At 32.3% G+C, this 72,089-nt stretch overlaps 1 protein-coding gene and 1 long non-coding RNA gene across 2 annotated transcripts; both read left to right on the top strand.

Moving 5' to 3' along the window:
• The first annotated feature begins 6,582 nt into the window (after positions 1-6,582).
• LOC146882434 (uncharacterized) lies at positions 6,583-14,732 on the top strand. The gene is made up of 2 exons (XR_014985055.1): positions 6,583-6,788; positions 14,406-14,732. It is a non-coding gene; the product is annotated as an uncharacterized LOC146882434 (long non-coding RNA).
• A 17,092-nt stretch (positions 14,733-31,824) lies between these two features.
• Positions 31,825-34,967, top strand: LOC114166400 (ran-binding protein 1 homolog b-like). Its single transcript, XM_028051126.2, has 4 exons — positions 31,825-32,073; positions 32,150-32,301; positions 33,528-33,653; positions 34,292-34,967. The coding sequence occupies exons 1-4, from the start codon at positions 31,919-31,921 to the stop codon at positions 34,543-34,545; spliced, it is 687 nt and encodes a 228-aa protein (XP_027906927.2). The 5' UTR covers positions 31,825-31,918; the 3' UTR covers positions 34,546-34,967.
• Positions 34,968-72,089: the final 37,122 nt, after the last annotated feature.

Genomic DNA, 72,089 nt, shown 5'->3' on the forward strand with positions numbered 1-72,089 from the left:
GGCGGCTACGAAACAGCCCGCCAGGCGGTTTCTGGAAAATTTCCAAAAATTCAGAAAACCAATAACAGCAGGGAAATAATGCGTCCAATTTACATCACAAGTTATATAAACAGGTTCATACAAGAAAACTAACGTGAAAACTCCCCTAACCTGGTTCCTTAGCTTTCAACCTTGACAATTTGAGAAAATCTCCCTTGATCACCAACGGCCACCCTTGTTTTCCCTCAATTCTGCCTTCAACTCCCTCACTCCAGCCCCTCTCACTCAAACCTCACCAATCCCTCTGATTTTCGTGCTCTAATTTAGGTTACTATTCCAGCTTGCCAAAACTTTGCCTAAACACTAACTTTTTCCTTTTAAACTTAGTACTTTAGGTTACTTAAAATAATAAAACGAATTTAAGTCCATTTATCTTCCAATAACTTCCATTTCTCATCATGAATGAAATGCAGCCCCTCCCCCCTTGGCCTTACTGATTCCCATTGCCTCTGTTAACCTTTCCCATTTCCCTTTAAAATCACCATTAGCAAAATAAAAACAACATAATTTCCATTTAGCCTTTCCAAGGTTTGAACCCGTGACCCCTTTGTTACCACTCAAGTGCATAACCATCTCGACCAATCATGTTTCATGCTAACCATCACAATTCAAACATCCTAACATACAAGGACATGTTTTCATAAATTTAAATAACAAAACCATAACATCAAAAGTTAGCATACATAGGACTCGAACCCAAGTCCTTTCGCACAATTAAAGTGCTCTCAACCACATGAGCTAGCACTTTTCCACGTCATACCAATCATAATTTAATGTCATAATTATTACCCCTCCCGTATTTATTAATTAATTATTTATTTAATTAATTAAATTCTACGGGTCTTACATGTGTCGCCTGGCGGTTCATTCGACGCCGCCAGGCAATTTCTAGGTATTTCCAGAATTACGAAGAAAACTCAGGAGAAAATAATAGGCATTGTATCATGATCATCAAGTATACCACGCAGTCATCTAATTCATAATAAAAACACAAAGTGGAACTCCCCTAACCTGAATTTCCCTTACTTAAGAGTGACACTTGAGAATTTCCTTGGATCACCAATGGACTCCCTTTGACTCTCCTCCAAACCAGTACCTTTTCCACATCCAACCTCACGTTTCTCCTCTGTAAAAACCCTCCTCACTATTTTTCAAAATGACAGACTCAAAAGTGCTCTCCTTCTCCCTCAATTCTCCCCTTTAATGGTGGTTTATTAGCAAAAACGAAATGGCCTTAAACTTAGTTTTAATTGTCATTTAATTGCCTATTCTATTTGATTTTCCAACACCCTTGGCTGCTTCTTTAGTTAGGGTTTCCCTTGCCCCTTCACATTCATGCCAAAACTAAAATTAGCAAAAAAAGAATGAGTTTAGGTTCACCAAGGTTTGAACCCATAACCATTCAATCACAAAGCAATTTCACAACCAATTCAACCAAGTCATGCTTCATGATAATTCATTGAATCTTGAGATTATATCATCACTCTTCATGACCATATCATCTTATTAAATTAATAATAGATTAAATATCACAAAAAGGCATACAAAGGACTTGAACCCAAGTCCTCTCACATAAGTAAGCACTCCCAACCATTTAAGCTAATACTTTTCCACATTAAATGCCTTAATGGCTTCTACTACCCGCATTTATTAAATAATTATTTAATTAATTATTAAAATCTCTCGGGTCTTACAGGTGCTGCTTTGTTGTTGTTTTATTATGTTGGTTTTCTCTTGGTTACACTTCAATCAACCTTCCTTGCCTTTCCTTTACTTGATTTTCCTATACCATTTGAAGTTGTATAGGAAAGCGATTAAAAACCAAAGAAAAACCCTAAACTAAACTAATGTAGCTACTAAACTACATTGAATAAAAACCTAGACAAAATTACACCTAGTATATTCTATTTAGTCTAAACTACACTTATTTAGTAACTACACATAAAGCTAAGTAGAACTTCAATGTATTATACTAATGTTATGCCACTATAGAAATATAACAAGACTAAAACTCAGACACCTAATACTATTAGATTACCTATTCTTAGTAACCAAAACTAGAGAGGAAGTAATGTTGCCACTAAACAAAACTATTCTATTAACTCTAATTGTAAACTATAAGACAAATTAGCAAGATATCTGTATGTAATCAATTATGAGCTACTTAACTAAAGTAAATCCTAAGGAAAATACTATTAACTAATACAAACAAACATCCCAACAAGCAACGACAAATCTACCAAATCCACATAATTGAGCTGGCTGAATCCTAGCTCAAATCTACCATATCACCATCAACCCTCCAAATTCAAGTTTCATGAAAGCCATGAAGTCCAAAATGTATTAAATAATACATGAAATTTTAAATGCAGTTCTATACAAACAACTTTGGAAATGCTAAGGAAGTAGGTTGAGACATTATAAGTTGTATATTAAGTGTCAAAAAAGTCTATCAAACCATAGAAATGCACCCTATACTAAGGTAAAACTAAAACTGTAAACTAATCATAGTTTGACTTAGGTTCTTCTGATTACGACAATGATGAGTTTGGTAACTCTTTGGATATCTTACCCAATAAGTGAGATATATTCCCACAATATGATACTTTTAAGAGCATCTCTCTGTTTTACATTGCCTTCCATGTTGGACTTAAGTAATAATAGGTTTTATATTTCGCAATGAATATAAGGGAAAATAAGAAGTATACATCCAAGCCAGTCATTGGTGCTGAGTTATGGAAGTGGAAAAGACAGGACAACATATTTTGACTTTTTGGCTAAGCACAACTAATGGGAAATGGGCCATATGAGGAAACCTTCTTTGCAAGGAATTTTGGAGCACAAATCCATGAGGTTGAGTAGCGAAGAAAACCCTCCCAAGAGGGAAAGGTCAAGTGCCAAGCACCAGGACAAAGGCCTGAGTTGAGAAGGAAACCAACTTGTGAAGAAACTCTTGTGGTTGAGAAGCAAAAGTTGGGTCAAGCACCGACCATAAATTCCTATAAATAAAGACCTTATGTCTTCATTCTGGGCATTGAGTGGAGTGTTAGAAATGTAGCAGTAAGAGAGAATAGGGTCTATGAGGCTCGATGGAGATGCTTTTAGTGTAAAACTTATGTATACATGCTACTAGAATTGCATTGTAATATTCTATGAGTAGTTGAACTCCCTCGTGTCTAGGTTTGATGTACTCAATTATGATTCTATACACTTTACTTCTTCGGTATTTATCTTTACTTTCATTCAATTGTTTATGGTTTGATTACAACTTAATGATCACTCATCTATTTAACTGGTTTGGATTGTGTTGGGAAACTAGTCTCAAATTGTGGTCCAATGTAATCATCATATATTTACTAGTGCTTTCGTGGTACCTAGAGGGGAATGTTGAATGAAAGAATCTTGAATATGAAAGCAATGATTCATTTAATGAGTCTTGCATATTAAAGCAAGGATTTAGTCAACAAAGGAGTTGAGGAATTGCACTAGGTTTGAAATCCTTAGGTTCTAGTGATTCGGGAATGAACCTAAATCTACATAGAAAAAGTATTCCTAGAACAATCAATGATTTGTATAGTAAGTAAACAAGATGGTAGTGGTGTAATAGAAGAAATTTTTCTCCTTTTTCTAGGAATTACTTGGTAACTAAAACAAAAAAAAAATATAAATTAAAATAATTGTCCTAAATTATCCATGTAGCCTTAGATGTTCCAAATGATTCACATTTTTATAATAGTTATTGCATACAATTGCTCCTCTTGATTTAGCTTCATCCTCTGTTTCGATTGCTCTTCTCTCGATGTTTCTCTGTCTTGTTTGCCCTTCTCTCCATGTCTCTTTATCTCGATCATCCCCTTTGATGTCCTTTATCTCCATCGAGTTTCTTTTCAATGTATTAATCGAGTCTTTTTCTCAATTCTTTCTCTTGAAATTTATTTACTTTGACACATCTTTTCTCTGCCTTTAACATACTGATATGCTTATTTTTCCCTCGATTTGATTCACTCCTCAATGCCTCAACATATATATAATCAAATGTATATAATCAAATGTATAATCAAAAGACAATAGTTATATCTTTTTTATAAACATATCTAACCACTGAAATTTTGCTTTCATAGAGAAATATTAAATTTTGTCATGCACGAATTGTTGTTAAATAATGTCTAAATTTCTTTTACTAATAATAAAATAATTTAAATTAGTGTGACTATTTAATAAAGGTTGCATTAAAATAAAATTATAATTAGTTTCTTGAAAGAGGTAAATACAGTTAATTTGAAAAATTATAATAGGAAAAACTTAAACTGCACATAAAATGAAATAAAGATGGATAAATATTAGTCATCATCATCATCTTGTGTCGACTAAATTTGATTTGTGTATATTGTTTTTCATGTTCTGTTATTAACTGAAGCATCTTCAAGATTGGTATTTGACAATGAAGTGTAGTGAAGTTGCGTAATTACATTGGAAAAAGAGAAGATGGTGGCATGCTAATCCTAAAAGTTGCGTAACCATAACATTTATCTTTTTCATGTTTTGATTTTATGCAGTAAATTGAGACGATTGCTTTATCTAGCTAAATCCAATTACTGCATGTGGAAACTGGATATGGAAGGAAACAATAAATGACAATAAGTGAACAGCGATCATGTTTTGGTTGAACTTTAACTGGTGTTGAAGAAAACGTCACACACCCTCTTTGAGTTGGCAACTTTTTATTTGGGTGACGGAAAATGAAACGATAAATATGAATTATAATGATGGATAGTAAATATGATTTTGTTTGATTTCACATTTTGCAATAAATTTCTTTTATTATAAATATAATCTATCAGCTAATCCTCTTCTTTTCATAGTTTTTTTTTTTTTCATTATCTTTGAATGTCAAAATCTTGGCATGTAAGTTTTTATTGAAAATATTGATACAATCACAGTGATGATTAAAAACATGTAAAGAAACATATCAAATTATATTATTGCTAAATTGATTAAGAAAACACAAAAGTTATACTTTAAATACAAGAACATCATATCATGAACCTAATAGGAGGAAAGAAAAACCAAGTAAAAACAAATTACATGTAAATTTATTAGAAATCTAATATTCCGGTTAAAGTGACAGAAAAATATTGCCGATGGCTATCTTGGAAATAATGTTGAGAAAAATATTTTTAGGTAAAGCTTTATCAAAACATCCACAAGTTGATGATAATCGGAGCAGTTTGAGAATACTTTTATTAAATTTATCTATGATGCAATGAAAGTTAATTTCAAGATATTTCTTTTCTTTATGAAAAAGAAGGGTGGGAAGCAATGTAAATGTTAGTTTTATTATCACATTATACAGAGGTAAAAACAAACCAATTCAAAGATAAAGCAAGTAAAACATTTGCTTTAAACCTTCAAATAAAAAAGACTTCAAATTTTTTTTACTACTAATATTTTTCTATTAAGTTAATTATAAAATTATGTTTTAAAAAATAGTTAAATATGTTTTGGTCCCTTAACTTTCAATTGGACAATCTTTTCGAAGTCCGATAGAATGTAACACCATAACTCAATGAATCATGTTAAAATAAACTTTTCTTATTTCACTTAAATACCATGTTACCATGTACATCTATTTATATACATAAATTATTATATACATATATATATAATAATAATAATAATAATAATAATAATAATAATAATAATAATAATAATTTAGTCATAGATTATTTTAAGATGCCCTATAGATTTTTTATTCCACACGAATTTTCATTTCATAGTGTTTTCTGAATAAGTAATTCAAAAGCCTTTTATTACATTTCGGATAGTATTTGTTATATAAATTTTGAAATAAATTTTATCTACAATTTGGACGTACGGAAAGAATTTATGGAGTTATAACAAATAAAAATCCATTTTAATGGGATATTATCTATAATAATATATAAAGTGATATCTTTCTATCCATATTTCATTACTTAAGTTTTACATTTTATTTTATTTTAAAAATTAATTATTTTATAAATAATTTATCTTTAATTATTATTTTAAAAATTTCTTTTATTTTTAATTTTAAAAATTTCTCATATTTTACTTTTTAAAATTTTATATTAAATAATTATTTTAAAAATTAATTCTATTTTTCTTATTAATCTTAACTTAAATTTATATAAAAATTAAAAAACATGAACATGCAAACACGAGCATATATATTTTCACCGGTTAATTTAAAGTAAATTCTGAATTTAAGCCCTAAGCTCATACATCATTTCAAACCTGGGCATTACTAATTGCAGTTCCACAATTTACTCTCTGCACCCATATTTTTTAAAATATAAATTATATTCTCGTTGTGGATGTGGTGGCGGTTTTGACAATAGAGGATGAGGTAGCTTCCTCCATTTATATTTTTTAATTTCAAAAGGTATATTATAAATTATAACTGAAATATATTATATTTTGAAATGTATATTTTTCAAAATATATTTTATTTAAACAATTTGAATCAAATAATTTAAATTTTATTAATTTTATAATTAAGAGGAATGTGGTCATTTCATTATATTTACGGGGTTGAAAGAAGAAAAGATGGATATATAGGAACACTTAATTTGAAATATTATTTTTTTATAATCTTGGGAATTGATTGCATTGTTCTGACCCGTGATTCGTTCATTGCAGAAATGGAGGGCTGCATCGAAGAAAGTCGTAACGAAAGAAGGATGGAAGAAAAAGAAAGGATGAATAAATCGGTAATGAATTTCTGAAGTGTTAGAAATAGTTTAAGTGTGAGTTAAAAGTTTCGTATTGAATAGAATAGATAAAGTTAAATATTATATAAGATCAAAGGTTCATAACACAATTATCTTAAAGTTTTGAATATAAAAGTGGTGTCAAATGTCACATATGGATAAAACTAATGTTATATATATATATATATATATATATATATATATATATATATATATATATATATATATATATATATATATATATATATACACTACAAGAAAATCTCAATTTATCTACCGATTATTACATACGGATTTACATCCATAGGTAAATTTAATATTACATACGGATATTACCTACTGATTGTAATCCTTAAGTAAATTAAATATTACCTATGGATATTACATACGGATTTTAAAAAATATTATTTTTAATTTATAATAAAATAATCCGTATCTATGAATCGGTAGATAACCTCACACATAATGTTGCCTCGGACCTTACCACTTTCCCTTTCCCTTACCACTCCTATTTTTCCTCCCGACTCTTCTTCTTCTTCCTCAAAATTGAGGTCTGCCCAAAACTAATGCAAGCCGTCATTTGCTTGCTCACATGTCACTGCGTCCGACCGCAGTCTTCGCCTCACTATTAAAGGCCTTTAGGTCAATATTTGCAAGCCTCCTCGTCACTGTTCATCAATCATGGCTTCACTGCTTCTAGGCCTTTGTTTTAAACAATGAGCACCCACACAGGTAATCCATTCCCTTTTTCAATTAGGGTTTTCATTTTCGCTCTAATATTTCTTTTTATTTTCGTTTTCTCTGAACGTGCTTAGTTGAGCAAGCATAAAGACACTATCCTATTTTGGCACTTAATGCTCCACTTACATATAATGCCCTTGTTTTGAGTAATGGAAAAAAAAAGTGCTTTCCACAAACCGTTAACAACTGGGCTCAGCAAGAGGATGGCAAAACGTGTCAATCCAGCTCGTTTTGGCCCAACTCGTTTTGGCCCAACTCGTCTGTGGTCCGTAAAAAACGGGCTGGCCCATCAAACAGAAACGGACCGATAATCACAACTCGTCCCGTATTGGATGGGCTGCACTGGGCTGACCGTCCACTTTTTTTTTCTTTTTTTTTCTTTTTTTTTCAATTTTTTTCAATTTTTTTTAATTTTTTTAAATTTTTTTAAACTTTTTTTAACACCCCATTTAATTAATAATCCTAATTAAAGGAAATGTCACACAGAATAATATAGTAAACAAGGTCCTGGAGTATAAACATTACTCCTTACAATTATCCCAAAAGAACTAGGAAAGGATTAAGACACACCACGATGGTAGTCACAAAAGAGAACAAGAGATCTAAAGTATTAAAAATAAAGTTCTAAGACAAGGTGGTACATGGGCCACAACCCTAAAGTAAGGCATAAACAAGCAGACTCCAACCCAGATAGTCTATGCAGCGGAATCACCATTTTCCTATTGACCATAAGGAGTTCTCGCACTTGCTCACATCAATACATTGATGATAATTACAAAGAGAGGAAACCACACACTAACAATCAAACAAGCAAAGGGTAAGCTAGAGCAGAAAATGATTTATCATACAGTTACATACAATTTCATAGTCCAAGATGCATATGTCAACTAATCATGTTATGACTTGCAAACAATACACTAAGACTCAAGACTCGACTCATCCGGATACATATAATTAGTCGGATTCAGCGGATGCTTGCACTTGTGGTGGCCTTTACTGCTCTACCGAGCTAATTGTTATAGTGTTTCATCCCCCACACACAAGGTTAGCTCTTAAAGTGTTCCAAGCCTCCTACTACTCTCACCACTTGAGTATGTACGCTCTATATGAGAATAACTAACTCTTTAGAGTGTTAGGATGCAATACTTACCTTGAATCCTTACTAAATCATATAAATGAGGCACCACCATGAACTCCCACTAACAGGGGTCATGAAATTACGTCCTGACCAACTGAGGCACCACCATGAGATCTCACCTAGAGATTCATGGAATTACGCCCTAATCAATGAGGCACTACCACAAAACTATCGTGGAATTACGTCCTAACCATACCAACAACATGTTCCATTAAACAATATAACATTCATTGCTCATACCAATTCCATGTCACTTTTATAACCAACCAAACCATACATGTCATATGCCCAGATCATGTCAAACTCATCAATCACAATCCCATAATTCATCTTACTCATGCATATTCACTAATTTCATGCTTTATCATAACGATTCAACCAAACAGGTGGCAAACACCCAAAACAAAGAAGGAAACAGAACCTAAACGCTCTCTCGCACAACTTCTCACTCAGTCTGACAGGTCTCGCTCAGGCGAGAGGGTTCTCTCACTCAGGCGAGCCCCTATCGCCTAGGCGAGAGCTCGAAAAGAGGAATAGTGGTGTTATCGTGTTCACTCGCTTAGGCGATATCTCCTCGCCTGAGCGAGATGGCCCCTTGCTCAAGACTATAGCTCGTCGCTTGAGCGATAGCTCGTGCAACACCTAGGAGGGTTTTCTGATATTCTCACTTAAGCGAGCTCCACTAGCTTGGGCGAGATTATCAGATCTCCTCCTTTGTTCACGTAGGCCAGGACATAGATTAACCCATAACAATGTGGCATATACATCCATATCATGTTAAGCATCATACACACACCATAAGCATGAAACAGAACTGAAAAACAAGCAAAACACAACCAAACTCGAAACCTTAGCTTCCCTTACCTGGAAAGAGCTAGCAAAACGACTCTGACACTTAAGCGAATGAGCACGACAACTCCCGCAACAGATTTAAAAGCTGAAAACCTTAATACAGATGGGGCATAAGATTATTACAAGGAACCCTAACAGTAATCACGAAGAACCAAACTAGAGAAAAAGAGTAAGGACAAACACCACTTACGTGACTTAGAAAACGTGACTGAGCTAGCTTGATGACGAATGGGATTCAAACCCTAGCAGAGCCTCTGTGGGGAGAAAAAGGAGAGGAGTAATGACTGCAGAATGAGGGACCTTGGCTGCTTTAGGGGCCTTGGCACTCTATGGGTCAGCCCTTAGGCTTTGGCACGGCCAGCCATTGGCACTAGTCCGTTTACACAATACGGGTTAGAAAATGGAACTCTTCCGTCCTGTGACAGGTTGATGGACTAACGGGCTAGTCCATTTGGCTCGTCCTTTTTCTTAAAGAAAAAAATTGTTTTTTTAAACTTGATTACCTCTAAAATTATTGATTCGAAGTGAAAAGATAAAGAGGAGAACACTAAAGTGATATATGGAGATAAAAATCACATATTCATTCATGAAAATAAACTCCTAAGAACTTGGATTTCATTATTCACGTTAACTATTAATAAAAGTGAGGAATAAAAAAAATATTGATATGGGCCACGGGCTAGGCGACAACCAACCTGTCATGTAGCCTAATGGGCTGACGGGCCAAACGGGCTAACGGGCCAAAATTCTTGACCCAACCCACCTTTTTCTCTACGGGCTGACAGGTTGGCCTGTTGGACCTAGCCTATTTTGTCACTCCTAATCAACTATCTAATCTTTTTTTCGTTTTTTAATCAATGTCTACAATACCTTACCAAAAAAAAATATGCATAAATGAACACATACTACTTTTTTGGACGAATAAATAAACATACAAATAACACAATGCAAATTTTATATGCATATTAAAAACACTAAATCCATGCAACAACATAATTAAATTAAATTAAATTAAAATTTAATAAAAAATTTAAATTAATAAAACTAATTTTTTTAATGCTTAAATACTAATTTAGTCTTTATTTTTGTTGAGTTGTTCAACTTAATCTTATTTTTTTCTTCAATCAACTCCCAAATTTCGTTAATATTTCTCAATTCTAATAACCTTGTTTAAATAATTAACAATACAGTGAACAGATGACGCAATCTGTCTAACATGGTATGTTTTCTCAATGTGTGAATCCCTTCGTTCTTCCATATGAAAACATCTGTTGAGTGAGTGAGTGAGTCACCAACATGGAGATAACATAATTTTTTCGCACGTGCCTCACAATTCACAACCAACATTGATTCATACTTTAGACGTTTTAAATGCGAGTAGTAAGCATGACTCTGGTGATGGCTCCAGTCTCTGACAAAAGGTGGCAATGAGATGGTCGGTATTGGCAATGACAAAGTTCGAAGTTTTGCAAGTAAAAGCTACAATGGAAAGCAAGAATCTCAAAGAGGTGCAATGGTTGTTGACGGTGCTTGAAGTTTTTTTAGATGAAGAAGAATGAAAAGAATGCACCCATGGTGGAGAAGAATGAAACCCTCACACGATGAGAGATCAATGTCACTGGCGCCATCGGCGTCCTCAGTTGCATCGCAACAATGCGGTGGCTGGTGCTTATCGTGCTTTGTGGGTCATGGATGAAGAAGCTGTAGTGGATGGGGTGAAGAAGGAAACCCTAGCGTTTGTGAAAAAGAGTAAACAAATAGAAGAGGAACACACATATAAGAGAAACACATGTTATGTAACACAAATTGGGGCACCATGGTCATTGTGCTGTTAATTATTTAAACGACGTTACCAAAAAGGACTGAATTGACAAACATTAACAAAAATTAAGACTTGATTGAACAAAAGAATGACCAAATTAAACAAACTTAAGAAAAATAGGGGCTAAATTAGTATTTAAGCTTTTTTTTTAATTAATAAAGTTAAAATTGACCTTCAGCTCAGGCCTGTTAGTTTTGAAATGGTTGAAAAGCCAAGAAGGGGGGGTTGATAGATCTCTTGTTTCTGAGATAGCCGTGACCTTTGATTGCCAAGATCTATCAAGACACTTTAGCACCTTGATGTTTAACTCTTCCTTGTCAAATTCCTTACCCAAGCCTATGAGATGGTTGACTATGTGAGTGAATCTCTTTTGCACATTCGCTATGGATTCTCCTTGTTTCATCTTGAATAGCTCATATTCTTGAATCAAGGCATGCTTTCTAGCTCTCTTAACATCATTGGTTCCTTCATGAGTCACTTCAAGAACCTCCCACATTTCCTTGGCACTTTTGCATTGTGAAACACGAAAAAACTCATCCATGTTGAGAGATGAAGTGAGGATATTCTTTGCATTGCAATCATATTGGGGTCTCCTCCTTTCTTCCTCATTCCATTGAGTCCATGGCTTATTAACCTACACATCATCAACAATATTTTTAGGAGTATATGGTCCATTTATGATTGCATCCCATATCCCTTGATCTATTGACTCAATAAAGATTTTCATCCTAATTTTCCAAAATTGGTAATTAATGTCACTAAACATAAGGGGTCTATGAATTGAGGCACCTTCACCAAAGGGTAACTTGTTTTCATCCATTTCAAGTAGTTCAAAACAGATTTAGGACCTTACTTGATCAAATTTCAAGTACCTTGCTCTGATACCAATTGTTAGTTTTGAAATGGTTGAAAAGCCAAGAAGGGGGGGTTGACTTGGCTAGTTAAAACTTTAGGCTATTTTTGCAAGCTAAAAACCTCCTTTAATTGAATCAAATAGATCACCAAGTTAGGATGCAAATAGTACTGAACTATACACTTTCAATCGATCAAAAACAGAGTTAACAGATTGATTTTACTAAACAGATTCTGTTCTGGTATAATCAATCGATTGAAACTGAAAAACAGTCGACTGAAATACTGGGAAAAATGCAGAAATGTGAATTTGAATTTTAAACCAGAAATAATGCTTAAGAATGATCAAGATCAGTTCCAAATGATTATACAAACATGCTCAATGCTTCAGATGCTATGAAAACATGCAAGAACATGAAAAAGATGATTAAAGCACAAGTTCTTGAAAATTTAAAATGAAAATGCAAGAGAGAAAGGTTAGAGAAGAGAGGACACCACGGATTTTTATACTAGTTCACTCAAACCTGAGCTACATCCAGTTTGTCAAGGCAACCTGAGCTTGACTTTGCACTATTTCAAAAGTTTTACAAAGAATCCACCCTTACACTTCCAAAATATGCAAAAACACCACAAAAGACTCTTGAATCACACAAGAATCACACCAGCACAGCAAGAACCCTCTTGCAGACCTGGAAAACCACCAGGCACACACACAAAGCTTGAGAAAGATCAAACCTTAGTGGTAGCACAACGTTGCCTACCACAAACCACTTTCTCCAAGCTTTAAACCAAGCCAAAACCTTCAAGAATTGATCCAAGATCAATCTTCAACAGCTGCAACACCTATGATCACGAAGGAGAGAGTTTCCACATGTTTCCAGAACCAAATCGTGCTCTAAAATGATCAACAGACCTCTCTTTCGAAAATCACAGCTTTTATAGTCAAACTGTTACGAAATTCAACAGGTTGATTTTCAAATCAATCGGTTGATTTCACTTAACTTAAGTGAAATCAGTCGATTAAAAACTAAATCAACTGATTGAATTTGTTGCAGTTTAAGACTACTGCAACCAGCCTTTTAACCTGTTAAAAAGTCATTCAACAGATTAAAAGAGACATTTTAACCTGTTGAAAACCATTCAACAGATTAAAAACACACAAAAGACCAAACTACATCTAATTAATGCTTTAAGGTCTACAACATGAATTACAAACTACAAGCACACTTTCTTAATGATGTAAGTACATGGAGAGCACACATTCCAGCCTTGATCACCATGGATATCATTAAATCTCCTTTCCTTCATCAATGTAGACTTCATTCCAATGTTTATGGCTTCAAGATAGTTCAAAAGAGCTTCATTCAATCTTCATCAAATCTTCAAGAAGCAAACCACCTTGGCTTCTCATGTCAACAAGGCCGAGTATCTCGAATTTTAGTCCGGGTAAGTTCGTCTCAACCTTAGACCTGGATCCGTCCATCTCGACCTTTGATTCGAGACTATCCATCTTGAACTTCCGCCTAATGTAGGCATCTTTACCTTTGGTGTAAGACCTGGGAAAAATTAATGGATTGATTAGAGTCGTCAATTTCATCTAATTTAATTATTTTATTTATTATAAAATATGGAATAATTATTTTTGAGATTTAAGTTATTGTTTTATGTATTTAATTCTTTATTTAAGTATAGAATGTGATAAGATGTGTTTATAAAAAAATTGTGGTGCGCCATATATATTGAGAAAGTTTGTAGTTTGGTGGTTGTGGTATGTGTGTTGTGTATGGAAGTATATAAGTTTGAATCTTATGCAGTGTTTATTTTATTTTTTCTCTCTTCTCTTTTGGTGAGGCCCACGAAAAACTTTTTATTTCTCTCTCCCTTCTATGTTTGTTGCAACATCAAATACCACATCTTCTGTTCTTATTTCCTTATCAACCCTTGTTGCTGCAACACATAAAATAAACAACAAGATATTTTGATTTTGATTTTCTAAATTTCCTTTAATTTCTTGTAACATAAAATAAACGACCAGTGATGAGTCATTTTTTCCTCCATTCCACTAGCCTTTGTGTATCCATTTTATAGTTGTTCAGTGCTTAATTGTTTATCTTTAGTGTGTTTTCATTTGTTGGGCTTTATTGGGCCACTATTTCGAATTTGGGTTAATTTCACATTATTTGGCCTAATTTTCGTTTTTAATTATTTTTAGGTATTTGGGTGAAGCAAATTTTGGAGCTTAGACATTAATATTCAGCTTAAGAGAGTTGTCACATCATTGCCACGTCATTTTCACGTCATCTAAGTGAATGGGCAAACATTTGAGGCCCAGTAGTGGCATTTTTGTAATTCTGAGTGACATAATGACATTTTTGTAAATAATGGTGGCAGAGTTGATTTGACCACGAGAATTAGGTCTCTTGGCATGCAACAACCACATAGCTTATTATCCAACCTCCATTTTTACTCTCTCAAGCTTTGGTGGGTGTCCATAGAGGTGTTCTTCTTATTTTTGATGTTTTTGCACTAGTTTTTGCCATTTCTATTCACATTTGATAGCACCCAATGTGGGATTTACGTTTTGAATGCATTTGGAAGATTGGGCATCTCATTTTGTGAATTTAATTGACTTAGAACAAAACCCATTGATGGGGTTTTCGGATTTATATATCACAACAGCGTTTTTCATTCCATTGAAGCTTTAAAATCTCTCTTTTGCTCTTGATTTGCGTTTTTACAATTCGTAGGTTAGGGTTTCATGCCTTTTTTGTGAATTTCGTTTTGAAGGGCTTGTGTGCTGCATTTCCATGTCTAGCTAAGCTTTTTGGATTGATTCCTTGACAAAATTGAAATGAAACCATGAGATTGTTGGTCGTTCTTGGGTTGTATTCAGAATTGCATCTGTTTCAGGTTGCATTTTGATGATAAACACGTTTTTGATGCGTGCTTAATCTCAAATTCGTGTGTGCACTTTAGTGGCTCATATTCATGCTTAATGACAATGAATCCATGGTAATTTTCGCTTAGTTGATTACTTAAGGTTCATGAGATCAAATTCGAATAGAACAATCAATTTGGTAATCTGTGATTGGTGGACTTTAATTGAATCAAGGAATCATTGCATATATAACTGATAAATTTCTCTACATTGCAAATTTAGTTTTGTGTGAAACTGAATCTGCCAAACCCCCCTGTGTTATATTATTGTGTTCATATGCAAAATTGAAGCTTTGGACGAAAATATTGGTCGTTAGGAGACGACTTGGTTCAACTTTCGCATACTGCATTTAACTGTTCTAATTTGGTAGGGTGCGACCTCTATTAACTAGACTTTAGGGTTGCTTTATTTTTAGAATCTTAATTGGCAGATTTAATTCTAGAATATTAATAGAAAAGATTAAGGATAAAATAATTATAGATTAAAAGGTAGGGTTTTAGGGAAGGAGATAAAACAGTTTTTAGAGTTTCTAAAATGTGCGTAAATAGGTGAGGATAAGAAACCGAGAGACCTTGAAGGGTTGAGAATGGAAAGCAAGGGAGCAAACCAAAGAAAGAAGAACGGGTAAACAAGGTAGGAAAAGCTGAGTATTGATGAAGGATTATCTTATTTCCTTTCTAGATTATGAATATGGTGAAGAGTTATATAAAGAAAACTCAAGGAAATCCCCACTAGACATTAAAATAATAAGCTATCTAGATGTGAAGGTTCCTTTCCAAGAGTTCAATAGGAGAAAAGATTGTTTAAGGTGCTTAGAAATAAAAACAACAAGAGCAAGATCAAAAACGAAAATGCATTGTAAGAAGAGAAACAAAGAACATGGAAGAGAAGATAGTAGTGGTGATGGAAGTGGAGCACGCCACTCTTAGAGGGGGCAAAGCCAAACCAAGCTCTAGAGATGAGTGTATGGTGCAGCCACTTGCATAACAAGATAATGCAAGAGTGTTTCCTCTCCTTGGGAGGAGGAATTGCTCACGGAAGTGAGGTTGAAAACAAGAGTGTTTAGATTCAAAGTATTCAACCCTTTTACAAGTGGAAGAGCTCCCCTTAAATAGATGGTCTTAGGGGTCTCTAAGCAAAATACAAAAGATGAAAGGGATAACTAGAAAAGTAATGAAACCCTAATTCTAGAAGCATCTCCAAGCTAGGCACAAAATGAGATGGTGATGTTGCTTCCTATGTTGATTCTCGGTCAAAAGGGTGTAGGAAGAGACAAAAGTGGTCTCCAAATCATGCAAAGGAGCATAAAGAGCAAAAGAGACAAAAGGTACAATGTCTGCTTTTGCTTTACCCTCTCCTCCACGTCATCCATGCCCTCCAATCACCATGCGCCACCTATCAAGCTTGTCTATACAATATTAACCTACAAAACAACTTAAACAAGGATTAGCATGTTGGCTTAAGGTTAATTAATTTTGGTCAATGAGTCAACCTTAGTCAAAGGTCAACAAGTCAACCAAAATTAAGTCAACCAAGTCAACTTAGAGAAATCAAGAAATCAAGATGGAAAATAAAGAAAGGGACATAGAAGAATGATCCTCCCCTTTGGTCATGCTCCTAGTAATTCTCCTTAGGGGAGTCTCCATGGTTCTTTGGGTGGTCAATCCTTCACCAAGTATTTCTTTGTTTGTGGTTTAATGCATGGTTTTTGGTTGTTCTTCTATGATGTATGTATGCGATGCTTGAATGCTCTTTGTTATTATGTTTTCCTTGTCCATTGAGTATGTAAACCTATAAGCGTTAAAGGCTTTTTAGGTTGGGTTTTTGAAATTCATGGCATGTAGGTAAGGTTTTTCGTTGCAACGGTAGTTCACATGGGTTCCATAGTCTTGATTCGTTTTCTCTTTTTTTGAACTTCGATTAGTGTGGAGGTTTACGTTTTTTTTTTTACTTCCGAAGGAATTTTCTACCATGATTGTAACGCATTGTCGAGCAGGGGTATACTCAATCACGTAAGCGTTCCAGTGCACCTGCATTATTGTTTTTATAATTCTTTCTTAAGTGTTTGGTCAACTGGGGTTGCTTAGGAAGTTAGAGGTTCTTCACGTAAGTTTTCTACGATTTTCATTGAATTTTATTTGGTTAAAGAGAGATGTTTTGCAAACAAAATCTTGCACGTGACTTAATGTATTTCCTTATTTTGATACATGTGAATTTACTTTCCTTTTTACTTGGCTTTTGGTGCTAAACTTTTGCTGCACGTGACTTAATGTATTTTCTTTTTACTTGGCATGTTTCCTTTTACATGTTTTCTTTTTACTTTCCTTTTTGCATGGATTCACTTAAGTGCATTGGTGTTTTAACGTGAGGCTTTTGGGTGCATCCATACGGTGTTTGGATAGTCTAAGTGCATGGTGTAGTGTATTGTTCCAATACTCTCTAGGCAATCACATAAAATTATGTTTTCTTGCTTTTAGCTATCATGGTGCAGTTCCCTTTTTCTTCATCTTTCTTTTATTATTTTCTAGTCTTGTAGTGGCTGATTTGACAACCATGCATTCGGTACAACTTTATAGTTGGGTACTTTGATGAGTTGGGGTAATATGCATGAGTCATGTGGGTTACATTTGTGTTTCACGTTTTCTTTTCGTTTCCATTGACTTAATTCTTCCTTTCTTTAGCTTGTAGTGACGAAGTGACCTTTGTATAGATTGTGCTAGTTTCTTTAGAAGTCTTTTTAGAATAATAGCATGTACATGAGGGTTTAAGTTGCTGCAGCAAAATACACCTTTTTATTTCCTTCCCCTTGGGCATAATTCTTTATCTTTCTTTTATTTCTTTTGCCATTTGGCACTTTATGTGAATGCATGGAGTTGCCTTCTTATTTTCTTTGGATTTTGTAGTAATTGCTTTGATGCTTGGGGAACCCACAGGATGCATATTATCTTGTACCTTTTTGTTTTGGTTCTTTTCTCTTCTCTTTCGGTGTATTTCAGAATAGCTTTTAGGTTGCTTCTTGGGCATGATGCGATAATGTGACTTTGTTTGATTTGAATACTATTCATTCTATTAGTTGCTTATATGAATTAATTGAGGGAGTGATCTTGAAATATATGTTGTGTTGCGTGTGAGTATCTTGATTTCCAATACCATAAACATATGTTGATTCAGTTGGTTTATGATAGTGCATGGTTGTGATGATATATTTCATGTGTTTGATTGGTACTTGTATCTTAAGATTTATCAAAGATGTATACTTTTGCTTCGGTTCGTATTTTTGGTGGAATTAAGTGTTGTATGAGGTTTTCCATACCTAGAGACCCATTGAGGACTTTTTTGTCTATGTGAAGCAGTGGAAAGGGGTCCTCTTCGCCTGTATGAAGTAGTAGAAATATCAGAGATATCTACTTTTGCATGTGACAAGTGTTCCTCTTCAACTGTGTGAAGCAGTGGTAGAGGATTGGTCTGAGTACTGAACTCTCTCGCTTGTGTGAAACAGTGGGGAGAGGAAAGATGTTTGGCCTTAATTCTGGCTCATTGCTGAGTATAGTGCTAGATGTGCGATGCACCGATGTTTTTACTCATAAGTCCTTGAAGAATAAGGGAGATTTCTCTTTGTTGCGATGGCGAGACTACTCGAACCGTCTATTTCTAGGAAACTAGATGTGTGGTGGCGTAAAAGGTGGTAGAAAACCAAAGCTTGATTGTGATTACCATGTTTAAGTGTTTTACTTGGATATGATGTTGAATATTATTTGTCATGTTTTGTTTTGCTGAAATTCTATTATATATCATTGGTTATGGTTATCATTGTCACACTTTCAAAAGGTTTGCCAAGGTTTTAGAAAATAAAAAGCATTCTAAGGTTATGTCTATTCAAAGTGATCATGGTGGAGAGTTTCAAAATGAAAAGTTTGAACATTTTTATGAAAAATGTGGCATTAAACACAACTTTTCAGGTCCTAGAATGAATAGATCACTTGAAGAACTTAGTAGAACCATGTTAAATGAAAATTCACTACCAAAGTATTTTTTGGGCTGATGTAGTCAACACAACTTGCTATGTGTTAAATTGTGTGTTGGTTAGGCCTGTTTTGAGTCACATAAAAGTATTTGATTGTAAATGTTTCATCTTAAATAATGGTAAAGAAGAACTTGGCAAGTTTAATGCTAAAGCGAATGAAGGTATATTTCTTGGTTATCCTACACATAGTCATGCATATAGAGTATATAAAAAAGGCTAATGATTGTTGAAAAGTCCATGCATGTGGTATTTGATTAAACTAACCTAAAGTTGCAAGATCAAGTGTCAAAGAATGCAGATGATGAAGATATGGCATTGGAAAAGTAATCTGGTGCAGAAAATCAACTAGTTGAAAAGAAAAAACAGCTGACCAAAAAAGCTGCAAACAGGAACTTACCTAAGGAGTGGATTGAACCTAAAGGGCTATCAAAGGGCAACATCATTGGTGATATTAGTCAGGGAGTATCCACTAGACGCAGACTTACTTATTGTGAACATGTTGCATTTGTGTCTCAAATTGAACCTGTAAGACCCGAGAAATTTAAATAATTAAATAAATAATTATTTAATTAATGCGGTTCATGGGAGCCTTTATGGTATTTAATGTGGTTTGTTATGACGTGGAAAAGTACTAGCTCAAATGGTTGAGAGTACTTAGTTATGTTGAAAGGACTTGGGTTCAAGTCCTATGTATGCTAATTGTATGCTATTTTAATAAATGTATTGTTTTAATGTTATGTTTGAACGTGAGTAGTGATAATGTAATCCTAAAAGTATAGGAATTATTACAAAACATGAATTGGTTATGCACTTGCTTTGTGATTAAATGGTTGTGTTCAAACTTTCCTAACAACGAAAATTGGCATTGAGAAAGAGAGTTCTAAAGGAGGTTTTTGAGTGAAAGTTCAGGACACCAAGTGCATTTGAGAGGAGGCACGTATTGGATTGGTGGTGGTGCAAGAAAGGTTCCAATTATTCAAACTGAGCGAGGATTTTTAGGTTAGGGGAGTTTCTTTTCATGTATGCCTGTATTGTGATTATTTTCGTATTAAAATGTGTAAATATGATGCCTCTGCTTAATCACAATCCTTCATTTTTACGTTTCTAGAAAATCTCCAGAAACTGCCTGGCGGCTTTGAATATATCGTTAGGCGACGCATGAGAGTTAACCCAATTCTGGGTTTTTGTGATGAACCGCCTGGCGGCAAGGGTGACTCCGCCAGACGACACGAACACTATGCAAAAACAATAATTTTTCGTACTGTTTTTGTATGTTTGGTGCAGAAGTCCTCGTGACTTCTGGAAATTTGTTGGTTGTGTATTATGTGTTGGTGATTATGTTGTAATCTAAACGAAATTGGGTGCTTGATAATGCTTGGATATCATGGGGGCTTGAGTGATCATGAGATTATGAGAAGATTTGAAATGAGGGCAATTAGGAGATTGATTCAATAGTCTAGTTGTTAAATTAATTTTGGCATTTTGGTTTCTGTAATTAATTTATGGGATTGTGAATGATGTCGACCAAGGGTGTGGTGAGACGAGGCGGCGAAGAAGAAAGAGGTATTTGCACAACGAAGAAAACTGGGCAATTTGCCTAGGATCTGATACGCCGCCTGGCGGCGTATGATCTGCCGTTAGGCGATAGCTAGAAATTTCTAGCTTGGTGACAGACAATGCTGGAAATCGTGTTTTGAGAGGTTGGTCCATGGTGTAAAGTTGGAGGAACGAAAATGAGGCTCTGGAATTGTTGGTGGTTTAGAATAAGTAAATGAGAGGACATGAGAGTATGATTTGTTGGATATGTAGTTTGGTGTTGATGTAGAAATGGTAAATTAAAAAGGAAGAAAGAGTGGTTCTAATGGGAAGTGCAGGTTCTGGAAACTTAGTTTCTTAAATATGAATAGTTGGATGATAAGTGATTATGCAATATTGGGTGGGACATTACTCATGGTTTGTATAGTGTGAGTTAAGCATATTGAGAGCAGGTTTTGATATTATTGCAGGGCAGTAGAATTATGGTGTGTGAATTGTAAAATTACTGGATTGGTAGGCATTGTCATAAACTTGATTGAATTCTTATACAATAATAGTGCACTTGGTAAACTAAAGACCTTGAATAGAGGAATTGGAAATTTTGAAGCATAGGTTCTTGAATCATAGGAGAGTGGCAGACTGTTAAGAATTTCACCTAGATCGAAGGGGGTATATCTAGATACTTGGGTGTTCATTCTATTATAAGTTTGATCCGTCTAGGTGCTAAAAACCAGTTGAATTTTGCTACTGGTATAGCGCCTGGCAACTTGGGTGTGTGCGCCAAGCGATAGGAGTAGCAGGAGGTTCCTACATAGCGTGGCGCTTGGCGTAATGTGTGCTCCGCCAGGCCATAGACCCTGCAACAGTGGGTCTGTGAGAGGAGTGGCGCCTGGCGGCGAAGAGGTCCTGCTAGGCGGTTTACACAGTAAATTCGCCTGGCGGCGCTTAGGCTGCGCCAGGCGATATTGTTGCAAGTATGGGCTTTGCGTGTTGTTTATACGCATTGATGCGAACTTGGATCAGGAGATGCTGTGCCATGAGTGGGTAGGTTCATGGATGGTGGTGAACACATGATGATATGAACGGGGAGGTTCATATCCAGTTACTCTCGTGTGAGGATACGAGCGGGTAGGTTCTATGTTCCGTGCTCACACTTGAGAGATGCTACGTTCGGGGAGGTACATAGCTGGTGGATTACGTGTGTTGGACTACGGGCGGGCAGGTCTGTAGAGTAGGACTACGAGCGGGGAGGTTCGTAGAGCAGGACTACGAGCGGGGAGGTTCATAGAGGCAGGACCACGAGCGGGCAGATTCTTGTGAACATCATAAATCTTGTGTCCAAGGTGAAATGTTGTGTGATTTGAAGGTTGAAAAACCATGGGGTATTAAGGACTTGGCCAAGAACTAACTAGAATAAAACAATTTGGTGTATTGTTAGGTTTATTGAATTAATTGATTGTTTATTTTTGAGCTCACCCTTTCTGTTTGTGTTTAGCGATGATCGTGTGATTCGTTACACAAGAGTAGATGATGTTACAGGTGATGCTAGTGATGCATAGAGACAGAGAGAGGGCTAGCTTGGGGGCTCTTGAGCTAGGGATTTTTATGATGTTCTTTCATTATGTTGGATTTTGAAAACTTGTAACAAGATTATTATTTAGTTATGTTTAAATTATGGCACGTTGAAAAATAATTTGAATTTTCCCACGTTTGGGAATAATAAAATTATGTCGATTGATTTTCTATATTTTATTTTATTTATTTAATTAAGTAATTTCCAGTAGGGATGTTATAGAACCTAAGAATTTGAATGATGCTTTAAGTGATAGTAATTGGGTTGTTGCTATGCAAGATGAGCTTAATCAATTCAGAAGAAATGATGTGTGGTCTCTGGTTCCTAGAAGTGATAACATGAATATAATTGGAACTAAATGGGGTTTTATAACTTAATGGTTTTTCAGAAATAAAATGGATGAAGATGGTAACATTCTTAAAAACTAAGTTAGGCTAGTTGCTAAAGGGTATAATCAAGAAGAATGCATTGATTTTGATGAAACATAGACACCTGTAGCTAGGCTAGAAGTTGTGAGATTACTATTAGTATATGCTTGCATGTGTAACTTTAAATTGCATCAAATGGATGTGAAAAGTGCATTCTTAAATGATTTCTTAAATGAAGAAGTGTATGTATCACAACCTCCCGGCTTTGAGGATCACTGATGAGTCATTATTTCCCTTATTCGATTGCCTTTTTTGTGTCATTTTTAGGGTTGTTTAGTGCTTAATTGTCTTTTGTTAGTTCATTTTCCTCAATTGGGCTTCATTGAGCCATTATTCCGAATTTTGAGTAATTTAGCATTAATGGGATTAATTATTTTTTGTAAATATTTTTAGGTATTATGATGAGCAAATTTTGGAGCTTGGACATTTATCTTAAGGTTAAGAGAGAGTTGCCACGTGATTTCCATATTATTACCATGTCTGTGCCATGTTAGTCAACCCGTCCACGTCATTGGCCCACCATTTTTAGCCCATAGTGGCCATTTTGTAATTCTGAGTGGCAGAATGACATTTTTGTAAATAGGAATGCCAAAATTGATGTGACCACGTTTTTAGGTAATTTTTCTCATGGCAGCCACTCTCTTCTTCTTCACCCAAGTTGTTTTTACGTTTTGGAAAGCACCCAATATTAGGGTTCATGCATTTTGTTGATTCTTCCACAAATTGGAGCAATTAGTAATGTTTTCTACACATTATCTCTTTGAATTTGAGTTTTATGTCTTATTTTCTCCTCTTAACTATGCATTTCAGTTCATATTTTATTGCTGATTCGAATTCCATGGGCAACTAATTTTCGTATGCACTAATTCCTTGCAAAGAATGAAATGAAACCTTGAGATTAATGTTTTGTTCAGTTGGGTTTTGTTATTTCTTCGTTTGGGATTTGTGTTTGCGTTTTAGTTGAAGAACCCAATCTGTTTTTGCTTACTTTTTAGAGTGGGAAATTCATTTTAGTTGATTTTCATGCTTAATGAACTACGAAAAATTCATGAACGTTTACATTGCTTAATTGTATGTTGAATTCATGGTTAACCTGCGCTTAGTTGTTTAACAACGAGTTTCTTGAGGAATAACGAAACCAATTTAGTTTGTAATCTAGAATGGGTGAAATTTCATTTGAAGCAAGGAATCACTACTGTTTTCGTGACTATTTAATCAAATTTGCAATTACGTTTTATTGTTGTGTTGAATTTTTGGAATTCGCCACCCCCCTATTGTGTTGAACTACAATCTGGAACCGTTGAGTGAAAACAATGGTCACTGGGAAACGACCTTGTGTTAACACTTGAGTACTGCATTTAAATGTTTTATTTGGTTAGGTACGAGCTCGATCAATCACCTTTATCCTAATCACATTTTCAAATTGAAAAAAACCTTGTATGATTTGAAACAACCACCGCGATAGTGGTATGAACAACTTTCTTTTAATCAAAAGGTTATGCTAGACATGTTGTTGATAAAACACTCTTCATTAGAAAACATGAAAGTGATGTTATACTTATTAAAGTGTATGTTGATGATACCATCTTTTGCTCAAATAATAACACCATGTGTGAAGAGTTTATTGCAGCTGTGTAGGGTGAATTTGAGATGTCCGTGATAGGTGAGCTAACCTAATTTCTAGGGCTGCAAGTCAAGCAACTCAAGCAAGGAACATTTTTAAGCCAATCAAAATGTTGTTTTGACTTGTTGAAGAAGTTCAAAATGAAGGATTGCAAAGATGTTGCCACTCCAATTACCGCAAACTGTCTTATGCATGCAGATGAAGCTGGGAAACAAGTTGATTCAACCAAATATAAAGGGTTGATTGGTTCTTTTCTCTATCTAACAACAAGTAGGCCAAATATTTAGTTTAGTGTGTGCTTGTGTTCAAGGTTTCAAAGAGGATTCTCAAGTATCTGAAAGGAACAACCAATGTTGGTTTATGGTATCAAAGTGATTCTAACATAACTCTTAGTGGTTTTTCAGATTCTGACTATACATGGTGCAAATTGGATAGAAAAAGCATAAATGGAACATGTTACCTACTTGGCTTAAGCTTAATACCATGGAATAGCAAAAAGCAAGCCTATGTGGCACTTTCCACTGTTGAAGCTAAATACATAGAAGCTAGACATGGATGTGCTCAAGTCATATGGTTGAAGCTTGATCAGTGCGTATTTTTGCCCTCATTTAATGTTTAATTCTGAGTATTTAATTGAATTTATGTGCTTAAAGAGTGATTTAATTGACAATTTTAATAATTAGGCTATTTGAACTTGTGTGATAAAAATGTCTTAAAAAATGATTTTTAGTTGCAAAATTATTTTTGAATATTTTAACGTTTGTTGATGCAGCTGAAGTTAAGATTAAGCTCATTTAAATGTGGGAAAATAAATTGATTGAAGTTACAAAACACCTTTGAATAAGGCTAAAATCAGCAAGTTCTGGAAAAATCACTTTTGCACTCATACATTACTTATACACTCCCATATTTCCAAATGGGTCTCACAAAACCTACTTCTACACCCCTACCTTTTTCTATTTTCACCCCTCTTTTCTCTCATAAACTAGATGCACTTAGATCTGTCATGTGGCAATGCTCAACTTTTAAAATTGGCCAACCAGTAAAAACCACGTGGGCTCAATCTCCATTAAAGAATTTGAGCCAATAGCATGTTGCCACATCATCTCATCTTCACCTCCCAAACCCTAAAAAATTGTGGCACCATCATATTCTCGCCGGTGTGTAGCCCACCACCGTCAGCCATTAAGGTCGACCACTACAATAGTGTTCAGCCACCACAGTTCTGTCATCATCTCCGCCACGAGTAGACGCTACAACACCGTCAAGCCTGCGACGCAAATCTGTCCAGGCAAAACATCATGGATCTTCAGTTCGTGTATGCCACCTGCACCATCATGCACGACACAGAACTCCAACGTTGTTCCATTCCCGCTTCTACTTCGTTCATCACGTTTAGATCTAGGAACTATGCAAGCAACAAGCACTGGCGCCGCAACCAGTCACGACTATCACCAACAAACCTGCTATAGTAGCAGTAGCGCCTCTATCATCTTCACGCATCTACTCGTCAGAAATATGAACCACCATGACGCATAACTCCGTTCAAACAGATTTGCACCAGAGAGTTTAATCAGAACACAAATCTACAACGAACGCATCCACCATGCACCTACCACGGGGCTGCAACATCGAATCCTGCAACCATCATGCAGGAGCAGAACCTCACCTGAACCACCAGCGTGACCAAACCAGCGTCGCCATCACCATCAAACACCACCTGCACGGAGAGCACAACAGCCACCCAAGCTTCATCCACGCACCTGTAGTGGCGCGACCACGATAAACACGGACCAAACGCAAATCACGAACCAAGTGGCACTTGAACAACAACGAGCACAATTCATGCTGCGGCAAAAACCCTAAGGGAGGAGAGGGAAAGCTTCATTTGAGAGAAAAAGAGGAATGCCACATGTCAGCTTCTTACTGGACAATCAAAGAGTTAAAATTAGTCAAATAATCAACTCTAGGCACAAAGTGGTCAAAGTTGGTCAAATAAGAGGGGTTGAATTGGAAATATTGATATTTTTGGATGTCTCTGCAAATGTGGACTATCAAATTTCAAAAGGATTGATTTGGAAAATTAATACAAATATTAGTTGGTGATAATTTATCGCATATCTTTAAGTAATTAATTAATTTAATTATATTAGATATTGATATTATCAACCAACTATATTTGTCAAATAGTTTATATCTCTCAAACTATTTTTGAATATTTATCTTTATCTTTATTTTAAAAGATATTTGAGAGATTTTAGCAACAGGAAAGCCCAGTCCAAGTCCTATATAAAGAGATCAAGGGGGAAGCAAAAAAGAAAAAGCTCAAGACTTCAAGGTTTTGGAACCCTTAGGAGTTTCTTAATTGGATTCTGAGGTTAGATCAATTAATTTGTTTGTTCTTTTGATTCTTGTTGAGATTTATTTTCATTTATGTCTTTCGGTTCTTAATTTAGTAAAAGTAATGATTTTTACATTATAACAAGTTAGCACGATGTTAAATCTACATAACATAACAATCGTATGAGTCCAAGGGTTTTTAAGTTTTAATTGAGAAGTTACTTTGATTAATTTTAGAAACTTTCATATGATTGAATGAGATTTTGCTAATAATTGAGAAGTTACTTTGATTAAAGGTGAAAACTTAGATTAGAATTAATCAAGAAGTTACTTTGGTTAATTAGCTTTTTACTAGATATAAGAGGTAAAAGAATGGACATGATTAGGATTAGTAATATTTAATGGAGAAGTTACTTTGGTTAAATTTACTAAGATTAATCTACATAGTTCTTGCTTTTGATTGAGAAGTTACTTTGGTTAAAAGTAAGGACGCCAACAAACTAATTGAGAAGTTACATTGATTAATTTGAAGTCTTAAACAAGAAATCAATAACAATAATCTTTAGGAAACCAATGATGAATCCTATTTTGAAAAAGCAGTGGAATCGACCTATTTTTCTTTACTATTATTTCTATCTTATTTTATCTTTTTATCTTTATCTCTCATATTTTTATTATTTTATTTGACTGACTCTTTTGTATAGTTTTATAAGAACTAATTTGTTAAAAATCAATTCCGTGTTCGTTGGGAGACGACTTCAGGTTAACCCTTTCTATTTCCTTAACTACTATCTTAGCAATACTGAAGTTGCTATAGTTTAGTAATATTAATTTGATCGCGTCAACGACAATGTTATCAAAGCCTCAACTCATGGACTTTGGTGTAAAGCTAAAGAAGGTACCCTTGTATTGTGATAATACCAATGCTATGAACTTAACCAAGAATCCAATACAACATTCTAAAACCAAGCACATTGAAATTAAGCATCATTTCATTAGAGACCATGTTCAAAAGGAGGATTCTGAAATTCAATTCGTTAAAACTGAAAATCAATTAGCTGATTTATTCACAAAACCATTAGCTTAGGTTTAACAAGCTAAGAACTGAACTAGGCATATTAGACATGAAAAATGTGGTATGATGTGTTTTCAGCATGTTAATCTTATAAATCCATGCATTGATCTCATTAAAATAATCTAATGTGAGCATAAACTAAAAATTGTCATAATTAGCTTGTTAATTTTTCAGTTTTATGTGTTGATTTTACATAAAACAATCACTGTTTGCAAAAAAAATGGTCTGTTGAATTTATAGTCTGTTGATTTTTCAATTTTATATGTTGATTTCACTTAAATAGTCACTAAATGCAAAAAATAGGATCTGTCAAAATTTTCAGTATGTTGATTCTACAAATCTATGCATTGATTTCACTAAAGATGCCACCATATGCAGAAAACACAATCTTTCACGATTTTTAATATGTTGATTTTACAATTCTATGTGCTTATTTCACTAAAACATGTATCTGGAAATAGAAAGTTCAGTTTCACGATTTTTAATCGATTGATTTTTCAAATCTATTGTTGATTTATCCTAACCATATTTTGTGTGCAAAGAATAATGATCTGATGAATTTTTAGTCTATTGAATTCTAAAATCTATGTGTTGATTTCACTTGAACTGCTAATATTTCAATGAAATAAATTCAAAAGCTGACCTAGTCAAAGCAAGCAACTCATGATTAGGAACGGACTGCCCCCAACAATTATTACATCAACTATGTGTTGCTTTTTTTTTAATGCATTGACCATAAAACATTTGTGTTGTATGATTCCAATGTGCATGCACCTTACATGATCTGAACTAATTGATCCACTTATAAAAACTCATTAGAAATATCATGCTTTATTGAGATATTGCAATTTGGTGCATTAATGTGGCTTTGGTAACCTAAATAAATCTGCATAATTTAATCGACTGATTATGCATTCAATGTGTTCATTTATAAATACTGCACTTGAAAACCTGCATTTGTATCAACATCTCTTAGAAATACCCACACTCACAATCATCATGCCTTGTCATCAACAACGCAACACCCAATCTGATGAAGAACACTCTACCCATCTCAATCCAAGCTCTCTAAATCACGAACACCATGGGAGAATTGAAGCTTGGTTTGAAGGAAATGAGGAAAACATTCAAGTGTTCCTCATAAAGATGACTAGGAAGAAAATCAACATTCCTAAGGTGTTGATGTACTCATAGCTGCAAATTGAAGGGTTTGAGACTCTTCTTCAATAACTCAAACATCAAAATTTGAAGACATTGCTTGAACTTTCAAGAAAATCTATCTTGACTTGGTGAAGGTGTTTTTCACCAACTTGCAATTCAAAAATGACGCCTTGTTGTCCAGTGCCAAAGGAGAACAAATGGAGATATCCAAGAAGGCTTGAAAGGATGTTGCTAGACTTAGGCAAAGAGGAGTCCAAATGAGAAAAGGTAAAATTGGTGTTGTGCAAGAGTTTAACAAAGTGCAATACTATGGGAAATGCTTGAGGAACCCTGGTGCTGAGATTAAGAACCTCCATGGTGGTGGTCTCAAGGTAATGAAATGCTTCATGCTATGATCATCACCAAAACCATAGTTCCATGTGGAAGCAACCATTCTACCTTGTGTGGGGGAGACTTGATCCTCATGTATTGCATCCAAAACAATGTGCAAGTGGACTGAATTTTTGTGCTTCGTGATCATATGCTCAAAGCCAAGAGACTCACAAATTTTAGGTTGTCATATGTGGTGTTGGTTTCCAAATTCATTAAGTACTTTGGTGTTGATGTAAAAGATGAATTGAAAGAGTCAACTAGGATTTTGAGGAAAACCTTTTTCCTAAATCTGCACAAAATGGGTTTTACCAAGGTTGGAAACGTTTGAACTGTATGAGGAATTGGTGATGTTGTAGTTGGTGGTGCCAATGACCATGAAGTTGGCCCATATGGGACAAATCAAGAGGAAGAAAAGAAGCCCACTACTGGACCAATGGACATTGTCTCCTACAACCCTCCAAAAGATAGAGGCCTTATGTACTCCCAGTTTGAGAGGATGGTTCTTCACCAACTGCATGAACTCAATGTGTCTCAAGATGCACATCACACATTTTGCAATGGGAGGTTCAATGATTTGGATGGCCAAATCCATGACATTCATGATCTACTGACATCATTCCAGACCAGAAATAATCCTCAGGATGACTGAGTGTGTTGGCCTTTAGGATCATGCATTGCATTCGTGTTGTTGTGTTGCTTTGTTATGAGTTTTGTCAGTTTTTTAATCGATTGATTTTAATTTCAGTCTGTTGATTGTATTGGTTTTATGGTTTTTTTTCTTTGTTTTAGTATTTCATCCATTAATTTGTGTGCTACTAGCAATGAAAAATTATCCTTTGTTTGTGTTTTTAATTGTTTCACTTCTGTTTGATGAATCCAAAAGGGGAGAAAAATTGATATCATTCAAATTGAATCATTAAAATTGAAATAATTGAATTTATTAAAGGAATTGAGTTAAGAAATTGCCAAACCAGATTCTAAATGGAACCTATTGATAGGGGGATCATGTGCATCTGTGTGTGCTTGTTATCTTGTGTGTACTGCTTTTGGGAACATTTTTCAGATTCACAAGCCTAAGCAAGAATGGAAGATGATGCTTAGATGGCACTTCATCAATTCAATGGAGGTTTCATCAAATCACTAGAGGCTAATCCAGTGGAGGATGGCTTCATCAAATCAGGGGGAGATTGTTAGTACAAATGGCTTGGAAGATTTGGTGCTTAAAGATTTGATGAAGATACATTAAGCCATTGTATTAGAATATGTTGAAACCATGATTAAATTGATGAAGATGTGAAGACTTGATGTTTCACGGGTTGATCAAGCCTCATGTGTATGTGCTATATTTGGATTACTCATGAAGAAAACAAGCTTGAAGATAGGAGTTCATTGTGTAGACCAATTTAGCATTGTAGAGATTTATAAGGTCATAGAAGAGAACTCCATTCCTTGGAGACGAAAATGGTTGAATAAGAAGAATGTTTTTATTTCAAAATGATAAACCCTTGTACATGTGTAGAAGCACCCCTTAAATTGAGAGTTCTAGGAACATCTAAGCAAAAACAAAAAGTGCAAAAGGTATCTAAACAATTACAAAACCTAGCTTCTAGAAACTAGGTTAAATAATGCAAAAGATGACAAAAATGGAGTACACAAGGTGGTTTCCATATGTGAATTTCGTCCAAGCCTGTGGAGGACCACATGGTACATGTGCTTTTTGCTTTATGTTTCATGCTTTCCTCTTTCGTAGGATTTAAGGATTTAGGAATTTAGAGATTTAGGGATGAACGAAGAATATTACTTACAAGCTAAATGAAGAATGAATGAACTCCACAAGAATGAAGAGTGAGTGACCACAAGAAGAACAAACTCCTTCTCTATGAGTTAGCGTGAGATCGATCGAACAGACTCTTGGTTACACTGGTTGATTTCGATCGAAACCCAACTTTGAAAAGGTTGAGCTGTGAAAGCTCATAATGCACAAAAGTGCCTTCCAAAGTTATCTGAGAGTTGTCTCGTACTTTCTAGCCCTCACTAACCAGAGAAGATTAATAGAGATAATGTAAGTGAAGAAAACTTTTACCAAATACTTTATGAGATGGATGTCATAGGATAGTCATGTACAACTCTTTAAAAGTCAATTATTTGTCCTTTGCCAAACATCTATCCAAAGGAAACGCATAATTGAGAATGATTATTGATGAAACCCCACAAACACATGCTCAATTCATTGATTGCCGAAGTGTATGTGGTCATGCCAAGATAATGCAAGTTTCTAACGATTAATGCTAATACAAGTTTCCAACGATTAATGCTAATACTCAGTGACTGGTCCATCTAGTTGGTTGTCGAATGGTTCTGCAACCGTATCGAAGTGATAAACTTCTTGTACAAAAATCATATAAAACATAACATTAGATTTTTTTATTTACAGATCATGAAAACAAAATGGTGATTGTGTCACTCAATTTAACTTTTGAAAGAAAAAAGAAAAACATAAAACATAGATACCCTACACAGCACATAAAAGTGCAGCAACCAGCCATATAATACAATACAACAGTGTACTCTCTTTTTCTCTCTCACTCAATATAACTCTCCCACTCACTCCTTCCCACCACCGCATTTCAGTACTATCATCATCATCATCGTCAATGGCGAGCACCACAGAGCCGGAGCTCCACCGTGACGGCGATGACAACGCGTCCCAGGAGGACGAGGATACCGGAGCTCAGGTTGCTCCGATTGTGAAGCTCGAAGAGGTGGCCGTCACCACTGGCGAGGAGGACGAAGATCCCATTCTTGATCTGTACGATAACACACTCAGTCACTCGCACACACACACAATCTTGGATTGTGAATTTGAATTTAGATTGTTGTTGAAGGAAAGCGAAGCTGTATCGGTTCGACAAGGAAGGGAATCAGTGGAAGGAGCGAGGCGGTGGGAATGTGAAGCTATTGAAACACAAGGTTACTGGAAAGGTCAGGCTCCTCATGCGCCAATCCAAGACTCTTAAGATCTGCGCAAACCATCTCGGTACTATCCATTGCTTTGCATTTTCTTTTCATTTGTAGCTAAATATATCCTACTCCAATTTCAAAACACCATTGTCATCAACAAAGTACTTTTTACAGTACGCATAGAAAATTATAATTAGGATAAATTCTTCTTGACCATAAAACGAAGATAAAGAATGAAATTATTCTACCTCAAGCTAAATATAAATAATTGAAAAAATGTATGAACAATTTTATACAAATTAAATTATGTATAAGTTAATTTTAATTTATGAGAAATTTCATTTCATATCTTCGTAGAAATTACCCGGAAGTTTCTGTGATTTCATCTCTCTTTTATTTTTGGGTCTTTTCGATTGTATGTTTTATGGTTTTTGTTTGTTAACTGTGAATCGATTATTTGTAAGAGAGACCGTTAAGATTCTTTTTCATGTTTATTGTTTTCCTTTTGTCTTGAACTAACAACTTTAGTTGGCTCACATAAATAAATAAAGGGAATGGTTATTTGGTTGTCTTTTAGAGAAGTTGTAATTAAATAATAGTGATTGATAGAGTGAACAGCTACACTTTGCCTTTGATTCTTTTCTACATATCTTTTTATTTCTTTTTTTAGGGCATTGCTAATTTAATTTGATTTAGTATATAGTGTTGGTTCTGGTGCTACTGAGTGCATGGATTTGAATTTGAGTGATAAGTGTGAAGTCTCCTTTAATATTCAGAAAGAGAGTCTCTTATTGATAGGTTTATTGATAGGTTTTGATGTAAAAGTGGTGTCTAAGGTCTTATATGTGTAAGACTAATATCATATAACCATATAGAACCACAATCTCTCAATAACTATAACCATGACTATAATCATAACCATATATGAAAAAATATATACATAAACCTATCACTTATAGTGATCCTTTCAGAAATCTTAGTATCGGTCATGCTAGTGTGTGAAATATGAAAAATATGAGGTTGGTTACCAACATGTACATTTTATCCATTAAATTAGTCACTTGTGCTTAAGAGAATAATTCGAATGGTCTTTACATTTCACGGATTCATGTGTGTTTTTTTTTTTTTTTTTAATATTTTGGAACTAATATTAGTTATTAGGATGGAATATTTTGAAGTGATCAAATGTTTTTTTTTATTAACTTCGGGTTTTTTTTTAATATTGAGTTCGTTATTGGATTTAAATACATGATGGTTATTATTGTTGTTGTTGTGTTTTGATGGATATGACGTGAATTTCAGTTCATGGCAGTTTGACAGTACAGGAGCATTCTGGGAATGAGAAATCGTGTGTGTGGCATGCTTCTGATTTTGCAGATGGAGAATTGAAGGATGAGCTGTTCTGTATTAGGTTTCCCTATGTTGAGAGTAAGTCTTGAGGACACTTCTCTGTTTTCAAGTTTTTTTGTTTGTTCAACACTTCTATTACTTGATAAATTGATCTGCAAATTTGATTTCTGATTGATCTTGTGTTCTAATAACACATGCTGTGTGGAGAGTATTCATTGATCAACATGTCAGATTTTTGGTGGTGGTAAATAGTTGCATTCATTTTCTGACACTACAAGCATGTGTTTATCTTAAGCACTCTGCTAGGACATGACTAAACTTCATTATATGAATTTCTTCTTGGCTTCAGAAGTTGAGGTTTTTTCTCTTTTGCAATGGTGTTTTTATAACCTCTCCAAAAATAAATAACGTAAACGCGTCTGTCCAGAGTAGCTATGTAACATATATTACATTAATTCAAACAGGATTTAACTGTATGTTTTAATAAAGAACTATGCCCCCATACTCATGGTCTCTGCACTCTGTATCCTCCTAGGTGGTTTCAAAATATGAATCAGGTTAGTTGATGATGACAAGGATTTACATTTTTTGATAATGTAAAGTGAAATAATGAAACAAAAAAGAAGTATTGTCTACATTTGACAGCTTTTATATCACATATGATTGAAGAAATGTTGTCACGTTATTTATTGAAACTTTGTCCTTTCGTACTCCAGACTGTAAGACCTTCATGACAACTATGCAAGAGGTGGCTGAATCACAAGGAGAGGAGGAAGAGGAAAACAAAGATGCTTCAGATACTGCCGCTATCCTTGAGAAACTAACTGTTGGTGAGGATAAACCAGTGGGGAAAGAGCCAGAAAAGGTCACCAAAACCGAAAAGCTAACTGTTGGAGAGAATAAAACAGAGGAGAAAAAGACAGAAGAGGTCACAAACACGCACAAGAAAGATGAACATGGTGTAGTATAAGAGAATCAAAAGATGAATCAGCTCCACCAGCATAGTATTTGATGTGCCTGGTGAATGAATGATTTGTTCTCTTATAGGTTGCTTTTTTTTTGTTTTTTTTTTCTTTAAGATTAGTAACCTATATTGAAACCTCAGGATGTGGAATTGTGGTTGGGATGAAGATTTGATTCTGTCAGTTGAGTCCTGCGATTGTGGAATTGTGGTTTGCAAGCATGCTTGGATGGTTTTGTGATTGTGGGTTTTCATTTTTCTCATGTTTTATTCAATTGAGTTTAGTATTTCCTTTCAAACGAAGATTTTTCTTATTTTTTTAGGGCAATTATACATCTGGGATATGTATTTGATGTTTTGGATTCGTCGGTTTTGTTGTGGCTTCTACATTTTTTAAATGATTACTATGAAGTCCCTGTTTTGTTTTGTTACATATCTTCTATTTATTTGCTTACTTTGGTGTAAGGAAGTTTAATTTAGGATAATCTGGACGAGTTTTTTTCTTTTTTCTTCTAGAGAGGGTAAATTTAGTGAGTTCGTTTATCTATCGGTGCGCTTACAAATGAGTTTAGAATCAAAGTAGTTTTTTTTTTTTTTTTATAGTAAATAGTTTATGTACTAAAAATATACTTTTTTTTTTTAATAAAGTTCATAATAAGCATCATTCTCAGGTGGAAATTGGTGGTATTAGAATAGGATATAAGATCGGTAGTAACATAACATTTTTAATTCAAAAATGCGATGATAATTTTATAAATATTGGGAAGTGTTTTAATTTGGTTAGAGTGAGAATCGATCTAATATGCACATATTAGATTGGTTATAGAAGGAACCAATCTAATATGTACATATGTTAGATCGATTAAAAAAACAATTAATCTAATATGTTTTCTTTACTATTAAGCGCAAAAACCTTTCAATTTTCAAACTTTGTCTTTTCTCTCGTGTCTTCTTTTGTTTCTTCTTCTCTTATCAGCGAATAATCAACGAAGCTCTCTTCTCTTCTAGGCCACTCACAACTGTTGTTGCAGTGCCCTATTGTTGTCGCGTCACGCTTCAACAAACTTCTTCTTGTCTTCCAAGTCACTCCAAATCGCCATTCTCGTCGCACCACCGTCAAATGGTTGTGTTCTATCTTTTGCCTAATTCCAATTACAATTTCTCAATCTTCCTCTCTACGTTCACCAACTTCCATCACCTCGATTTTGATAGTTTTATGAAGGTAGGGTTTTGTATCAAATTTCTTCTCCCCAATTTTCTCGAATGTGGTCGATTCCACGCATTTGCTTTTGCACTTCAACCATTTTTTGCTCTTTAATTAGGGTTTTTATTCGGTTGTTAGAATGTTAGGATTTGATTTGATAGGTTTTTCCTGTCGTTAGATATTGGATTTTGGAGATTAAATTCTGTATTTGGGTGTGATTATTGGATATTTACTTAAAGGTATTAGATCGGTAGTTTATGATCTAATGTGTTTTTGACATATTACATCAGTGCATATTAGAATTGGATCTAATATGTGCTTTAGAATCGATTTATTATACTTATTTTTCAATAGTAATTGTCATCAAATAGAAAAATCAAAAAAATACAAACAACATAAGGGATTAGACCAAACCCATGTGAAATGTGTGAGGTAGGTTTTCAAAAACTACCAAGAAACTATACAGTTGTAGCATGTAGAAAGGCCTTTCTAAGTGAAATGAAAGAAAAAAATGTGAAACACTTGATGGTTTGTGTTTCGTCTTGGAAGGAGTCAAAAGTTTGAAGGAGAGTGATTATGTAGCTTCTGATGACTGAAAGCTTGATCATTTGAGTCATCTGCTCGTCATCTAGAGAGAGCGTTAGCTACTAAGAAGGTGTAAGGTGTGTAGACATATGGCATGTGAGGCGGGTGGTGTTGAGTGTATCATTTGATGGAGGCGAGTCATCAAAAGTAATTGTATTGTGTAGCATAGGATGTGATAGACGTAGGGATGGCAAATAAACTCGTCTTGTGGGTATTACCCGAACCCGTCCCCATCTTGATGGGGAATCCCCCGCACTGTCTGGGTATGGGTATGGGGAATCCCCGACTTTTTCAATTAGGTATGGGGATGGGTATGAGGATGTACATATCCGCCCGTCCCCATCTCCATACCCGCCATAATACTCGTCCCCGCCATATTCTCGTCCTCGTTTAAATTATTAAATATTCCTAGTGAAGTAAGTAACCTTGCATATATTATTACACACTTTCTATTTTTTATTTCTTCTAATTATTTGGTTTGTCATGAAATTCATTCGCATCTACAATATATTTTTCATCTTATCATAACCTTTATGTATTTATGTTCAAATTATGTATGTCAATTAAATATTTTTTATGTCTCACATTTGAATATTTCCATTATTTTTTAATATTTTAATTATTGTATATTTTCCTTTCACATAAGAATGTTTAACACTCTCAATTTAAGTGTTTAATAGCATCAACCTTTCATTTACCAGGTAATATAACAAATTCATCTTCCTTAGTCTATTATTATTACTTTTTGCTTCATTTGAAGAACTCTTTTGTTTCGCTAAAACAATTTTCGTTATTTCTCAACCATTAACTATGTTGATATTTGAAAAGTTTTCTTAGATCTCTAAGGTATTTTTCATCTTATCAAACCCTTAATTATACATTTGCTTTCCTTTGTGCGATTTCATTCAATAATGTCTCAAATTGTTTCTAAGACACACATTTGATAATTTTTTAATATTTTTATTTTTTGTTTATTTTTATCATGTAGAATATTTTTTGATATATTTTATATAATTATTTTTTATTTTCTAACTCATTATCAATCATACTGTAATTTTCTTACTATAATTATATAAATAATTTTTTTTACCATAATATAAAAATTTAATGCAATAGCCATGAATTTTGTTTTATCTCTATCTAACATAAATTGAAGTTCAAAAGATATAAGATCTATGTTAAAATTTAATTATTATTAGTTTAATATTTTTTCTTTGTGTGATTTTGATAAAGTGATGTATTATAACTTTTATTTACTATCATATAAGAATTTAATGTAATTGCCATGAATTCTTTTTTATCACCATCCAATGTATATTAAAGTTCAAAAGATACAATATCTATGTTAAAACTTAATTATTATTAGTTTATTTTTTGTTCTTTGCGTTTTGGGTGATTTTGATAAAGTGATGTATCATAACTTTTATTGGTGTATAAAAAAGATATTCATTAAAATTTAAAAAATTGAAGTAAATAGATATTTAAAATATATTTTAATTTGAATATTTGTTTTGCTTTTATATTTTTTGAAAAATATTTTTAAATTTTATCAACTAAGTTCCATTAATGTTTGCAAATTTAGTAAATGTTTTGGTTCTTATGAAATTTTATTTGGTATTCTAATTTGAAATGTATACAATTATAATTTCTTTCTAAACATTTGATATTGAAGAAACAACCCTCCTCGTAACATTGAATATTTGATAATATTATATTTCCTTCATAGTAATTTTTTATTATTTTATAAAAAATAATTAATTAATATTGAAATAGTAAGAAAATGAGTACAGGTACAAGTATAAGAATATACCCCTTACCCGTCGGGGATGGGGATTAGACAAAAGTTTGATACCTGTTGGGTTTGGGTATAGGGATGATGATGATTTCTTTTTTGGGGATGATTATGGGATAACGAAACTCGTCCCCGTCCCGCCCCGTTGCCATCCCTAGATGGACGTTGGGTATATGAATGATCCGATGTTGTTTAAAAACATTGTGAAGAGAACCATCTTATAGAAAGTTGGTCATTTAATGAAAAGGAATCATATTACTAAGTTAGAGTGTAAAATGTTTGATAGGTGATGTGCCGATGAGATTTTGTGGGTTGTGTTTCTTCTGGTGATGGTTTTGATGGATTTGAATCGTCTAATGTTTTCTATTTGACCATGTGGGAATTGATGATATGTTGTGAATGGTAAGATTTTGTTTGAAGATATTGTGAAGAGAAATGATTGATGGCGTGTTGGTATGTGATGTATTATGTTTGATGAAAAAGAAACATCTGATGAAGTTAGAGTGTGAATTGTTTGAAAGGGAAACTACTGGTGAAATGCTAGGTTGTGTGTTTCGTCTGATGATGTGTCTAATGGATGTGAAACGTTTGATGGTCGTGAAGAGAGTAGTTTATAGTGCATGTGATTTGGCTGGTTGTATGTGCAAAGTCTTATGAAAGGGAGTCATTTGATGGATTTGCAGTGTGAGGAATGTTTCATGGTAGGCATCATTATGTTCTTTGAAATCTAAGCTAGGTTGGCACCCCAAATCATATCTGCCATTTTCCATGACATGAGAAAGAAAGAAAAAGGAAATACACAAGAAGCTTGGACCAAACCGAGTCGAAGTGAATAAAAGAATGAATTTCAACCCATAAATAAAACCTAAACAATTTTGAACATGGGTAGATGATACCAATTGTAAAAATAAGTTAAGACTTTTAATTGATGGTAGACAAGGATATCAAGTATAATGTTTCCGACTAACGAACACCATAGCAACCAGTTTTTCTACACAATGATTATCCTCATGAAATATATGTGAAACAAGAACTTGTATATTCCTAAAACAATGCAAAAATTTCCTCCATCTCTCTCGTAGCAAAAAAAGAAAAAAGAAAAACTACCAAGATATTCACCCTTCCTTTCTCTAGAAAGACTTGAACAAACTGCATATTTTGGACACGCCGTTACAACACCATTTGTATTAACTTTTATCCATCTAATCAAAAGGGGTTGCCATATCCTCAATTTATAGTATTTTGAGAAATATGATCGTTAGTGCTTCATGATTATTGATATATATTTGACTAAGAACCTCTCAGTTATAGCTGCTAAAGAAATCTTTTACAAAGTATTTAACATTGACTTCATTATTTGCTTATTTGAAGCTTTTTGAAAGAAAATCTCTTCTTCCACACTTTCTTCTTTTAGATTAACGAATGGTGGGTTAGAATGCTTATCTAATAAATTTTCCAATGTTCAATTTTCTCACTCTAAAAGGAAACTTTACAAGATCTATTAAGTTAGAAGTAAAATCAATTTATGACCATTAATATAGGTCGTGAGTTAAAGTACATAGATTAATTTTATGTAAAGGGATAAAATGACCATTGGCATTTAATAACAATATTAATTCTATATGAAATCTTTGCTAATCAAATTTTTCTTTTGCTATAAATGCTTTGATCATTTATGCTTGTCAACTTCTTTTAATCTTCAAAGGTAACGAGTTATGAATAATCATAGTAAAATATCAATTAATATATTGAAATAATCAAACACATCAAATGAGGTCTTATAGATGTATGATGAACTAAATAGTTTATATCGTTTGACCAATTTTTCCTATGTCATCTAATAATTTTGATTGTAACGTATCATAAATTAAGCTTGTATCATCTTATATGTTAAAATTGTATTGTCTGATCAATTGACCTTTTGAGTTCTCTTTTTAGAACCAAAATTGTGTCTACATGATTTTTAATGTGTAATACTTAAGACTAATATATTTTGCAATATTAACATGTTATATAGATAATAACAAAATCATATTCAAAACATGACAATGTTTTGTTATCATGTTAAAACTTATAAAACCTTTTGTCTAGATATATCATCTAATTCTAATAAAATCACCAATATTGTACACAACTATTTTGGACATATTCCCCATGAGACGTACATAATTTTTTTATCATAGAATGGCAAAATGTGTGTGTGTGCCTTGTGGTTATTTAGCTTGTTAAAAAGGTGTTTAAAAGGTTTAATAGCTTGTGCATATAAATATGTGATGAACAAATCAAATCCATTTAAATACCAATCAATCAATTGATTTCACTTTGTGTGTGTGTGCCCTGCGGTTATTTAGCTTATTAAAAAGGTGTTTAACAGGTTGAATAGCTTGTGCATATAAATATGTGATCAATAAATCAAATAAGTTGAAATACCAATCAATAAATTGATTTCACTTATTTAAGTGAAATTAATCCATTGACAATTATTTTTAATCGATTTAATATGTCAGTTAGCAGTGTCTATATGATCTCTCTTTGTCTTTGAGTTATGTGATTTTTGAAACTGAGAAAAACATTTTGACAAAGGTCGCTCACACAATCTTGAAGAGAATCAAAAGTGCTAAAATTGTGTACTATGTGAGGTTTCTTGTAGTTGGAAGTGTCTTCATCTTGATCTTGGTAAAAGATACTTACTTAGCTAGGAAAAGTTAAGCATTTAGGTGTTACTTTCTCCTATTTTATGTTGTGTAGTTTGTGTTCTTGGTGTGATTCCAAGTCTGCAAGAAGATGTTCATTTTGTGCAATGTATTTATTCTTTTGTGAGTCAATAAGGTTGTATTTGGTTGTATTTTCTTTCAAGAAAATGTTTGTAAGGATCTTGTAATTTCCTCTGATAGTGAAAAGTCAAGCTCAAGTTGTTTTGGCTAGCTGGATGTAGCTCCTTGTGAATGAACCAATATAAAATTCTTGGTGCATTTTTTTTAATTCTTCTACGAAATTAAGTCTCCAATTAAATTCATCAAGAAAATTAACAAGTTGTATCTTTGTGAGTAAAATTGTCGCAATCACGTTATCTGTCAATAAATTTGATTTTATGTGAACATCTTGATTAATATTTGATATCAAATCACTCAAATCCATTATATGTGTTGTTTGATAAATTGAGAGATCTTTGTTTCAAAAAAAATTCATCAAGAAAGTTAACAACTTAAATCTTTCTTAGATATTTTTTTGTAAGCAAGTGATCAAATATTGAATATGATTAGTTGATAATATCTTGATCAGTCTTTGATATCAAGTTATTGAAATTTGCAACATGTTTGATGTGTGAAAAATAATTGACATTTTGCCAAAATTTTAATCTGTTGATTGATTATTTTAATCAGCTGAATGTGTGATCTAGTAATGACTGAAGTCTAAGTTTCTTGGTCAATAAGAATTAACATAAGTTTTCATAAATTGTAGTTGAACATTGATTTTTAATAGTGCAATTCAAACCCCTCCCCCTTCCCCTTTCTTGGTCTTGATCTCTTTTAGTGTCTGCAATTGGTATCAAAAGTATGTTCTTCAAAATTACTCAAGTTTTGATCCTGTAATTATTTTTAGAAAATCATGGCCGAAAAAAATCTTCCTTTGGGAGAATGTGGTTCTATTGATAGGTGTCCTATGTTGATAAGCCCCTAACCTCTAAAAAGGATGGAGGCACATGCTTAGGGAGAATAAAAATGTTTTGAAGGAAAGTTTCTTCATCTTCCTTCTCATATTGGATTTGGTTTTATGTGACTTTTCTCGTGTTAACTTAACTTTAGTTGACTTGCTGACCTATGACCTTGGTTTGTTCTGTATCTCAAGCTAGTGCCAGCATAGAGGTGGATAACACTACTTGGAATGGAGGAGTTTGGAGTTGACCTTCATTCTAAAACGTTAAAGGCACCACATAAGGAGGCTTGGAGGCCAAACTAGGTCTTTCTCCTTTTCAAGCCATCACCCTTAGTTGACCTAACTTCTAGAATAAATTTTTCAAAGAAACCCCTTCCAACACTTATAAAAGGGGCTCTTCTAGATTTGTAAAAGGATTAAATATTTGGAGTGATAATACAAATATTTGATCGTTTGTGAGACTGATCTTCTTTGAGAGTGTTTCTTCTCTTGTCTTATCTTGAGCCTCGAGCTCAAGTAGTTACATACACCATTAATCTTGAGTTTGGTAAGCCTTGTGCCCCCTCAAGTGGCGTGCCATCATCTTCATCCCCATTTACTTTCAAGTCTTCTATATTCTCCCCACTTTTCTTCTCTTTTGGTTCCTTATTTGAACATTTGAATTTGGCACTTATGTTCCATTTTGTGTTCTTATTTTTAGTTCCTCTTAATTGATTTCTCTCCTTCTTTTGAGCTCATAGAAGTGAACCTTCACATCTAGATAACCTTGGTTATCTTAATGTCCAATAGGGATCACCTTAGAACAATAACCAATGGACCTTCATTCAATATTGAGAATGTGCTACACTTAGAAAGGTTGAAACACAACTTGATAAGTACAAGTCAACTATGTGATAAGGGCTACAAAGTTGCATTTGAATCTACACATTCTTTCATTTATGATAAACTTCGTAGCGTTGTGTTAGTTGGAAAAAGAGTCAATAAAATTTATCTTCTTGATTTGAAACATGCATCATACAATATACACTATTTTTTAACAACGGAATATAGTACATGGTGGTGGCATAAAAGGATATGTCATATACATACAGATCATTTAAACCGATTAGATAAAAAACAACTGATTGAAGGATTACCACAACTGAAGTTTGTGAAAAATAAGATATATGAAGCATGCCAGAAAGGGGAACAAACTAAGATTTCTTTTAAGCCAAAAAATTGTTTTTCAACTTCTAAATCTTTAGAGTTGCTTCACATGGACTTCTTTGTACCATCACGAACCACGATCCTTAGTGGTAATCTTTATGCATTAGTCATTTAGATGATTTCTCCAAATACTTATGGATCCTATTTTTGGTTTCGAAGGATGATACTTATCATGCTTTGAAAAGACTTGCCAAAGTTTTAATGAATGAAAAGGATTGAAAAATTGTTTCTTTAAAGAGTAATCATGGAGGAAAATTTCAAAATAAAAAATTTGAAAGTTTTTTTGTGAAAAACACGACATAAAACACATTTTTTCTACTCCTAGAACTCCACAATAAAATGGTGTGGTTGAGAGGAAAAATATATCACTAGAGGAGTTAGCTAAAACATGTTGAATGAAACTTTGGCAAAATATTTTTGGGCCGATGTAGTAAATACAACTTGTTGAAGAATTCATTCATGTTGTATTTGATGAATATGATTACAACTTGCAAGATCAACGGTTAAATGATGTAGATAAGGAGGATATGATAGTTGAGAAGCAAGTTGAAACTAAGGATGAAAATTCCTACACTAGGGAACTAACTACTGAACTAGCCGTTCCCAAAGACCTTCCTAAGGATTGGAAGATTCCTAAAGGGTTTTCAAGGAATAATATCATAGGAGAAATTGATAATGGAGTGTCTATTAGACTCAAACTCAATAACTTCCATGAAACTATTGCTTTTGTATCTCAAGTTGACCCTAAAAAATGTAAATGATGCATCAAAATATAGTAAATAGGTTTTAGCTATTCAGGATGAATTAAACCAATTTACAAGGAATGATGTGTGGTGCCTAGTACCTAGAAATGACAACATGAATATTATAGGTACAAAATGATTGTTTAGAAATAAAATGGATGAAGATGGTAACATCGCTATAAACAAGCAAGAGTAGTTGCTAAGGGCTATAACTAGGAAGAAGGAATAAATTTTGATGAAACATTTGCTCCTATAGCTAGGCTTGAAGCTGTTAGATTGCTTTTAGCATATGCATGCATGTCTCATAGCCCCCTGGTTTTAAAGACAACTTGTATCCTAATCATGTTTTCAAACTGAAAAAGACATTATATGGCTGAAAACAAGCCCCACGACAATGATATAAACATTTAAGAATCTTTCTTCTATCTAAAACATATGTTAGGGGTGTTGAAGACAAAACACTCTTGATTAAGAAACTTTAAAATGATGTAATTCTAGTTCAAGTTTATGTTGATGACATAATTTTTGGGTCAAATATCAACTCTCCATGTGAGGAATTTGTTTAAGCTATGTGGAGAGAGTTTGAGATGTCCATGATGGGTGAGATGAATTATTTCCTGTGCTGCAAGTTAAACAACTAAAACATGGGACATTTTAAGCAAGTCAAAATATTGTTTTGACCTGTAGAAAAAGTTTGAAATGGAGAATTGTAAGGATTCAGCCACTCCAATAGCCACAAATTACTACATGGACTCAAATGAAGTTGGACAAACAATTGATGTGACCAAATTTAGTGGATTGATTAGCTCATTACTCTATTTGACAACAAGTAGACCAGGCATCACTTTCAACATGTGTATGTGTGCTAGATACTAATCAAATCATAGAGAATCATGCTATAAGGCTTCCAAAAGAATTCCAAAGTATCTCAAAGGATCAATAAACGTTCGTTTGTGGTATCTAGGTAGTACAGCAACTAATGTGATTTTTAATTCTTATTCTAACTTTGCTGGAAACAAATTAATTCATGGAATAGTAAGAAGCAAGCTTGTGTGGCACTATCTGTAGTTGAAGCTGAGTACATAGCTATTGAAAGTTGTTCTGCACAAATAATTTGGTTGTTAACTCTTTGGCAAGTGTACCAATTTGTTACAATTAGTAAAATGGAAGTCCAGGTATCATTTTCCCAAGGAATTTGCGTTTGTTTGTCTAATTGTAATTATTTACTAATTTTAGCAATGGTGACAACATTAATGGTTAATTTAATTCACAAGATAAACATGAAAAATTACTAAACACTAAAGTTATGAAATAATTTAGGAAAGACATAACTAAGGTTGGAGTTCATGAACCATAGTGATGATGTTTAATCCTCAATTCTTTTTACAGCAAGTGTATTGTTGTATTGTAGTAGAAAGTCGTCTCCACAAGGACTTGCAAAGGTTTATCAATAATTAGATAACAATCACTACACATTTAGAAATTGAGTTTTAGATGATGAGAGTTGAATGATGGAAGCACTCTTCCCTTTTACTTCAAATTATAATTTCCCTTCCTTTGTCTAAAGCTTTTTCAAAGATTATTGCTTTGGAAGCACTCTTCTTAGGTAGATATAGATGCATCCCTACTATCTAGAACCTAGGGAATTTAAACCCAAGGTGATCTCTCAACTCTTGGCTGAATAAACCCCTGCATTACTGCTTGAGCCTTTCCCTGCCCAGCATCCCCTCTGGATACTTGGTTTTAGCACCAGTACAGGTATGGAAAGCTTGTTAGACCACAATTCAAACTAGTTTCCTAACTTAGTTTGAACCATTTAAAATTATCATAATTAATCTAAACAACTTGCAACCAATAATTTTAAGCAAGAATAGATAAATTAGAAAGGAAATTTATCATAAAGGAAAGAGAATTCAATTACAAACAACCTTGCCTCTTTGAGGTTTTTGCCAATCATGGTGAGCATTGAGCTTCTCCCATTACAACAATCCATTCGTCTTTTCTACTATACAATTCGTCTATTGTTTGGAAAGATTACAAGTAGCTAGTCTCAAGGAAAGAGGCATTCAATTATGTAAGAGAGACACTCAAGCTATTAAAGAGTTTAACAAGGTTCAATATTATAAGAAATTCACAAACCTATTGGTGAAATCAAAGATTTACATGTTGAAGAAATCAAGGTAGAGGAAAGATTGCTTGCTTTCATTGTCACATGCATGCTTACTCCTATGGCAGTAATCATTCCAGGCCTAATGAAGGTGACTTGGTCCTCATGTACTACATTCAAACCACGCTACAAGTGGACTGGACTTTTGTGCTCTGTTACCAAATGGTGAAAGAAAAATGGCTCACTGATTTCAGATTTCCTTATGTGATGTTGACTTCATAGTTCTTAGAAAAATTTGAAGTTGACTAAGACGATGAGTTGCAGGAATCTACTTGCACACAAAATCATATTTCGTATCTCAGTTTGGATAAAATGGGATTTACGAAAGAGAACAATAGTTGGACTACAGATGGAGAAGGTGTTACAATTGATACTCATGATGATGAACGTGTTGTCCTATATCAGATTCATAAGTTAAATGAAGCTCAAGATGACCACCACAACTTTTGCAATGCACGTTTCTAAGACCTAGATGAACAGACCACTAATGTTCATGAATTACTAGCTGAGCTCCACTACCAAGATATCCTTAGTGATTAAGAAGGTTGTGTTTGGTTGTATTTTCTTTCAAGAAATTGTTTGTGAGAATCTTGTAATTTCTTGTGATAGTGAAAAGCCAAGTTGATGTTGCTTTGGCTAACTGGATGTAGATCCTTGTTAGTGCACCAATATAAAATTCTTGGTGCACTACTTTTTTAATTATTCTGTCCAATTAAATTTATCAATAAAATTAACAAGTTGTATATTTATGAGTAAAATTTTTGCAATCAAGTTATCTATTAATAAATTTGATTGTCTATGAACAACTTGATTAATATTTGATATCAAATCACTCAAATCCATTGTACGTTAACTGTGTGATAAATTGACAGAGCTTTGTTTCGAACAAAATTCATCAAGAAAGTTAACAACTTAAATCTTTGTTAGAAAATTTGTTGTAAGCAAGTGATCAAATATTAAATCTGATTGGTTTCTAATATCTTGATCAACATTTGATATCAAATTATTTAAATCTGCAACATGTTTGATGTGTGAAATAATAATTCACATTCTGCCAAAATTTTAATTGGTTGATTGATTGTTTTAATTGGTTAAATGTGTGATTCGGTAGTAATACAAGTCTAAGTTTATTGGTCAATCAAAATTAAGACAAAAGTTTTCATAAATTTTAACTAAACACTGATTTTTACAAGCCCAATTCACCTCCCCTTATTAGTCTTGTTCTCTTTTACTGTCTACATTAGCTGGCGGTATCAGGGAAGAAAATATATAGAGTTAATCCAATGTTATCCCATTTCCAATTAGGAACCTCAAAATCTTCAGTAAAAATTAAATGAGAGACATCAATTAGGTTAGAAATCTAGTGAGGAATAGAGCCACACCAGGCAAACTGAACTATGGTAGAGAAATGTATTTTATGCTGCTAAGGGATACCAACGAGGAATGTAATACATGTATTAAAGAACCATAAGTAATTCAAAAACTTAATTGTATCCCTTTCCACAAAAGTCTAATATATGTTTTCAAGGATATCATCATAGAAGTCTTTTATTCCTAGCAAAATAGAGGAAGAATAATTACTAACCTAAGGCTAGCATTTGGATTTTAAAAACCTACATCTCGTCACGACAACCCAAGGTAGATTTGATCCACTCCTGCCCTTTTAGGTAGAAGAGAAAACTAAATGGAATTCATATAGGGTAAGATCCGGTTTTCCCTTAAAAATTTGTGCACAACCCTACAAACATCACCTCTAATAATGTTTATACAAGTAAGGTAGAAGGATCCACCAAAACCCAAAACTAGGTGCATTATCCCCACTGAAGAACAAAATCGCTCTCCTTATTTCTTTCTAACTAGGGCATTGAATGAACTTTTTATTCTTATCTTTTAAACATATTGTAGTTTTTATAAACTACATATTATTTATGTTTTATTTTCATAAAAATTAATTTCATTTTAAGAAATGTTCTCCCTTGAAACGATGTCATCAACTTTTAATTTTTGATTTCTTGATAAATATTAACTAGAACAATCTCAAATAAATAAAAATGATTTCTATTTACAAGAAACAATGGTAATCAATTATTCACTAGTACAAAAGTCACACTTTCTATAACGAATTTTTATACTAGTTATAATCCACCTGCTATAATAAGTGAAGCAGTTGCAGAATTGTAAATAAAATAACAATTTCTATGCCGATTCTAGTTACAACCAGTATATAAATTGGGTGTGGTAGCATTTTTGTAACAAAGAAGAAAATTTTCTATATTGGTTCTTGTTATAATCAGTAAAGAAAGTGGACGTAGTCGCATTTTATAATAAAGAAGAAACATTTTATATTGATTCTAATTATAATTGATTTAGAAAGTGGACATAGTGATATTTCTATGATAAAGAAGAAAACTTTTTGTACTTGATGAAGGATTGACCACTCAAGGAACCATGGAGACTCCCCCAAGGAGAATTACTAGAAGCGTGACTAAAGGGGAGGATCCTTCTTCTATGTCTCTTTCTCTATTTTCCATCTTAATTTTATGATTTCCCTAAGTTGACTTAGTTGACTTAATTTTGGTTGACTTGTTGACCTTTGACTAGGGTTGATTCATTGACCAAAATTAATTACACTCAAGCCAACATGCTAATCCTTGTTTAAGTTGTTTTATAGGTTAATTTTGTAGAGAAAAGCATGAGAGGTGGCACATGATGATTGGAGGGCATGGATGATGTGGAAGAGAGAGTAAAGCAAAAGCAAAAAACATAAAGCAAAAGTAGACATTGTACCTTTTGTCTCTTTTGTTCTTTATGTTATCTTTGCTTGATTTGTAGGCTACTTTTGTCCCTTTCTCCACCCATGGCCGAGAATCCACATGAGGAGACATACCACCAAGCCATTTTGTGTCAAGCTTGAAGATGCTTCTAGAATTAGGATTTCTCTTACTTTTCTAGTTAGCCCTTTACAACTTTTGTATTTTTCTTAGAGACCCCTAAGACTATCTATTTAAGGGGAGCTCTACCAAGTGTAAAAGGGTTGATCATTTTGAATCAAAAACACTTTTGTTTCAACAATTTTTCTATAAGCTAAGCCCTCCTTCTAGGAGGGGAAGAACTGTTGCCTTATCTTGCTTATGCAAGTGGTGGCACCATATCACTCATCTCTAGAGCTTGGTTTGGCTTTGCCCCCTCTGTTAGTGGCGTGCTCTACTTCCATAACCATTACTCTCTTCTCTTCCATTTTACTTTATTCTTCTTCTTTCATTACAATTTCGTTTAGTGCTTCTATTTTTATTTTCGTTGATAAGAACTCCAATTCATTTCCTTTTTCTATTAAACCTTTGGAAAGCAACCTTCACATTTAGATAGCTTGCTATCTTAATGTCCAGTGAGAATTTCCTTGAGTTTTCTTAAACAACTCTTCACCATAATCCATAATCGTAAAAGGAAACAAGATAATCCTTCATCAGTACTAGTTCTAGGTATAATCAGTATTGAAAGTAGTTTATATATCTAACTTTCTCCTTTCCCCACCCAATTTCACCGTTCTTTCCAACCTTAACCCTAAACTCTAAATTCTTCCCTAATCACTGATAATGTAGATTTTTACCATTATCTTTGGTATCTTTTGTTAACAAAATCAACTCTTCTTGAGCTTTTAACCCACTTAATCCTCAGTTTTACTTTGCCTTTGGGTTACATCAATCTAATTATACCACTAATTCCCATTTTTTGTGTCTAATTTAGTGATAGGAAGCTTTTACCTCAAACTAGAGGAGTTGTCCATCAAAGGAGAAAGAATAACAACAAAATTTGAATCTCTAAACTCTACATCCAGCGTTAAGCACCAGAAAGAACACCACAAGAATTCTGCAAATTACTGAGGGCTATTTACCCACGAATTATGATCAATCGGTAATGTTTCATTACCGAAGACATTACCGACAAATGTCGTCGTGTATTTTACTGACATATTTTGTCTGTCAGTTTGTGTATTTTACCGACGAAATTACCAATGGATATTATTTGTTGAATTTACCGACGAAACTAATTAACCTATTGACGGATTTGTTATAGTCAGAGCGAAAAACTTTGATGCCTACCACGGTGCTGCCAATCAACATCGAGAACCTGCCACTGCCCTCCAAGAGCCTTCCACTGCCCATTGAGGCTACCCACCGTGATCTATTGTGAGTTTCATGGTGTTGGTGTCCATGTTTGTGAGCTTTCATTGCTTTCGTGGTCAACAAAAGCTTGTCGGTGTCCCTGTCGTGTTGTCTGACCTTCTAGCCATTGAGGGACACTGTCGTGGTTGTTGTAGCACTACCCGTCGAGGGACCCTTCTATGTTGAATGTCAGATCAACCATTGAGGTAAGTCCTCATTTTACCAATGTCGAGATGGAATTTGGTCTGGCCATGCCTATATATCAAATGCATTTGCTTTAATTGATTTGCTAAATGTGCTTTTAATTGATTTAAAGTTAGGGTTTGAATTAGTTTAAGGGTACAATTGGTTTGAATTGGTGTTAAGACTGCTACGAGAATGTTGTTATGAATTTCAGACTGATAGTAGTGTTTGTTAGATTTAATCTCTACTCACCTCATAATCATGTATATTTTGCGTACCAATCCTAGATTAGTAATCAAGTGATGCTCCTAAACCAATTACTTCCCTATATTTTGTATACCACTCTGAAATTAGTAATCAATTGTTTCTCCTAAACCAATTACTTCCCCAATAGCTCGTGTTCCAGCCTCAAATGTATGACATTCAAAATGCCTAAAAATATAATAAGATTCATGAAATTATTAGTATGCAACAATAATAGAAAAACTATTATACGAGGGAGGATAAAAACAGGTACGGAGGATACTATTGGCTATTCTAAAGTTAGAAACTGATTGGATTAACCTCAAGCCACAAAAAGAAACTGAAACTGGGGTTGCCATGAGCTGGAAATTTTCCTTCTTTTCCTTTGGAGTTTAAAGCACAATTTACATATAGTTGAAATTCTAAAGTAAAAAGTTCAAATTGGTGGAGAAATTCATAACTAAGTCATTAACTAGCATAGAATTGTACCCAAAAGGTGAACAATTATGGGTTCAACACTAAAAAAACACTCCTCTGAAGTGCCTTCTTAATTGATAGATGCTAAAGAGATAACCCATTTGGAATATAAGAAAAAAAAATCATCCTTAGTTCCTCTTTGGCAATTTGCGGGTTCTACTAGGTATTAGGCCCCAATTACTCCTTATCCAAAGCAACTCTCACGTATTGAAAAAAAGAAAAGTACCAACCACCCCCAACCACATTATATTAATCAGATGGCTATAATTCCTCTAGTTAGGTCACTATTTTGTGGCCATATAAGGAGGGGCTCATAATTTCTAAACCTTTTTCTTTTGCAAGAAGTTGCTAAGTAGAAAAGACTAGGAGAGAAAGTGAGTGAAGTGAATATCCATAGACAATTGAAAAGGTGGTTGTAATATTAAAAGGATGGTTCCCACAAGGGCGTAGGAATCCTAACCAAGTTTGATTTTTGTTCATGCCACTTCTAATGCAATAACCTAGCTAGGTTAGCCTACTTCACATTCATTTTATCATCATTTTTAGCAGGAAATGGTTTCATTGGTGTATATATCTTCCACCATACTTAACAATTAACCCCATAAATGTATTCTACAGATTTTAGGTAAATAATTGGGTCACTAAATGGGTCACTTTAGCATTATTGATTGACCTTTCCATTACTTCTGGATGCAAAATTTTGGTCTAATATTTTTCTCTAAAGTATGTATACTTTCCCTATAAACACACTGATTCTAGATATTAATAAGCTCTAATAGCCAATTGTTGTTAACTTTCTTGATAATCATGAAAAGTTCATTGACTACTTCCATTACCAATACACTAGCATAATTAATATCTTAGGATTTAGCATATCAATAGCTTTAAGTCCTAAAGGGAACTAACAAACATGTTGGCTTAGTTCCTTTAGTTTATGTTGTATTTCTCCTCTAGAGTGTTTGATTTCAACTACTTATTAAGGATTAATAGACAAGTATAGATCTACTATTCTAATTTGTTTCGTAGTATCTTATCAATCGGAGAGAACCATGGTTGCACAACCAACAAAATAGTAATTTGGCAAACATAAATGCTCAATAAAGAGAGATAGAGAATGATTAGACCTCGTCATTCTGTAAAAGAGTTTAGTTACTCATGGAAGCCATAAGAACACAAGAACAAAGGAAACTAAAGAATAAGTAAATATCTATCTTTTAACCAAATTATTCCATCTCTTTTAACAAAATGCAACACACCAAATTTTTAATGCAACCATCAACACAAAAAAAAAATGAGAAGGAACATGTCAATGTGCTCATGTGCAGATGTGAATTGTGGTTCACATATGGAAATGCATCAAATGTGATTGAAAGTGTTGTACAACTTGTAATGCCATCAAAAGTGATTCATATATTCCTTAAAATGTGTACTTTGCCCACACAGTAGGTTTTAAGTTCCTAGGTCAGTTGTCTTTCATCAACTTCAATTGTAAGGTGTTGCCTGTGTTTAAAACTGGCAATTAAAGTGTTGTACAACTTGTAGCAAGTCACTTTTCTTAGTCCATCACTTTGCACGTTAGAGTGCAGGTTAGTGCAAATTTTCCTTTCAGCATAAGTGCCTTGTTCTCGCTCATGCAGTTCACCCTTTCCTATTTTAATGCAACTAAAAACCTACCAAACAATCTGAAAACTATGACAACAAAACTGAAAACAAAATTTTGAACCTTTAAATTGGAAAAATTCATACAAGAATACTGTAAAATAGAAAGGAACATAAGAGATAATGTAAAGAACTTTAGAAATCATTAATTTGAATCTCATTGAATAGGGTTTCACTCCTGGACACCAATAATTCAATTAGAATTCTTGGATCTAAATGGTCACATTTAATTAATAGAGGTTGATTTTGATCCATAAACCAAGACGAAAGAAAAGGCAAAGATTGAACCACTTAAAATAAAGAGTAATATCACTCTGGATGGCTGGAAAGCTTATTGACATTGTAGTCTAGCCTCCACCCTCCTTCTAGCAACAACACTTCATGGGCTCTAACCTTAACTTTTGTTTGCAGGTATTGTTATTAGGCTCTTTTCAATTGCAGTTGCTTTGACTCAACCTTAACTCTTTTTTTTGTATGTAGCCTTCTTTTTATTCTTCTTTGTTTGTAAATTATGTTGTTGTAATGTATTAAACTCCCTCTAGATATTGCCTATACAATGTGTAGTGTTTAGATATCTTACAATAAGTGAGATATCTTAACCAATATAGGGACACATGTTTCCACTTAATTGAAATTCTCCTTTTTACATTGCCTTCCATGTCAGACTTAAGTAGTAATAGGTTAATAAGTTTCATATTGGGTTCCATGTTGGACTACTTCTTACAAGTTTAAAACAGTCAAATAAGACTAGAATTAATACTAATTGCTGAAAAGTATGTAGCATGCAAATTATCACCTATCCAAACCTAGATTTGCTCCCTAAACTAAGCTAAAAGTAAAACTGCACTAAATTTGAGAAAGTGTGAACAACTTGTGCGCCCAAGTTTTAAGTGGTAAAATAAAGTTATGGATCAACTGAACTTCTAGTCCTATGTTCTTTCACAACCACAAACGTAACATTGTCCTTCTTTGCCTTATCACAGAACATGGGCGAAGTTCCCAACCACCATCATTGGGTGTATGACCATTGTAACAGTGGTAGGAGAGGCTTGGAGGAAACTTTTGTAATAGGAGTTTAACAATTTAACCAAATTGCTCGACAATATAAATATTCATGTGTCAAGTGTGAATGTACTCATATTTTGAAAGACAAGGAAGTTAAAGTTCATCTATACAAAAAAGGATTCATGCCAAATTACTCGATTTGGATATTTCACGGTGAATAAGTGGCCTCTGTTTATTCGGGTCAACATGAAAGACATTTTCCTAGTTCAAGCACGGTTGATCATACCTTTGAGATGAATTAAGCTATGTATATGCAAGAGATGTTGAATAATGCTCTTGGCCAACATGCTTCATTTGAAGAAGCAAACAATAGTCGTTCAGAAGAGTCTACAAATGATTTCACTAAAAGGTTTTACAATTTATTAGTAGAGGCAAATGAACCTATATTTGAAGGGTTAATAGAGTCAAAATTGTCAGTATGCGCTAGACTTTGTCCTTCAAATCCAACTAGAATGTTCCCAACCAAGCATTGGACAACAATTCAAAACTCATTTTAGATCTAACACCACCAAATAATTATCTGCCCAAGAATTATTATGAAGCAAAGATATTATTTTCAAAGTTGGGATTGGAGTCTAAAGATTAATTGCTGTGTGAATTGTTGTATGCTTTTCTATGACAATGATAATGGAAAAAATGATGCATCCTTGCTCCAATGCAAATTTTGTAGGCAACCTCGGTACCGCACAATCCATCTAGGTCAGAGGCAAAAAAACCAATTCCATTGAAGTTTATGTTCTACTAGCCTATAATTCCAATACTACAAAGAATGTTTGCTTCAATGCAAACAGCACAACCTATGACATGGCATGATGAGAACAACATACAAGGCATGGTACGTCATCCATCTGATGGGCAAGCTTGGAAGCACTTTGATCGAAAGCATCCATCATTCACTAGTGATCCCCATAATGTTCGACTTGGGCTATGTTTAGATGGATTTAATTTGTACATTTCGGCATCGTCATCACCCTATTATTGTTGGCTTGTGATTGTTACTCCTTACAATCTTCCACCTAAGATGTGTATGATTAAGCCTTATATGTTTTTGACGTGTCTAATACCAGGTCCATCTAATCCAAAGTCATCGATAGATATTTATCTAGAGCCTTTGATTGATGATTTGAATAAGCTAGGGAGTGGTATTTGGACCTATGATGTTTCAAGGAAGCAAAACTTCCTATGAGGGCAACTTTGGTGTGGACTATTAATGACTTCCCTACATATGGGATGTTATGTGGATGGAGCACACATGGTATATTAGCCTGTCCGCATTGCATAGACCACACAAAGTCATTCACATTGAATTATGGTCGAAAAAGTTGTTGGTTTGATTGTTATCATCGGTTCTTGCCCAATGACCATCCGTTTAGGAAAAACACTAGGGCATTCCGAGGTTGACTCCATCACAACTTTGAAGAAGAGTTAAACATTTTCCAAAAGTGACTGAAAGTGGTGTCACAAGGATGGATGGGTATGGAGAGTGGCATAATGGGACTAAAAGAAGCATCTTTTTGGATCTTCCATATTGGAAAGATAACTTATTAAGACATAATCTTGATGTCATGCATATACAAAAAAAATTCTTTGAAAACATCTTCAACACGGTGATGAATGTTAGTCACAAGACAAAAGACAATGACAAAGCAAGAAGAGATATAACTTTATATTGTCAGCACAAAGACTTGTAGTTGAAGTCACATGTCAACGGGAAGTGACTGAAGCCAAAAGCAAATTACACCATAACAAAAGATTAAGCTAAAATATTTTGTCGTTTGATCAAGGAGCTTAGGATGCCTGATGGTTATTCTTCAAACTTAGTTAGATGTGCTAATATTGAAAAGGGTAGTATTCACGATATGAAGAGTCATGATTGTCATGTATACATGGAGACATTACTCCCTATTGCGTTCAACTCATTCCCAATGCATGTGTTAAATCCTCTAATAGAAATTAGTCACTTCTTCAAAGACTTGTGCTCAACGACACTGAAGGAGGATTCACTAAGAAAACTGGAGGAAAATATTTCTATTATTATTTGCTGTCGTAACCTAAATCGCGATGCGACGACGAACTAAAAAGAAATTAATTTGGAAAAAGAGATTACTAGTCGCCACCATAGTTTATTCTGGAAAACTATGGAAAACCATAAAAATAACGTAAAGTCTGCGAAAACCAAATTTAGGGTCCGGGAGTCGATTACATGTAGGGAAGGTATTAGCACCTCACAGCGTCCGCCCAAAGGCGGTACCTTTAATTAAATTTGCAAAAGAGATGTGTTTATTTTAAATATTTATTTTTCCCAAAAGTAAGAAAATAAATTGAACAAATATATTTTTGAGTGAAAAGGACCTGACAAGGATTAACCTTGGTCCTACGTATTCTCATTAAAATGAAAAATCAGGGCTACGTAGTTCTTTATAAAATTGTTTAATTAAATGATTTAACTTTTGAAAGTTGACCTTTCACATATTTGAAAAGGAGTGTCATGCGACGCGAGCAACCAATTAGACACCAAACACATTTTTTATAACTTATTTATTGAAAAAGAATGTCGTGTGACGCGAGCGGTCAATTACACACCAAAAACAATTTCTAATAATTTTGCATTTTAAAAGAAAAGTGTTGTGCAACGTGAGCGGCCGATTAGACACCAAATACATTTTTTATAATTTATTTATTGAAAAAGAGTGTCGTGTGACGCGAGCGGTCAATAAGACACTAAAAGATAAAATAAAGAAAATAACTTTAAATTTTATTTATCCTTATTTGTATCATTTTAATAAAATTACTTTAATTCTTATTTCAATATTAAAATACATTTATTTATTTTTGAAAATGATGTGATTGAAATGTGAGATTTAATTAAAAAAGATAAATGAGAAAAAACAAATAAAACTTAATGTAAGGGGTGTGGGATTATTACATTGGGGAGTGCATGAAGTAAATAAAAAAAGAATCCAAATTAAAAGCAGGGGTGCGCAAACTGAAATATGGAGGTGTGTGAAGAAAAAGAATCTACTATCCTAATTAAAAACAGGGGTGGTGGGCGAATGAATTGTGGTGGTGCGTGATGCAAAATAAATCTTGTAACTTAAAAAAGAAACACGGTGGTGCGTGAATGAACTATGGTGGTGCGTGAAGCAGAATAAATATGCTAACTTAAAAAAGAAACAGGGTGGTGTGTAAATGAACTGTGGTGGTGCATGAAGCAAAATAAATCTGCTAACTTAAAAACCAGGGGTGCAAACGAAAAAATAATGGCTAAAGTAGCAAGATTTTGGCCTCCTGCACCATTCTATCACATACACTAATAAGAAACACTAATGGACATGTGAATAGAATGCAATTGAACTTTAAAACACAAAAAACAAAATTCATGTATAGTCTTCAAATTCTAAATTTCAAATGAACCTAATACTTCTAATCCAACACCAACAATAAAACACCACTGTATTTATCAAAACGAAAAAATGCATCAGAAAAAGAATCAAACTATGCATCAGAAAAAATGTATCATCGTGGCTTTAGAAAATACCTCATTTAAGGAAAATGAAATAGTTGGCATAATTAAAACCTAAAGTCTTCACAAAATAAATTGGAATTCAAAACTGCATCCATCAAAGCAGATAAATAAATAGAAAAGAACATCCCTACGTGCATTCTTATGAACCCATTAACACCTAACAGGAGAATCAAACTAAACTAATAAACATGAGAAAAAGTACCTTGAAGGGAAAAAAATGCTTGAGACAAGAATGAAGACACCAATGTCGACAGCGAAAAAAGAGAGCAATCGTCAATCACCACAAACGCCCGAAAGTGAACTCTCAAAATCGCTAATATTAAAGCTTGTGCTTGATGATGGACTAAAATGTTAGAATTTAAGATTGTTTTTGATGATGATGCGTGAAGGGTGGGTTGAATGGGTTAAGGCATAGTGTTGAATTTAAAAAAAAAAAAAACAGCCCCTGCAGTGGTGATTGTAAGCTTTTTTTTGAGTGGAAGGGATACCAACATACCAAAGAATCGTGCCCCTCGTTCATTTTTCTTCTCCCAAAAAAAATAACTGAAAAGAGGTTTTGTGCATGACGTGATTAGAAATCGTTCCCTCCAATCCTACCAAAAAAAACTATTTTCATTTTTTTCAAATTTTAATTTTTAATTTCTAATTTTATTAACTAATTAAAAAACAAATTATCTCTTTTTTTTATTATTTTATTATATATATATATATATATATATATATATATATATATTAGTTTACTCAATTCTTAAAAACGTAAATTAATTAATTTTTTATTATTATTTTCTTTAACAACTTATTTTTTCCTTTTTTTTATTTAACACTTATTTTTGAATATATATATATATATATATATATATATATATATATATATATATATATATTAATTATTTTACTTTATTTTTTATTAATTTATTACATATATATTTTATTTATTTATTTATTTTTTAAAAACAATGTTATTCGTCCGGACGAAATTGAGTGTTGACATTTGCAAATTGGAAAGAATGTTCCCTCCAGGATTCTTTGATTCAATGGATCATCTTCCATATGAAACATAGCTTAGCGAACCAGTCCAATATAGGTGGATGCATCCATTTGAAAGGTGATATGATTATTAAATTCTGTAATTTGAACTCTTATTCTCATGTTCAATCCTAATCTATTCATTTTTTTTTATTTCTAAAGATTTATGGGGGAATCAAAGCGTTATGTCAAAAACAAAACCAAAGTAGAAGGATCAATTTGTGTAAACACTTGCATCGTGAGACCATATACCTTTGCTCTCACTATTTTAAAAACTTCACGTTGTCATCAAGCAATCATAGGAATGAAACACAATGGCAAAGTGAAACATCTGAGTCAACATTATCAGTGTTTCAACAAGTTGGTATCACACAGGCAAGGAGTCCACTCATTGGTTAACTAATGCTGAATTCAACTCTTCTCATGTGCATATGTTAATCAATTGCACTGAAGTTTAATCGTATCTTGAATAAGTTCTAATCTCACTGTCTACAATCTAAGTGGTAAATTCCTTTTAAGCAATTTGTATTCACTGTATTGTTAATCTTCTCTTAACAGCTTATTCCTTGTAGCTGAGCAAATAACTCAAGCAACGTCATTGATTTAGAAACTAAGTAAGTGCAGTCCTGCTAGTTCAACAAACCTTTGTTGTTAAAGTTGACTAAACTCTCAAATTTCACACAATTTTTAGGTTTATAACGAGCGATTATGTTATAGAAATCAAGACTTAAGGGATTTGGCAAACCAACCCATGAGATGTGTCAAAAGTGACACATATACTTTGCCAATGGGTACAAGTTCCACACTAATGAATGGTCGAACAGGAAGAAGACAATTAATTGTGGTGTGTACGTGAAAGGCCTTATAAAAGGTGGTTATGATTATTTTTATGGGATAATTCATAAAATATACGAGTTTGAGTACAACACTTCTACTTCTCCAAAGAAAGTAGTTCTTTTTTATTGTAAATGGTTTGATCCTTCTACAAATGGTACAAGATTGTATCCTAGGTATAATACTGTCGAACTTGAAATCAATTTAAGATACCGGCCATTTGATCCATTCATTCTAGCAAATAATATTAGACAAGTTTTTTATGTCCCATATCTAGCATTTCGGAACATCAACAAATGTGGTTGGTGTGTTGCAATACAAACTAAGCCTAGGGGTCGCATTGAGTAAAATGAGGTGGAAGAAGATATTCCCTATTAAGTTGATGAAATGTCACATGCCTATGAAATTATTGAAGTTGAAGGTGTATCTACATTGCATGACCTTGATGGTGATGCTGAAAAATTGGAAACATAGATGGAAGAAGAAGAAGAAGAATAAGAAGAAGAAGAGAATGAGGAAGAAGAAGACAACGATGATGATGATGATGATGATGATGATAATGACAATTATTATGTCATGAATGATGACAATGATGATGATTAACTTAATATTTGTACTTAACAGTCATAATTGTTGTGTAATTGTAATTTGACCTTTTAATTTTTAATATATGTACTTGTAATTTGACATTAATATTTGTACTTGGCATTCATCATTTAGTTGTTCTAATTTGTATTCATTGATTTAGTTTACAATGTCATCTGGTGGTCCATCTAATCCTGGTAAAGGGAAAAAGATAGCAAAACCTAAAGCAAAAGGGGCACCAAAAAGGCCACGCTATCTAATAAAGGTTCCTCCTACAAGACCATCCACATCCACTCCACCCACTATTGCTGGCACAAATAGTGCACCCTTATAGTCCCCCTCCCTAGCTCTTGTACCCAAGCCATTACCATCTCCATCCGTACCTATTGTAGAGGCCACACCACCTCCTATTATGGTACCCACACCACGCCCTCCTTTGGTACCCACACCACCTCCTATTATTGTACCCACACCATGCCCATTTTTCGTACCCATACAACCTTATGTTATGGTACCCACACTACCTCCAATTGTGGTGCCCATGCCACCCCCTATTGTGGTACCACAACCTTCTTCCTCACCCTCTGTTGATGTTATACCTTCTCCATCATCAGTCTCTTCTCCTAATATTCCTACAACTCCAAATCCTACTGATGCAGATGTTGCTATTGTTGACCCTCCTCTCTATGAACGACTGATGATTGAACCTTATGGGAAAGGGTAATAATAACTTTTGCAATACTAAAAACTAATTTGTTTGACATGACTTGTTTTACCCCCTTTTGTGCATGACTTTTTTTCAATCCATATATAGGTTTTTTCCTTCTATTGTTGCTTCACAGGCCATCATAAGGTCTATTAAACAACAATATATGACTGCTTGGTCGTCATGGGCAACAATACTTCCAAAAGATAAAGATCATTTTTGGCAATGTTTTAAGGTAAACACAGTATAAACCTTATTTTGTTTTCATTACTATGTATGTTAAGAGTGCAATGCAATTGACGATTTGTACTTGATTAATTGTCGTGGAGGAAGGTTCAGTGGAGACCTGAGCATGAAGCTGAAATTCATACAAATTTTAACTCTAGAGCTTCACATAGGCTCTCTAAAATGTTTAGAGAGGCAATGAATGCAGGCGACGCCCTTACTGGCTTGGGGATGATGTCAAGAATCAGTTGCTGGCACATTGGAATTCTCCATCCTACCGCAATAAATGTTATAACCCAAAGGAACAAAGCTTCCCCTAAGGGAAGGAGCCTACGCACAGGTGGTTCAATTACCAGTCATGAGCATGCCATTCGTATGGTAAAAAGTTTCTCTGTTAAGTATCATATTCTAATATAACTTAGAATTTTTAAAATTTATACTTAAAAAGTAATACCATATTTTGTTATAGGCACATGAGCTTGGATGACGTGTCCATATTGATGAGGTATTTCAACAAATTCATCTCCGCAAGGGATCTAACGAGTTTGTTGATGAAAGATCTCGGAGGACACATGTAAGAAAACACATTCATTTGTTTCCCATAAAAGTATAATTTTGACCCTATTTAACTAATTCCTTTTTGTTTACTTAACAGAAAGAATTTGAAAATAGACTTTCATAGGTCAGATTTGAGCAAGGCTCTTGTGTTGGTCCATCAGATACCAATGTTAATCCTACAATGGAAGACATGATTAGGACTTAGTGTTAGGTTGAGGTTGTTGGTGGAAAGAATAAATGAAGACTATATGGGGCAGGAAAACTTGTTGCAAACACAAGTGGAAGCGGTAGCCTCAAGCACCAACCATCTTCTTCCACTTTCAGTGTTAAGGACGTTACGTACCTCAAACAAAGACTATATGCCCGTAATCAGGCTTATGAGGAATTGAATGGCCAATTTCAATCCTTACAAAATCTAGTCTTGACATTGCTGCCTCCTGACCACCAAGTCCTTTAGCAACCTCAACCCAACTTAACACTATCCCAGCAGCAGCCTGCACCAGTCCAGCCTGCACCAATCCAGCCAACCCAGTCTAGCCCAGCATGCACCAGTTCAACCCATCCCAGTCTAGCCCAATTCAGTACTAGAGCCAGCACATATTGTGGGAGAGGACTCTGATTTTGATGACTATGTAGACTATTTGGACCATATGAGACTTATTGAGGACTAGTTTTTAGTTGGATTGAGTAATAAGACTTTGATACTACTTCAGTTTATATGTTTACATACATATTATGTTTAATTAATATTGTGATGTTTATGTTTAATGATGGAGTTGAATTGGATATATACAAAACAAACTTTGCAGCCTGATCAATATTTACTGACGGATATATCCGTCGGTAAGTGTCATAATGGCTTTACCGACAAATCCTGCGTTTGTTAGTAATTACCGGCAAATATATCCGTTTGTAATGAAAACATTTATTGACGAATATATTCGTCGATAATTATTGACAAACGCAGAATCCCTCGGTAACCTTTACAGACAAGTAGAGATGGCAAATAAACCCGTCCCCGTGGGTATTGCCCGAACCCGTCCCCGTTTTGACGTGGAATCCCCGCATTGACTGGGTATGGGTATGGGTATGGGGAATCCCCAACTTTTTCAGTTGGGTATGGGGATGTACATATCCCTGCCATAATACCCGTCCCCGCCATATCTCCATTCTCGTTTAAATTATTAAAATATTCACAATTAATTAAGTAACCCTATATATATATATATATATATATATATATATATATATATATTCTATTTTTTATTTCTTTTAATTATTTGGTTTGTCATGAAACTCATTCGTACCTCCAATATATATTTTATCTTATCATAACCTTTATGTATTTATGTTAAAATGATGTATGTTAATTAAAAAAAAAATTATGCCTCACATTTGAATATTTATATTATTTTTTAATATTTTTATTTATTATATATTTTTCTTTCACATGAGAATGTTCATACTCTCAATTTAAGGTAATATAACAAAAATTATTTACTTATTGATATTATTATTATTATTATTATTAATTTTTGTTTAATTTGAAGAACTTTTTTGTTTCATTAAAATAATTTTCGTTATTTTTCAACCATTGAGTATATTTGAAAAGTTTTCTTAGTTCTCGAAGATATTTTTCATCTTATCATACCTTAATTATACATTTGATTTCCTTTGTACGATTTCTTTCGATAGTCTCTCAAATTATTTCTAAAACACACATTTGTTAGTTTTTTAATATTTTTATTTGTTGTTTATTTTTATCATGTAGAAAAATATTTAGATATATTCTATCTAATTATTTTTTACTTTATAACTCATTATTAATCATACTGTAATTTTTTCACTTTAAATTATATTTGAAGTGGTTAAAATTTATATATATATATATATATATATATATAATGATATTTAGGAATAGTATATGATAATTCACTATAAGAAAAAAATGAAATAGTGACTTATTTAGTCATTAACTCATATCAGTCACTATTTTTCGTCATTAGTGTTAGTAATTGATTTATTGTCTCAATCAGTGATTAAATTAGTGACCGATTCAATGATCGAATCGGTACTTGATTTAGTGACAAATTTAATTACTAATTTATTTGTAATTTAATGACAAATTTTTTGGTCACTAATGATATTTCTATTTAATTTTAACCACTTCAAACATAGTTTAATAATTAGTTCTCTAAGGTATTTTTCATCTCATCATACCTTAATTATACATTTGTTTTCCTTTGTACAATTTCTTTCAATAGTCTCTTAAATTTGTTCTAAAACACACATTTGTTAGTTTTTTAATATTTTTATTTGTTGTTTATTTTCATTATGTAGAAAAATATTTCGATATATTCTATCTAATTATTTTTTACTTTATAACTCATTATTAATCATACTGTAATTTTTCCACTTTAAATTTTGTTTGAAGTGGTTAAAATTTATATATATATATATATATATATATATATATATATATATATATAATGATATTTAGGAATAGTATATGATAATTCACTATAAGAAAAACATGAAATAGTGAGTTATTTAGTCATTAACCCATATCAGTCACTATTTTTCGTCATTAGTGGTAGTAATTGATTTATTGTCTGAATCAGTGATTACATTAGTGACCGATTCAATGATCGAATCGGTACTTGATTTAGTGACAAATTTAATTACTAATTTATTTGTAATTTAATGACAAATTTTTTGGTCACTAATGATATTTCTATTTAATTTTAACAACTTCAAACATAATTTAATAATTAGTTCTCTAAGGTATTTTTCATCTCATCATACCTTAATTATACATTTGTTTTCCTTTGTACAATTTCTTTCAATAGTCTCTTAAATTTGTTCTAAAACACACATTTGTTAGTTTTTTAATATTTTTATTTGTTGTTTATTTTCATTATGTAGAAAAATATTTCGATATATTTTATCTAATTATTTTTTACTTTATAACTCATTATTAATCATACTATAATTTTTTCACTTTAAATTATGTTTGAAGTGGTTAAAATTTATATATATATATATATATATATATATAATGATATTTAGGAATAGTATATGATAATTCACTATAAGAAAAACATGAAATAGTGAGTTATTTAGTCATTAACCCATATCAGTCACTATTTTTCGTCATTAGTGGTAGTAATTGATTTATTGTCTGAATCAGTGATTACATTAGTGACCGATTCAATGATCGAATCGGTACTTGATTTAGTGACAAATTTAATTACTAATTTATTTGTAATTTAATGACAAATTTTTTGGTCACTAATGATATTTCTATTTAATTTTAACAACTTCAAACATAATTTAATAATTAGTTCTCTAAGGTATTTTTCATCTCATCATACCTTAATTATACATTTGTTTTCCTTTGTACAATTTCTTTCAATAGTCTCTTAAATTTGTTCTAAAACACACATTTGTTAGTTTTTTAATATTTTTATTTGTTGTTTATTTTCATTATGTAGAAAAATATTTCGATATATTTTATCTAATTATTTTTTACTTTATAACTCATTATTAATCATACTGTAATTTTTTCACTTTAAATTATGTTTGAAGTGGTTAAAATTTATATATATATATATATATATATATATATATATATATATATATATATATAATGATATTTAGGAATAGTATATGATAATTCACTATAAGAAAAACATGAAATAGTGAGTTATTTAGTCATTAACGCATATCAGTCACTATTTTTCGTCATTAGTGGTAGTAATTGATTTATTGTCTGAATCTGTGATTAAATTAGTGACCGATTCAATGATCGAATCGGTACTTGATTTAGTGACAAATTTAATTACTAATTTATTTGTAATTTAATGACAAATTTTTTGGTCACTAATAATATTTCTATTTAATTTTAACAACTTCAAACATAATTTAATAACTAGTTCTCTAAGGTATTTTTCATCTCATCATACCTTAATTATACATTTGTTTTCCTTTGTACAATTTCTTTCAATAGTCTTTTAAATTTGTTCTAAAACACGATTTGTTAGTTTTTTAATATTTTTATTTGTTGTTTATTTTCATCATGTAGAAAAATATTTCGATATATTCTGTCTAACTATTTTTTACTTTATAACTCATTATTAATCATACTCTAATTTTCTCACATTAAATTATGTTTGAAGTGGTTAAAATTTATATATATATATATATATATATATATATATATATATATATAATGATATTTAGGAATAGTATATGATAATTCACTATAAGAAAAACATGAAATAGTGAGTTATTTAGTCATTAACCCATATCAGTCACTATTTTTCGTCATTAGTGGTAGTAATTGATTTATTGTCTGAATCAGTGATTAAATTAGTGACCAATTCAATGATCGAATCGGTACTTGATTTAGTGACAAATTTAATTACTAATTTATTTGTAATTTAATGACAAATTTTTTGGTCACTAATGATATTTCTATTTAATTTTAACAACATCAAACATAATTTAATAATTAGTTCTCTAAGGTATTTTTCATCTCATCATACCTAAATTATACATTTGTTTTCCTTTGTACAATTTCTTTCAATAGTCTCTTAAATTTGTTCTAAAACACGATTTGTTAGTTTTTTAATATTTTTATTTGTTGTTTATTTTCATCATGTAGAAAAATATTTCGATATATTCTATCTAATTATTTTTTACTTTATAACTCATTATTAATCATACTGTAATTTTCTCACATTAAATTATGTTTGAAGTGGTTAAAATTATATATATATATATATATATATATATATATATATATATAATGATATTTAGGAATAGTATATGATAATTCACTATAAGAAAAACATGAAATAGTGAGTTATTTAGTCATTAACCCATATCAATCACTATTTTTCGTCATTAGTGATAGTTATTGATTTATTGTCTGAATCAGTGATTAAATTAGTGACCGATTCAATGATCGAATCGGTACTTGATTTAGTGACAAATTTAATTACTAATTTATTTGTAATTTAATGACAAATTTTTTGGTCACTAATGATATTTTATTTAATTTTAACAACTTCAAAAATAATTTAATAATTAGTTCTCTAAGGTATTTTTCATCTCATCATACCTTAATTATACATTTGTTTTTCTTTGTACAATTTCTTTCAATGGTCTCTTAAATTTGTTCTAAAACACACATTTGTTAGTTTTTTAATATTTTTATTTGTTGTTTATTTTCATCATGTAGAAAAATATTTTGATATATTCTATCTAATTATTTTTTACTTTATAACTCATTATTAATCATACTGTAACTTTTTCACTTTAAATTATGTTTGAAGTGGTTAGAATTTATATATATATATATATATATAATGATATTTAGGAATAGTATATGATAATTCACTATAAGAAAACCATGAAATAGTGAGTTATTTAGTCATTAACCCATATCAGTCACTATTTTTCGTCATTAGTGGTAGTAATTGATTTATTGTCTGAATCAGTGATTAAATTAGTGACCGATGCAATGATCGAATCGGTACTTGTTTTAGTGACAAATTTAATTACTAATTTATTTGTAATTTAATGACAAATTTTTTGGTTACTAATGATATTTCTATTTAATTTTAACCACTTCAAACATAATTTAATAATTAGTTCTCTAAGGTATTTTTCATCTCATCATACCTTAATTATACATTTGTTTTCCTTTGTACAATTTCTTTCACTAGTCTCTTAAATTTTTTCTAAAACACACATTTATTAATTTTTTAATATTTTTATTTGTTGTTTATTTTCATCATGTACAAAAATATTTCGATATATTCTATCTAATTAATTTTTACTTTATAACTCATTAGTAATCATATTGTAATTTTTTCACTTTAAATTATGTTTGAAGTGGTTAAAAATTATATATATATATATATATATATATATATATATATATATATATATATATATATAATGATATTTAGGAATAGTATATGATAATTCACTATAAGAAAAACATGAAATAGTGAGTTATTTAGTCATTAACCCATATGAGTTACTATTTTTCGTCATTAGTGGTAGTAATTGATTTATTGTCTTAATCGGTGATTAAATTAGTGGCCGATTCAATGATCGAATCGATACTTGATTTAGTGACAAATTTAATTACTAATTTATTTGTAATTTAATGACAAATATTTTAGTCACTAATGATATTTCTATTTAATTCTAACCACTTCAAACATAATTTAATAATTAGTTCTCTATGGTATTTTTCATCTCATCATACGTTAATTATACATTTGTTTTCCTTTGTACAATTTCTTTCAATAGTCTCTTAAATTTGTTCTAAAACACACATTTGTTAGTTTTTTAATATTTTTATTTGTTGTTTATTTTCATCATGTAGAAAAATATTTCGATATATTCTATCTAATTATTTTTTACTTTATAACTCATTATTAATCATACTGTAATTTTCTCACATTAAATTATGTTTGAAGTGGTTAAAATTTATATATATATATATATATATATATATATATATATATATATATATATAATGATATTTAGGAATAGTATATGATAATTCACTATAAGAAAAACATGAAATAGTGAGTTATTTAGTCATTAACCCATATCAATCACTATTTTTCGTCATTAGTGATAATTATTGATTTATTGTCTGAATCAGTGATTAAATTAGTGACCGATTCAATGATCGAATCGGTACTTGATTTAGTGACAAATTTAATTACTAATTTATTTGTAATTTAATGACAAATTTTTTGGTCACTAATGATATTTTATTTAATTTTAACAACTTCAAAAATAATTTAATAATTAGTTCTCTAAGGTATTTTTCATCTCATCATACCTTAATTATACATTTGTTTTCCTTTGTACAATTTCTTTCAATAGTCTCTTAAATTTGTTCTAAAACACACATTTGTTAGTTTTTTAATATTTTTATTTGTTGTTTATTTTCATCATGTAGAAAAATATTTTGATATATTCTATCTAATTATTTTTTACTTTATAACTCATTATTAATCATACTGTAATTTTTTCACTTTAAATTATGTTTGAAGTGGTTAGAATTTATATATATATATATATATATATATATATATATATATATATATATATATATATATAATGATATTTAGGAATAGTATATGATAATTCACTATAAGAAAACCATGAAATAGTGAGTTATTTAGTCATTAACCCATATCAGTCACTATTTTTCGTCATTAGTGGTAGTAATTGATTTATTGTCTGAATCAGTGATTAAATTAGTGACCGATGCAATGATCGAATCGGTACTTGTTTTAGTGACAAATTTAATTACTAATTTATTTGTAATTTAATGACAAATTTTTTGGTTACTAATGATATTTCTATTTAATTTTAACCACTTCAAACATAATTTAATAATTAGTTCTCTAAGGTATTTTTCATCTCATCATACCTTAATTATACATTTGTTTTCCTTTGTACAATTTCTTTCAATAGTCTCTTAAATTTTTTCTAAAACACACATTTATTAATTTTTTAATATTTTTATTTGTTGTTTATTTTCATCATGTAGAAAAATATTTCGATATATTCTATCTAATTAATTTTTACTTTATAACTCATTAGTAATCATATTGTAATTTTTTCACTTTAAATTATGTTTGAAGTGGTTAAAAATTATATATATATATATATATATATATAATGATATTTAGGAATAGTATATGATAATTCACTATAAGAAAAACATGAAATAGTGAGTTATTTAGTCATTAACCCATATCAGTCACTATTTTTCGTCATTAGTGGTAGTAATTGATTTATTGTCTTAATCAGTGATTAAATTAGTGGCCGATTCAATGATCGAATCGATACTTGATTTAGTGACAAATTTAATTACTAATTTATTTGTAATTTAATGACAAATATTTTAGTCACTAATGATATTTCTATTTAATTCTAACCACTTCAAACATAATTTAATAATTAGTTCTCTATGGTATTTTTCATCTCATCATACGTTAATTATACATTTGTTTTCCTTTGTACAATTTCTTTCAATAGTCTCTTAAATTTGTTCTAAAACACACATTTGTTAGTTTTTTAATATTTTTATTTGTTGTTTATTTTCATCATGTAGAAAAATATTTCGATATATTCTATCTAATTATTTTTTACTTTATAACTCATTATTAATCATACTGAAATTTTTTCACTTTAAATTATGTTTGAAGTGGTTAAAATTTATATATATATATATATATATATATATATATATATATATATATAAAATGATATTTAGGAATAGTATATGATAATTCACTATAAGAAAAACATGAAATAGTGAGTTATTTAGTCATTAACCCATATCAATCACTATTTTTCGTCATTAGTGGTAGTAATTGATTTATTGTCTGAATTAGTGATTAAATTAGTGACCGATTCAATGATCGAATCGGTACTTGATTTAGTGACAAATTTAATTACTAATTTATTTGTAATTTAATGACAAATTTTTTGGTCACTAATGATATTTCTATTTAATTTTAACCACTTCAAACATAATTTAATAATTAGTTCTCTAAGGTATTTTTCATCTCATCATACCTTAATTATACATTTGTTTTCCTTTGTACAATTTCTTTCAATAGTCTCTCAAATTATTTCTAAAGCACACATTTGTTAGTTTTTTAATATTTTTATTTATTGTTTATTTTCATCATGTAGAAAAATATTTCGATATATTATATCTAATTATTTGTTATTTTATAACTCATTATTAATCATACTGTAATTTTTTCACTTTAATTGTATAAATAACTTTTATTTACTACAATATAAAAATTTAATTTAATTGCTATGAATATTTATTTGTCACTATCCAACATATATTGAAGTTCAAAAGATACAAAATCTATGTCAAAATTTTATTAATATGTTTATTATTTGTTCGTTGTGTCATTTTGATCAAGTGATATATTATAACTTTTATTAGTGTATAAAAAAGAGATTCATTAGAATTTAAAAAATAGAAGTAAACAAACATTTAAAATATATTTTAATTTGAATATTTGTTTTCCTTTTATATTTTTTTTTGAAATATTTTTTAATTTTATCCACTAAGTTTCATCAATGTTGTAGTTTGCAAATTTAATAAATGTCTTGGTTCTCATGAAATTTTATTTGGTATTATAATCTAAAATGTAGACAATTATAATTTATTTCAAAATATTTGATATGGAAGAAACAATCATCCTCCTAATATTGAATATTTGATAATATTATGTTTTCTTTACCGTAATTTTTTTTCTTTTATAAAAATTAATATTGAAGTAGTTAGAATACGGGTACGGGTATGGGTACGAGATTATACCCGTTACCCGGTGGGGATGGGGATGGGACAAAAGTTTGATACCCGTTGGGTTTGGGTATGGGGATGGGGATGAATTTTTTTGCGAGGATGGGTATGGGATAGCAAAACCCGTCCCCGCCCCGCCCCATTGCCATCCCTACAGACAAGCACTTTACCGACAGAATTTTGCCTGTCAAAAATCTGTTGAAAAATAATATTTACCAATGGATATCATAGATTATCGACGGATACTATCATTGATAATACCAGATTTTTTTTGTAGTGGACAGCGCTCAGCGTAAATCGACTTTTAGATCCTAGCGTTGAGCGTCAAAGTCATCGTTCAGCGCCATTTGGCTCACAAAGTGAAACATTGAGTGGCACCTATGCTTATGTGGCAAGTTGAACCTATTTCTTCTGTTTTTCTCGAGTGGAAGGCATCTTTGGACGTGGGAGCCACGAGAAAACACATTTTGCAGTGCTTGGACATCTGTTAGGGCTTGTCAGAACAACTCATTCTTCCTCTTTATATCTCCTTTCTCTTTCATTCTTCCATTTGTAGCTTATGCTTTCCATGACAATGGAAAGCTAAACCCATTTTTGTTGGAATTAGATGTAGTCACTAAACTCTTGCGTAAATACAAATGTTTTGAATATATATATATATATATATACATATATATATATATCTATATATATATATATATATATATATATATCTATATATATATATATAGATATATATATATATATATATATGTATATATAGATATATATATATATATATGTATATATACATATATATATATATATATCTATATATATATATATAGATATATATATATATATATATACACATATATACATATACATATATATATATATATATACACACACATATATACATATATATATATATACATATATATATATATATATATATATATATATATATATATATATATATATATATATGTATATACATATATATATATGCCTATTTCATTAAGTGCTAGTATTTTTGTTTCTTTACTTAATGCTTGCTTTGATTTGACCATTCATTGCATGATATTTAGTTCATTAGGTGTGGAAATATCTTTTGAAACCTTGATTTGGAAGAAGAAAACTCAATGGAGCTTGTATCTAGAAATGGGACTTGACCCATTGGTTGTCTTAAACCCTAGTGCATAAAGCAAGTTTGTTTATAAAGAGTTCAAGGGATTGACTCTTAATAAGGAAATTTAGGCTCAATCCACTAAGAATTAGGGTTTGAGTAGACTTGTGGGTTGACATTAGCATATTGATGTAGAGGATGTAAAATACATATATATATATATATATATATATATATATATATATGTGTGTGTGTGTGTGTGTGTGTGTGTATGTATATATATGTACATATATACATATATATATATATATATATATATATGTATATACATATGTATATACATATATATATGCCTATTTCATTAAGTGCTAGTATTTTTGTTTCTTCACTTAATGCTTGCTTTGATTTGACCATTCATTGCATGATATTTAGTTTATTAGGTGTGGAAATATCTTTTGAAACCTTGAT

This window comes from Vigna unguiculata, chromosome 10 (genome assembly GCF_037176805.1).
Source record: "Vigna unguiculata cultivar grain cowpea cultivar isolate G323 ecotype 2 chromosome 10, ASM3717680v1, whole genome shotgun sequence".
Lineage (NCBI taxonomy): Eukaryota > Viridiplantae > Streptophyta > Magnoliopsida > Fabales > Fabaceae > Vigna > Vigna unguiculata.

Coding starts and splice junctions, on each gene's coding strand:
- LOC114166400 (XM_028051126.2), top strand. CDS start 31,919: ATGGCGAGCACCACAGAGCCGGAGCTCCACCGTGACGGCGATGACAAC. Junction 32,074..32,149: donor GAAGATCCCATTCTTGATCT/GTACGATAACAC, acceptor TTGTTGTTGAAG/GAAAGCGAAGCTGTATCGGT. Junction 32,302..33,527: donor GATCTGCGCAAACCATCTCG/GTACTATCCATT, acceptor CGTGAATTTCAG/TTCATGGCAGTTTGACAGTA.